General features: G+C 37.7%; 1 protein-coding gene across 1 annotated transcript; it reads right to left on the bottom strand.

Moving 5' to 3' along the window:
• Positions 1-42173: 42173 nt before the first annotated feature.
• Positions 42174-45747, bottom strand: LOC149216598 (disease resistance protein Roq1-like). The gene is made up of 4 exons (XM_089391247.1): positions 45547-45747; positions 44342-45433; positions 43942-44217; positions 42174-43831 (listed from the first exon to the last, which is right to left on the bottom strand). The coding sequence occupies exons 2-4, from the start codon at positions 45365-45367 to the stop codon at positions 43469-43471; spliced, it is 1665 nt and encodes a 554-aa protein (XP_089247373.1). The 5' UTR covers positions 45368-45433; positions 45547-45747; the 3' UTR covers positions 42174-43468.
• Positions 45748-72089: the final 26342 nt, after the last annotated feature.

Below are 72089 nucleotides of genomic sequence, written 5' to 3'. Positions count from 1 at the left end.
TCATGCACAAAAGCATAGGTGGGTCCGCCCATCCTAACATAGGGTCCAAAAACAAAATTTTTCGGGGCATTGCCTCGGACCCCATAAAGTGGGGTTACAGGTACACCTCAAACCCCCTGTGACCCCCCCTCCCCGCTACACAATAGGCGCAACAAAGGTGGGCTTCGCCCTCCCTCTAATCCCCCGGTTAACTACGTGGGCTAGTTGTGGAAAGAATATAACACAACCCAACAGTATGCAAAGGATGTACGTTGAGGAAGTACATAAAATCCACATTCCATGATCGGGACAACAAAGCACATGCAGTCCTAGAAAGGATCCACTATCCTATTTATGGACCTTTCTCGACAACCTCCACTGCCATATACAAATATTTTATCATTTTTATTGATGAATTCTCACGAAAGTGTTGGATCTTCTTCATGTGAAAGAAAGATGACACATTATCCAAGTTCGTATAATTCAAGGCACTGGTTAAAAAAGAAGCTAGCAAGAAGGTGAAGGCTCTATTGTAGCAGCTGCAACACCCTCCAAAATTTTGGCCTACAATTAAATATCGGAACCTACTATGGATATTGTGATCGATTTTTCCTTAGTCACTTATTGGTAAGTTTATGATCTCAAGCTCCCCTTTTCGATCTTAAGATTCGTTCATGCTTTTATATTTACATAGAATGTGTCATCTTTGGGCATGGGAGTTATCACTTGTCATGCAAAGGGAGGTTTGCCTTTCTTCAAGGGGAAGTATTTATGAGAATGGGTTGTCCTCACCACATAGACGTGTTTCACACTCATTTCACACACTCCTACACAAGTGTTGCCTTTATCCTCCCAAAGTCTTGCCTTTATCCTCCCAAAGTCTATCATTAGAGTCACACTTGTTGTAAGCTGCCACAAAGGTTGTTGCATTAAGAGAAGTATACGTTATATGTTTTGGATGATCTATGTTGTATCTCTAAGTTTTCAAGTGTGTGATTATAGTCAAGTTTTATCACTGTTCACATCAGTTTCATTAATCCCACACTTAGCCAAATTTCAGAGTTTCCTTAGCAACCTAGCCTCATCCAACTTTCCTGAACTCTACACTTCACATATGTAACCCTCAAGACTTTCCCTTGCCTGTTGGAACTGTGAAATGTGCAGAAATTCCAACCTCCCTTAGCATTCAAAACTGCAAAGTGATTTCCTCCAATCTCCTTCCCTCAGCTAGAACCCACTGTCTCAAGAAATTGTGTAGTTTTGTCCCTTGACTACCTAGTCTACCTTGCATCCTGAAACTGCGTAGATGTGTCCTCCTAGGGCCTCATCCCATAGCAGTGGCTTGCATCCTAAAACTATGTAAATGTGTCCCCCCAGGGCCTCATCCTGCAACAGTCATTGCCCGCTGAAACTACACAATTATGTCTCTCAGGGGCCATGAAGAATGATGACATGATAGATGACTCTCAAGGAGCTAAGGAGAAAAATAAGAAGACCAAGAAACCGAAGGTATGAGAGAATATCAGTACCACATGAAGAATCCATCTGATGCATAACCCTTTGGAGGCTAGGTATGGAAACAAAGCACATCTTTTGAAATACACCTCTTAGTGTAGCTTAAAACGTTTCTTATCATTGTCGAATCATTCTGTCTTCAATGACATGCATGGTTGAAAGAACTGAAAGTCATTCCATGTATTTCCTCTTCATGTCTTGCTCCCTTTCACTTGTTTATTACATAACTTAGAAGATGAAGAGTATTACCATTTGTTTATTTAAGCTACGGAGGTTGTGACCAACATGATCTTATGACTAACCAGGTATGATGCAAGGAATCCTAAGTGGGATGAAATATGTTTGATGATATGTATATAGTCAGTACACTCCTTTGCATTAATCCTTTCTTTGTATCTTACATGTACCCTCACTACTTGTCAGATTTGGCTACCTGCTGCCAACAGTCTCTTAGCTCTTTCCTGACAAAGCAGGGGAAGGAATTTCCTTCAACCTTATTTATTCAAGGCTCTTCATAGAAAGTATAGAGCTAAGAGAAGGAGATGTAGAATCTCACTATAAAACTCTTGAAAATACTTTGCATGTTCAAATCTATCCAAACGATTACGCTGCCACTCAACAACATTGTCAATCTTGGAAGACTCAAGAAAGATCACATCTCTAGATATTATAAACTTCTTATTCACTTTATCATAGAGATGGTATTCTTTGGAGGTATGAGTATCCAAAGAAGATACATTTGTGACTCCTTGCACTAAGTTTTTTTATCCGTTCCTTAGGTATCAAGGCGTAACAGGAGGAACCAAGAACCCTAAGATGCCTCACTGAAGGAATGTGGCCATACCACATTTCATAGGGAGCCTTGTTTCTGATAGCATGAGATGGACACCTATTATTTATATACACAACACATAGAACCACATCAGCCCAAAACCTTATGAACTTAACATGTGAACTATGCCAAGTTCATAGTGAAAGTAATACATTCTAGTGAACTATGTGTTGAAAAATGTAGCAAGAAATTCTCAATTTGATTTTTCCTTGATTAAATTGAAAAAATTCAAATTTCCACATCAACAGACAACTTCAATGATGTTAACTTGTGTAACATGGCTTGTGTGATGTAGTTTACTTAGTAAATTCGAGTTGGAGGAGTTAGAGTTCAGTTCTCCATATGTGATTGCTAGTTTGTAGCAATAAAGGTTAATTATCTTACGTTTTTGTCAGTTAAACTAGTTCTAACTTTTGGAGGAACTAGTGGAAGTTCATTTAAGCAATGGGACTACAGTCAAAATCAGTGATCATCCAGTTAACTGATCAATCTACCCAAGATAGTTAGGGCATGCAGAGAAGTCGAGTTCCCTAAGGTTGGTGGAGATTCTGAGGAAGTTTTAATTTCTTGTAGCTCACACAGTTGCAAAAACTTACTATAACCATAGTGGAGGAGGTAGCTTGAGTAGGAGCTTCTTGTGAAATTGGAGAGGGAATGATTGTTGGTAGAATTAATAGCCTACCAACAGTTTGTTTTGCACCACACTTCAATGTTTTGGGCAAGGTTTTTGAGGGTGGATAATTTTTTTTGATACTTTTTGGTCATGCACGTCCTCACTAACTATCTTGGGAGGTCTATAATAGTTCCTTGCATGCACGTCCTCACTAAATATGTTTTGGGATGTCTGTACTAGTTCCTTGAAAATTCATGTTTGTCAAGGCTTAACTACTTATGATCTTAGGTGCTCACAACAATCCGACAGTTTATGGCACTCTCCAAATCACCATTCTTGGAAGGATCCAACAAAATGACTTGAGAGGAAGATGATAAGGGAACACTCTTATTGGAACTAACCTAGAACTAGTGGAATTGGTTGGTCCCAATGGTTTTAGAGTTGTAATAGTCTAATTTGGTGGTTCAGATTGGCTAAGGTTGGTCTTGTATTGAACTGATCTTAAAACATCAAAGTGACTAGTTCTCTACTAAACTGACTGATTCTGAAGAACGTAGTGCAACATAGAATGTAGTTGTGCATATTAATCCAAATTTCTTATGAACTTTACCAAGTTCATAAAATGATTGTTGTTCTCAACCTATCAATTTATCAATTTAACTTTGAGGACCAATAAGATAATTGATGGTCTTATTTGACCTCTTCCCAAGGTAGACAAACCATATCATTGATATTATTCATACAATATCTTTTTTCCATTCATTTATTTGATTTATATTTCCAAGATTTGAAACTAATGCTAGCATTAGTTTATAAACATTAAATGCTACCTATAACCATGAAAACACTGACCATAACCATGGAAACACTGAAGAGGGCCAGATGGTTGTGTGCATGTTGGTGTGGTGTATAAGGAACAAGACACTTGTTAGTCTTCTTATTCGTCTCCTCAGAAAAATCAGCGACTACCTTCAGATTTAGTTGCAACTTCAGACTTCTTAGCAGGGTGCACAACCTCTCCTCTACTTTAGCTTGACAACCCAACTTCAACCAAGTATGATGAGAAAATGTCATATTTTGATTCTTGTAACACTTATCCATTAAGTAGAGCACTTACTGGAACAAAATACCATTATGGGGATATTCCATTCTAGTTCAACAAGTTATATGATGTGGAACTGTCCACATAGAGAAAACAAAAGCTTTTTCACACTTATCAACTCTCCAGTTTTATTAACCTTTCAATCTTGTCTACATGCAATCAAGCTTTAAAAAAAAACTAGACCTAATCCACTCCCATAAGGCATCATAGCCTATATGGGAATCTCTAAGCCCACCCCATTGGAGGTGTCAATCCTGATTTCATGCATCTATTGGACTCAAGACTAGCTCACATATTGATTAGTCCACTGATATATTGAACTTATCCTCACGCAAGCGAATTGGAATAGACTAGAGGTCATGCAAATGTTGAAATGAAGGTGTCTTGGATGGTGGATTCCATGCACCAATCCTATCTCATGTTGTTGTTTTTGGTACTTGCAGTATCATTTTAATGAAATGAAACACTAACCTTCAAATAATCAAGATAACCATTTGCGATGTCAACCTTGTCAATATTATAACTTCATTTGTACTCTTATCACATGCTTATGTCTTTTCTTCATTGTTGTAATGCAATCAATTTAGCGTTTAGTTACAAGTCATCACCATAACAAAAACCATAGCAACGTTTAACCTTTAAACCTAATTATTTCCAAGACTAGGATAATGTTGTAATTTGCTCTAATATCATTTGTAACAAACCCAACACCTTGAGTGTTATCCAAGCGATGGGGTCAACTTCTTTGGAAACACACAAAGGGAGAGAGAGATATTATCACTTTAAGAGTTAACTTCCTTACGATAATGGCTATGGGTATCACTTGAGATGAACCCAGCACCTTGAGTGTTATCGAAGCGATACGGTCAACTTATCTCAAAACACACAAAGAGAGAGAGATATTATCACTTTAAAAGTTAACTTCCCTGCAATAATGGCTACAGGTATCACTTGAAGTGTCATTTATGTAGTGATGTAGGGTATAGTTTCACATAGACCAAGTGATGTAGGATAGGGTTGAAAGGCTAGGTTAACTCAAGGGTTGGGCACCGAGACTAGTGGATTGGTTCCTGGGGGTCTTGTAGCACCTGAGGGAGGTCTGTAAAGAGTTGGTTAGTCGGTTCCACTTCCTTAACTGCACTTAGGGAGTTTAATCATATCATAGTAACTCTTCATCACATGTTTACCCCAATGGACCGATTATCACGGGTAAATGTGGGAAGAGGGCGTTACATAATATAAATCCTTTATTCAAGTAGAAGCTTGTGTATTTATTTGTCTTATGTTTGCATGCTTATAATTTCCTCTAACTAATAAGAACTTATCTCCACCTCGTCATGTAAGAAAATTATGTCCTGATTTGTGCAATGACCCGCTCAATCATGCTAGACATAGGGTCATGACTTGTCTTACGGATGCTTGTTTACAAAGGGAGACCCCTCTCGACTCCTTTAATGCAATTTCTACTCACAAGTCTATGAAATATATTGGATCACTATCAAATTATTGCAATAGATTAACTTTATTGTGTGGATATTTGTCTTCCACACTATGTTATTTGTCTTTACTGGACATATTATTTATATGCAAGATGGATATTTTATTTCCCCATGGTATGTTGGTTTCTCTTGGATGTACTTTCAATGGTAGTTTTGGTGCCATTGACAAAAAGTGTGGTCCTTGGTGCTCCTCCAATTGACCAACGTACTTCACTGGTTCCTTCTTTCAGACTTCAGCCAAAAGACCCAATTACCAGGTTGTCAAACGATGTTGGTATTGGTACTATATTGTTCACTAAAATAACCTTTATTGCTACTATATCGTTGCAATTTTTTTACTCTTGGCTAATTCAATTTCTTTATTTCCTCTTGCCCCAACTTAGATACATATGTGTCACGTTTTCTTGTGAGATTTCAGTTATGAGATGAAGTAATAAACATACATATTTGTGAACACTAGGAAATCTACTGCATTTTGAAACTTTTTAGGTTGCAATTGTGATCAAACAATGTTGTGTCCAAACTTTATTTAATTTTCCCAAGATATCATATGCATGATTTAAAAGTAAAAACATATAGATAAACTAACTATGATATTCTAATATACTATCAAATGTTCTGTGATGGTCTGTCTCTAGGGCCGATGAATAGTTTGAATGTTAAACATGCAACTTCAGTAGTGGTTGAATTTCTTTAATAGTTTTTCGCACTTGAATTTAATTGGTGGCAAGGAAGGACATGGATTTCAAAGGATTCCTTTTGAATGTGTGATCTAGATTTAATTGGATGTGATCCAATGGCTAGGAATTTGTTTTTTGTTGATCCATGTGCTTTGATCTATTTTAATGGGAAATAGAATGGGTTAGGTGTCATTTATTGAAGTTATTGAGTTGGGTATCATTTATTGAACACAGTGGGTTTAAATGTTATTGGGTTGGGTGTCATTTATTGAACACAATGAGTTTAAATGTTGAACAACACAGCAATTATGGTTGACATAATTTCACTTTTATTATGTGCAGGTATGGACATTTATTTGGGATACATAGTTTCAGTTCTCATGAGTGGGGGTTGACGTGACTGCTACTTTGTACTTCTAGAATAGACCATTTTAGAAGGATTTATGGTTTTATCTATTTTCTAGTTCTGTCAATATGATTTGTACTCTTAAGTATCAAGATACTATTATGGATAGTTGTGGGCCCCGTCAATGTTTGGGGAAATTTTGGACATAAATTAAAACATATTTTCACTTAAGATTATTTACTTTTGTTTAAATATTGGTGGCACAAGTCTCAACTTGTGGTTTGGTGGGACTAGTACTATATCAATTACTAGTCCCTGCACAGCATTAGACATCTCTCCCCTAGATGTGGGATACAAGATGGTTTTTCATGTGAAAATAAAAACACTATGCTAGCCTACCAGATACTCTTGTTCATGTGAAAAGAAAAACACTATGCTAGCCTACCGAATACCCATGTTGATGTGTCACATTGTTGATCATGTGGATGTATGGGCAATGAGTTGTTTCATTGTTGAAGATGCAAAGGGTGCATATTTTCCACATTATATGTAAATGTAAAAAACATGTATTTAAATGTGTTATATTCAAATGCTAAATTTTCGTATATTAGTATCTATCTATCATTTTAATAATGTTTTCCCATTAAAGATTCAGAAAATTCTATTTATACATTTTTTTAAAAGTACAAATTCCTAGTGCCATTGTGAAGTAACTAACACCAAACGTGTTTCAAAATTTACAATATATTTTTACGTGTTTCATTTGGTGATGCATTCCTTACCGTGACGAGAGACCTCATATTTTTTAGCCAAATCCCTAGCCATCATGATTTTTCACCCAAATCCCTAGCCTGTTTTTCCATTGATACCTAATTATTCCATTTCTCTCTCACTCAAGACTAATTATACCAGCATAGACCCATCTTAACCACAAATCTAACTTGAGAAAAGAAGGATCAAATTTCATATGACTAATTATACTAGCACAGGTCCATCTTAACCACGGACCTAACCTGAGTAGATAAGGATCAAATTTCATATTGTGTAAACTTATTTGAGAGTGCAAAAAACAACCTAATTCATATTTTGTTATTGATATATTTTTAAATATATGTCAATATTAATTAATATTAAAATATTTTATTGATAACCTACATTGGATATTTCATTCTATACAACATTAAAATATTTTCTTTTAACAAACTTTTTTCTATATATAGATATATATGAAGTTGATATCATGTATTAAATATCTTGCATATTTTTTTTGTAATTCTAATTACTTTACATGAAATTATATTAGGTTATATGAACAATTAATTAAATAAGCATAACAATTTTTTCATTTTTATTATAGTCGACATTGTTTTTCTATTTAGGAATGGATATACTTATACATTGCCTTCACATTGGATATTGGACTATCGAATGAGCATATAGACTCAACAATTTTTTTATTTATTAAATATTAAATATTATAAATTTCAAAGAGAAAATTAGATATATAATTTTGAATTTTCCACACAAATATTTCAACTTTTTATCTTTTTGGCTTATTAATTTTTCCCTTTTCATGATAATTATTCTTCTTCTCATGGTTTTTTTTGAAGGTCATAAATAAATATAAAAAAAAAAACTCATAAACAAATATTAATATCATTTCTTTCTTGAACTATGGAGGGTCTTTCATTATTCTTTTTTCTCATAATAATAAAGAAATAATATTTTTTTTAAGTATTATTTTGTTAAGGCGTAAATAGTAATATCATTTTTTTAATTATTCTTTGTAATGACCCCCACATATAATCCTACGTGTAATTAATTTTTTTTTAAAAGCACAAACATATTCTACTCGCCATGCATGCATTTGGAACGCAACTTTTCAATGTTAATATTATTTCGCGCAGGTTCCATATTAATATTTGCTTCAGGGAAAAATCCTTAGTCATTTATGGGTGCATTGGAAATATTCCATGGAGGACAAAGAGCTATCTGTCAGACTTAAATGCTGTTATTTCTGTTCTTACACCTGGCTATGGCAATAACTCCCGCCAAAATGATCACGTGATGAGGGTGTGGTCGTTGCACCCTCTACCACTACGCCTCGGCTCTTCTCCAGATCGACGGTGCAGAGTCGTGGAAGCCCACCCAAGGTGAGGCTTGCTCGATACGACACTCAGCTAGTCGTGCCATTGTGGTTTTCCAAGGCATTGTGTCCTGGCCTTGCTACAACTTCACTCTCCTACCTGGTGCCGAGCACTCGCAGAACTTTGTTGGGATGATGAACGGCTAGAGCCCTGAAGCATAGCCAGGCTCCGGATCAACTCAGACGAGTTCATTTCTAAACGATGGTTGCCCTGAGGTAATTGTTCACTATGTTGTTTGCTAGAGCGTTTGTTGTTCTTGATTTCTGTTTGGCTGAGCTCCTAACGTGCCTCGGCTTGTCTCTGTTTGCTAGGGACGAGGTTTGCGGTTTCCTTCAACAAGTCGTGCAAGGGTGCAGGAGTGGTTGCCCAGCTTTCAGGGTCTCCTTCGCTAAGATCTCAGTGAATCGGTATGTGCCCATGGTTTCCGACAACTTCCTATGGTTATCTAATTGCCCTACAGTAAGTAGTGCATGCTTCATAACGTGAAGAGAACGTTTTCCTGTTATTATTATATTTTTTTTCCTTAATTGAGATGGCACTCTGGCCCAACCCTTACAATCGTTTTATTTGTTGAATGCACAGAGGGTTTGGCTGATGTTGGGCCTAGCAGGCCTGCCAACTTCGGTATGGTTTGAGAAATTTAGCCCTTGCAAGGGTTTGAATAGTCAACTATGTTTTTATGAGCCTCGAGCTCTCTTGCAACTTGCTATGTGAATCATTGTTAAATAATGTTGGTTTCAAGTTAATTTTCCTTGAGGCATTTTGATGGATCCCTAGTTCACATACTAGCCATGCCTATTATGATTATTTGAATGCTCCAGTTCATGCGAATTTATGTTTCTTTATATGCCAGTTTTTGAATTGTTGAATGGTCTATACGGCTGGAGTTCTGTGGTAGGGGATGAGCGCTTTCCTTACAACGTCTCACCATAACCTAGACAGTCTTAATGTATGCACCCACGTCAGGGTTTCTAAACTATTAAAATTATGATATTTCCAAGACTACAACAAAGCATTTTATAAATGTTTATATGTATTATGATTTTAAGCTTCCCTATGTTTGGTCAACAGGGTTTTAATTTCATAATGCTTCTCATAATGTTTATCATTTCATATAGCATTTTATAATGTTTGAATGAATGGCATAGTGCTCACCGCATGATGACAAGGGTTTATGCTTCACAGGGTTTGGGCTTTTAGTTAATTCTTGCTCGTAAATTTACAGAATTAGCTCCTAAATTTTGCATTCAGAGTCGAGTTTACTCTTTAGTACATACTCTTGGATTTATCTGTTTAGCATGTATATTTGGTGAGTACCGTGCAATCTTATGGGTTTTACTGCTTGCTCGAGAGAGCGGCTAAACTCTGGCCACAAAGTTCGCATACCCTCGCAGTGGCAACTACCTTACACAGTTTTCTGTAAATGCTAAAGTTTATTTTCATCCCATGGATGCTTCAGGGTTTTCTCCATTTGAATGTCATACTTTTTCGTTTTTCTTTATGACCAGCATGTAAAGAAAATAAAGAAAGAAAGAAATAAAATTATTATTAATAATATTAGGAATCATGTGTCAGCCTTTATAAAAGTTAGGGTTCTTGGTTTATTTATATCCAGGTCGCAAGGCTCTCTTCTCTCAATAATTTTTCAATCATATTCTTTCTGATTTGTCCTGTTGATGGACCCCCTTTGGGGTTTGAAACGTTGGCAGAATGAACTGAAAATTGTGGATAATCCGGATCATGAAACCACAAAAAACTTCCACAGAAGCTTAAAATCTAACTAATATCATTTCTTTAATTATTTTTTTGTCATGTTTGTTTTTAAAAACATCTTCAATAAATACTAACAATATTTCTTTAAATTTGATTTGAATCATGTGTTTAAGTAAAGATGCAATTACTTTCGCACAAGAAACTCCACCTCAAAAATATCAACTTAACACATGATATAAAACAACATAAATATCAACCATCATCTCAAACCTCGCTATAACATCCACTTGGCATACCATAAGAAAAAATCATTAAATAAAATTAACACAGCATTACATATTCCAATATTCCGTAACCACTACCACACATTAATAATTATTATATCAAGTACTTGGATTTGATTAACTGATGTGAATTTTTCCCTAAGGTCTCGGTCCTGGTGATATTGAATGCATAGCCTTGAACTTGACAATTTGTAACTTTGTGTTTGGAACTTGGATTATTTTTTCGTGTTGGTGATCTATGTTTTGCCAACCCAACTTGGATCTGATTCATCTACATAATATTATGCGTGGGTGTACCATTACCCGTTCTCAGTTTTGCTGGAACCGAGGTGACCTACAACCCTTCCACCTGGTCACAATCATTGTTTTTTATTTCCATACCCTTAATCACACAGGTTGGGTGCATGGGAGGGGATTTAGGGTAACCAACTACCCCATTCCCCGCTACAGTCAGTCATTTTCACTCCATCTGTTCGAAGGAGGAGGTTCCACTGTCGAGGGTTTGGTTTCCTGGTTTTTACACAGAAAGTTATGCAATTCATCACTCAGGTATATTTCTTTGGAATTGCTATCTCCTTTACATTGAGTCGAATGGAAGAGGTACAATGTTTCTGCAAGAAATTTAGTAGAATGGGTTCCATTTTGCTTACAGCAATAACCCAATTCCTTATTATATGTTCTTCCTAGATTTGAGTTTGGGCTAAGCTCAGTTGGAATGATGGAACCCGAAAAGTGCTTCCTCTGCTATGGCAACATAACCGACTCCCCTCAGGTAAATCCCTTATATTTTTCTGCTTTCCTCCATGATTTCACACATATACTTCCTTTAACTATTCCTTACTCATTTTATTGTCATTCCTTTGAATTGCAGGTTCTCTTGGACTGAGTTCGGTGGGACTGGGAGGAGGCAGGGTTCGATGCTATTATTTCAGCTCCCGAGTATTTCCTATTCTTACCTATTCAGCCACACTCTGTTGTTTGTAATGCCAAATGTTGTTAAATTCGGTAGGCTACATATTAGGGTTTCATCTTTCCCTTACGGTTTTATTTTTATTTTCCTCCTTTGTTCTTATGTCTGAGTACAAGGCATCCCTTAATATCTACGGATGGTATTATTAATGTATACTATAAGTTGATCAGATCTTTCTAGAGAAATTTGCTCCCTGAATTTGTTGCATGGCACATTTTGGCTTGTTTTGGTGTAACAATTTTATCTACAATCATAAAGATGTGGGTTTTAGAAAATGTAAGCGTTTTGTTAAGTTTTCTGGTACTAAGGCTAAAACTGTGCATTCCTTCAATTTTTGTTGTAATTCTTTTTTGTTTCAATCCAAGTTTTATATATATTTTGTATAATTGGTTCTATTTTCTTTTGTTTGTGTGAATTACAAGTTTATTTGCTCAAGACCCCATGTATATAGAATTACCAGGTTAGTTGTATATATATATATATATATATATATATATATATATATATATATATATATATATATATATATATATATATATATATATATATATATATATATATATATATATTTTTTTTTTTTTCAGTTACAGGATACAAGGAGGGCAAGCTTATGTTTTGATAACCCTTATTTTCTGTTTGAAATTAATTTATCATAAATAAATAAACCATAGAAAAATGTGTGTTTTTTATTCTCAAGTTAATCATTTTGAAGGCTTCAACGCATCTTCATTTTGGCTTTAACAACTAGTAGTTTCCTTTTTCCATCCTTCCACCATAAATAAGTTATTCATCTATGTTTATTTTCCCCTGTCTTTGGACTATTCCTTCGGCTGTTAGTAACTGACCCGGATTGACGACTAATTTGGTGTAAATTACCCACATGTAATTTTTTTCTTGTCATCCAATGCACTTTGTGAGTTTATGGTACTATAGAGGCTTACTTACAAGGAGTCTACCAACTTCATTGTTTCAACAAAACTTTTGGATCTTTGTTGCTTACATTCTCCCATAAAACCCTTTCCTCAGGTACTCGGTGCCGCTACAGATCATTCCTAAGTATGATAATTTTTTGACTAATGAATTTAAAATACAATCAATCATAGACAAACATTTATTTTCAAGAAAAGAACACAATAACATTTCAGCTAGTTAAACTTCTCGAAAATTTAACTAGATTCTCGTTCTTTGACAAATTGAGCTTTTGTCCTCTTGAATTTTGTAGCAAAGAATCATTTTTAAGAACTCGTGATGAAATAATTGTGTCATGTAGGAGCACTGGTAGTTATTAAGATTTTAGGCATATAAGTGCCTATGAAAATGGTAAATGTATGTTGTTTGTTCGTTTCATAAAGTACAATTATAAGTGCCTAGGAAAATATTAAATATATGTTGTTCATTTATTTCATAAATTACAATTATAACTATGTTCAGAAATCATTGACCCCATCTTTGATGACTCCATTGCATCCAAAATGTTAGTTCTACAATGTGTTAAATAACATGCGTGTTTTGACCTAACCCTGAATCATCTAAATTTGAGATTTTTTTTAGAAGTCTTTGTTCTAGGTTTCTATTTAAATTTCAGTGAATGGCAGTTTTAACGTTGTTAAACTTTTCTATCACAGAACTTGCTTAGCACATGATTCATCATCTTTCTTTTGATACATTTAGCTGTCTGGTAATATTTCTCTGATTGTATAAAGAGAACATTACTGCTGGATGCCCAAGCTCTTCTTCTCAGACAATGTTGCGAGCTAAAGAGACAATGTCCCGGTCCCTTGTTGCAAAAGTTCCATTGGAAAGGAATTTTGATTGTTACGAGGTGTCATCTATCTCACCAAGAGAAGAATATCTTTTGTGTGATATTTGTAGATTGCCAGAATCTACTCGATCAAACATGATTTGTGTTTGCAATTACTACTTGGTAATCTAGTTATTCCTTCCTCTATTTTAATTTTATTTTTCTATTTACTACAATATTGTTACAGTGGATTATAGTGGGTATCTTAAAATTTTCATGTCAACATTATATTGCAGGTAGCAGTTCACCAAGATTACTATGGTATTTTAAGGAATTCTTTTGGAGGATGGTATTGTCAGCCATGTGAAGCTTTAAACTAGCAATACCAACTCCAAGGCATGAGGCGTCCAAATGTAGCTAGCCATGGTATGCCAGGTTGTGGTATGAATTGTGCTCTATGTGGTCGTTTGAATGGTGATTTTAAGAGGACTACTGATGGCCAGTGAGTTCATGTATTTATCACTGAGGTAAAAATCACTGATTGAATGGTGTTCACTTCAATAAAATACAAGAAGTTAATTATGCAAAATCGTATTGTTGATTTTAGCTTGTGTGTTAATGATTTGTTGAGGAGCAATATATTTTCTCCCTTATGGTATCTTCATTTCCTTTGTGAACCTGCAGTGGATGTTGGAGAATACGTTCAGGAGGGTTCAAATGGAGCTTGTTAAAGGGCTGGTATGTTTAAATTGAGATGTTTCTTCACTACTAGTGATGCATATAAGTTTGAGCATGCTGAACTGTTTTGTTTTACTTTTTTTGTGCATGATTGTTGCATTTGGATTCTGTCTAGTGAGATGTTGTTAAAGAGCTCTATTATCGTCCCCAAAGCCCAACCAGTCTTTCTGAGAAGACACGGGTAATGCAAAATTGTATTTGCTTGGTAGTGCCAGCCTTGGTGGTGGCAAGAGCTATTGTTATCTAGTTTGATGCCCCACTGTTCTCTTTTATTTCTAGTATCTTGTTACCTAGAGATGGAGGACATAATTACCATTATAGAAGAAGGTTTTTCCTAAATTTTGTTTCTTCTTTCTCTTTGACGAAAGGAGGGTCATCGACAAGTAGCAACGGGAATCACCAGAAAGCTCTCGAATACGTAAACTCCATTCCGGAAATGTTCTGTGAGAAGAGTGAAGATAGAAAGACTAGCCAAGAAAACCAGCCCTCAAGGCATTGCATTGCAGAATGAGGAGATCTTCTCCTACAATGGGGCCAAAACAAGAGACCTCGTGGTTATAGAGCAGAATACATAAGCGTGGTTGAAGAATCTTCTATTCAGGCTAAGAAAATTATTCGAATCGATAGACATAATTGGTAATTAAATGTATTAAAGGAATTAAAAACTTGATTTTATGAATCTAGGTTTAATAAGAAAAGTATTAAAAGAAATAGAGATGTTTAAAAAATATATAATATTATCATAATTTTGATTTATTTATTATTATTATGTTTCTGTTTATAATTCTATGTTTCCCTAATATTATAAATCTGTTCCATCTAGTAAACTGCAAATGCACCTAACTACACTTTATATAATCAATAGAAAAAATAATTTTTTTTGTGAAGGATGGTGGGTTTATAATCAGTTCCTATAGAAAACCCAGTCCATCATGTTGTTCAGTTTGTAGTTTGCTTATACAAATGATTATGTCTTTGCAAATTTCAGTTTTGCTAGATAAATTGGTATTATGTTGAGAAAGAAAAGGTGCACCTTGCATTGAAATTGAGTATTTGAGAGCTAATTTTTTCTATATTGTGCTGGAATGAGCAAAATAATGCTTAAATTGTTGGTGATGTTTATAATAGGAAATTCAACATCTCTAGCACTCTACTTATCCCCTATGTAAGTATAGGGCACCCTTTGCTACTAGAGCTATTGTTTCTTTTCTTTGTTTTTTCTTGTGGCAGGCTGCTTCCTTTTTGAATGTTTACTTTATTTCTGAGTGAATTCTATGCAGTTTTGCTTGATCTGACAGGCCTGATACTAAAATTCTGAATTGTAGGTCAACATTCTAGAGAATATACAAGTTCAAGTCGACGAAAGAGTACTCTGGCCTTCCTTATGTGTTCACCCTATTCAGTTGTTGTGTTGGGCTACCCTATGGGAGCCCCTTCGTCAAACCCCACAGTACCATGATCCTCACAATCAACAGTGCAGGCTTTGTTCTGGAAACATTTTATCTCACGTCCTTTCTAACTTTCGCTCTGCCAAAGAGGAAGGTATAATTTTTTTTTTAGCACACATTCTTTGTTTCCTAAAATTTAAGTCTTTGGAAATTGCAAAAATGTATTATAAATGTAAGTCCCAACTCTAGCCTGAATTTTAATGTTTGGAATAGATTTGCAAATATTCTCACCCTTGTTTTATACTTCCCCTTTAAAGATCATTAATGGGGAACTAAAATTATATGTATGTATTGTGTGGAAGATTCTTGCTTATTATCTTACGAATCTGTTCCAGGTGAGAACAATACAGGCCAGCAGACATTCAAAATGATTTTATTTATTTATTTTTAAATAATTTTTTATATTGTCTCTAGAGAGACAATAGTTTGAATTATGAACATATAATTTTTTTAAAATAATTTATTATATTGTCTCTAGAGAGACAATAGTTTGAATTATGGACATTTATTTATTTTTAAATAATTTTTTATATTGTCTCTAGAGAGACAATAGTTTGAATTATGGACATTTATTTATTTTTAATAATTTTTTATATTGTCTCTAGAGAGACAATAGTTTGAATTATGGACATTTATTTTTTTTAAATAATTTTTTATATTGTCTCTAGAGAGACAATAGTTTGAATTATGGACATTTATTTTTTTTAAATAATTTTTTATATTGTCTCTAGAGAGACAATAGTTTGAATTATGGACATATTGTCTCTATAGAGACAATATGTTTTTAATCTCAGCTATTGTCTCTAAAAAGACAAAAATGTAATTGTCTCTAAAGAGACACAAATGAAGTTGTCTCTAGAGAGACAAATGAAATTGTCTCTAGAGAGACAAATCAAATTGTCTCTTAATAGACAATAATTCTTGTCTTTATAGAGACAATAATAATATGTGTTCTATATTGTCTTTATAGAGACAAATTTGAGACATTATATTTTGAGACACCTGCTTAGAGACAATATTTAAGACAATACACAAGTTTCTTTTTGTCTTAAGTTAAGACAATTGACTCAAATATTGTCTTAAAACCCCCCTACATGTAGTAGTGTCTCGATCCTATCGTCTATGTAGAAATCGAATACCTCGAGCAGTCTTGTTGAGAAACATCAATCCGACATTGTAAAATGTAATTAACTAGCTCATACGAATATGTCGAGAATCGGCTTCTCCAGGAAGCAAATTTTTTTGCATAAAGATCAAACTTGGATAAAATAAACCTTGAGGTCTTTTGGCCTTGACCTTGGCACAATATAAATTGAATAAAAATTAATAACCGAGTCATTTTCGACCATGCATGGAATGATGCATCCTTTCACTCCGAGTTGTCAACGCTCCATCCTGAGCTCGAACCCCAGCGACAGGTTTCACACCGATTTGATTTTTTTTCTATGTGAATCGCCCAACCATTAAATAGCACTACCTTAGCTAGAATTATGATTACAAAGTGGATTGATGAGGAATAAAATGCGGCCCTCTGTCACAGTTTAGAGATACACCTACTCTGTCATTTAATCACATACACAAAATCGATTCATTCGCTTACACAACAACTGTAACAAATAAAGGAATAGAACCGTAAAAATAGAGACCGAAATTTCAATACTCCAAACCCCGTTGTCTTCCGAGAGCTTCGAAAGCCTCAGCACCACGACGCAGAGCAACAGAGAAAAGCTATGGTCTGGCTCCAGCAAAGTCCACAGTCTGACCTCAAACAACGATAGCGCTACCTCAATTCGCTCAGGTGCACAGGTCCTTTCACACAATTTCAACCCCAAAAATAGATATGTCCATGCAACTTGCAATCACCCAACAGTGCACACACTGCAAATTTTTCAGTCCTAGCTCTGATACCACATATTGAAAAAAGAAATTAACTCAAACAAATAGATTAAGCACACATAAAAACCAAACACAAAATATTGGCAGAAAAAGGCTGAAGCCTCATGCTTCCTCAAGTATTCTTACTCTCATTTTCATTAAAAATAATTGAATATAGTGTTACAAATAAATAGATGAGACACAGTGTTCTCAAGACAGTGCGTGCTATCTTAGACACTTTTGATTGAGATAATTTCTCCTTTGGTTGAGATAATTTCTCACCAGACACACACCAATATAGGAGTTACCTAAACTAACTCCTATCTTAAAGGAACAACCCAAGAGTTAGGCACAAATTCCTAACTTTGAATATTTAATTAATTTATTTATTTTTGGATTTATTATTGTTTTGTGAGAGAAGCTAACAAATTTTGGTGTCTCACTCTTTGTTTCGTGCCCTAGATTGGGAGATTGAAGTCTTCCAAGTTTTGTTGTACTAGAAGCTGCCAGTCACTGTAAGTTGTTGCATAGTCGAAGTTTTTGGGAAGAGGTCAAAATTCTGGGAGGCTGACATGGTGTGGAGGGAAGGTTTCATCTTGGTTTAGGGTGAAGAGTCACAATGAATACTATTGAAAGGAAGAATTATCTTGATTGGGTTTTCCCCTCGAGGAGGGTTTTTCCCTACCATGTGCCTACATCTGGTTTTTATTGTTTTATGTGCTACTGATTTTGGTAATTGCTTGATGAACTATAGAAGAAAGATATAAAGAATAATAATAATAAGAAACATCACAAGTAATTATCAAGATCAATTTTTTTTTTACAACCTTTATGATTTTCCAACAAATCCATGACATTTCAAGAGAATTTTGATAAATCCCTAAATCACCTAACCCCTAAGCCTGCATTAACCTTTAAATTATTAAGCCCTAATCCCTAAAGTACCCTTAATTCCTCAACACTAATTAATCAGTAGTCCCTTAACGCAAAATCCCTAAATACCCAAACCCCTAAGCCATAAACACTTAAACACTTAATCCCTAATCTCTAATCCTTAAATCCATAAACCCTTATTCCCTGAGCACTTAAAAATTAATCCCTTAACCCATAATTCGTAATCCATTAACCATTAAACTACGTAACCCTGTAAGCGCCAAATACCTTAGCACTTGACCCTTAATATTTTAAACGATAACCCTTAATCCTATAACCCTTAATCCTTGTACCCCAAATCGCTAAATCCCATAATCCTCAAAGCCCCTATCCACTTAACCCCCGACACTTCAATTAATTAAGTATTTAGTCACATTTAGCACTAAATCTAGCACTAAAAAGGGAGCTAACCAAGGCGCTAATTTGGGTGCTAAAAAGGGAGCTAAATCCGACGTTATTTCTAGCGTAATTTCTGGTGAATTTTTTGGTGTATTTCTGGCACTATTAGCACGTGATTTAATGCCTAAATGTTTTGCTCGACACAAACAACACCAAAAATAGCGTCATCCCAATAACTAACGCCAACTTTTTCAAAAAATTGGAGAAAAATATACTATAATAGTGCTTGGAAGGAAAAAAAGGAGTTAATCACATGGATTTGTCGTAGTGGGTCGATTCACTAATAAATGTCGAACTTGATATGTTTACAACTAGTAATCGTTATATAATGTATTAAAATAAATGTTATTAAGCACTATATAGATGTTAATATTACAACCAAGCCATAATTAATTTTTTAATAGTAGGTGTGGAGCTCTCTACACCACAATCAATATTCGTTGCTATAGGCTCGGAGAGTAATTAATAAAAAATAGAATAAAAATACATAATGTACAACACATTTTATTATTTTGATTATCAAAACTTTGTAGTTATATGTTTTATTTTTTTGAGTTCAAGAGAAATATATACTTAAATCTTTTGTTTTTAATTGAATTAATTTCATTATGCGGAGTGCGTAGGTGCAGAGGCAGCTTTTGTTGTGAGGTGTAGAAAAATTACAATGAAATTCATATATCAATTTTGTGCGACTTAAGTTTCAACCTATATACTTGCTTCATATATAATATTGTTGATTGTTTGTCTCACCTCCATTTTATTCAACTACTTATTTCTCTATATCTTTAGAGGTCTGAGGCAATTTCTATAACGATTGTGTGCATATCTCTGGGTTTAATTTTGATTGTGCAGAGGTAGAAAAGAAGATTTCATTATGAGCAATGTGAAACTACGGCTTGTGCAAATGATTCTATTATGTCACGCTCTCTGCAATCTCTGGACGATACACTATGAATTCATGCCAAAAATGAATAACTAAGTCTCACTGTCACTAGTGTATTGTACTGCCATCTGTCATTTATTTTGGCAACATAAGCATCTTGTTGCATTTGCATGTTTTGGGTGTTAATTTCATTATGCAAAGTGCAGAGGTATGATTGCAAAGTGTGCATATCTCAAGGTTTTAACTTTCATTGTGCGAAGGTGTCGAGGTACAAAAGAAGCTTTCATTGCGAGCAATGTGCAATTGTGGTCCCCTCATCTGGCATTTATCTCATCCAGGTGATATGTTCATATTTGGATCAGTGGATGATTAATTTCCTGTACAATCCTGATCTGGAATTTAATTAGGCCCCAAGGACTTTTTTGCCGAGGCGTGATTCTTCTAGAATTGAATGGACGTTGGGTCGGACGCATCGGCCACGGAGGCCATGGTCCGAGCCACCATCTTGGCTGAAAAGGCACGTGAGGCTTCCAAGGTGTCTGCTGGGTGGCAATCCACCTTGGACGACGTGATTGTTAAACCACCGTGGCAAGAGAAGGATGGGCCCCTATCTAGTCATCCATTTCAGAAAGCATATAGCAAAGAGAGGTCCCCCCTGAAGGACGAACGACTGAGTGAACATGCGAACCAATACAACAAAGCCAGGAACCCTGTTAAAACCACCCCCCCACCTATAGCTATCTCCCTGGACAATTCTCATCTTTCTGAAAGAATTGAAAGCCTTCAGGATATTGCCTTGGTAGGAAGGTGGCATTTCCCGAAAATGGACGATGCTACTATGAGAAAATGGCTTGACGACTGATGGAAACCCCTGATTGGTTATACCCCCATCATCTCCCGCCTTATGAAAGAGTGGTATTGTTTTCACTTCCTGAAGGCCTGTGACTTAGAAGTTGTCTTGAAGGGTCCCTGGGTTTGTGGAAGAAGTTTTTTAGCTCTCTACAGATGGTATATTGGATTCGACCCTTTAAAAAACACTCCATCGAATAATTTGATTTGGGTTAAACTCCCAAATCTCCCTTTGGAAATGTGGTCCATGGAATCCCTCGCAGTAATAGGCAACTCCATTGGCAGATTTGTTTATCTCGACCCATGGTGTCGGGGAGAAAAAGGCAAAAGGATAGCGTGGATTCTCATTGAGAAGGCATATAAGGGGGGATATCGAGATCATATTGAGATTGCGTGGGGACACCTGAAAATTAATCAAAGGTTAGATTTTTGGGGTATACCCTTTAGGTGCTCCTCATGCCACAAAACTGGGCATTTAATAAAAAACTACAGGCGGCATGCAGTCCCGAAACCAAGGGTGTTCCATCGCAGATCACAGATAGACTCATCCATTCCCTTTACAGAGAAGATTTCATTGCCTTCAGTCAGCTTATCAGTGACCGAACTTGTGGATGAACAGGCCCTTAAAAATATGGAACCCACTCTGTCCCCACGGCTGACATCTTAGGATTTTTCTATTGGGCCCGAAATCAGACCAGTTTCCTTTGCAAACGCTGTTTGTTCCGATATAAATAGGGCTTCGTCTAATTTCTGCTCACCCATTCCTGAACCAAGGGATGATATGGTTGTCCCCTCTCCAGCGCCCTTACAAATAAAAGAGTTTATCGTTGGCTCCCACCCCATAGTGATATCATCTTCATCCCCGACGCCGGACAAGAATCATCTCCCCTCCTCAAAAGGCAAAGAGCCTATGGTGGCGGCCACTCCTTTCAATTCCCCTTAGTCATCTCCAGTTAATAGGTGTGACAGTGATATAGATTTTTTGCTTAGTAAAAAATCTCTTGAGATGGAGCCTTTGACCATTCATAAACTGAATAGCCCTGCTTCTGCATTCATAAGCCCAAATTCTGCAAGGAATATTACAGTAAGAAAGAAACACAATGGAGGGAGCAGACATTTTAGGGGGAGGACAATTTTTTCAGATAGTGGAGTACGGATCTTATCACTAATCAATGTTCCCATATATGATATGACTGAATCTCAGCCTCTTAGAGCAAGCATGGCTGGTGACTCGTCCAAATAACCTTTATTGTATCCATGAATATTAGGGGTTTAGGTGCAAACCCAAAATTCTTGGCGCTAAGGGAAATCTTCCATACAACTCGGCCAAAAATTATTTTAATCCAAGAAACCATGCATAGCAGTCAGGTTTCCATATCTTACTTTAGGAAAATGCTTCCTTCATGGTATATGGTTGCCTCTGAGGCAAGAGGCCTGTCAGGGGGGCTGGCAGTCTATGGGATCCTGATTAGATAGGTGCCAAAGCCTACAAGTGTTTTGCTGGTATTCTTATTTCGGCATTTATCAGAGGTCAAAGATTCCAAATTAATATTTTGAACACCTATGCGCCCTATAAGAACAAAATCCCCTTCTGGGAAAAATTGCTTGCCTCATAAATTTTTTATATTGAATCTCTGATGATTGCAGGCGATCTCAATATAACTTTAAGCACTGATGAATGCTGGGGTAACTGCAGAAAAAGAGACTCGCTTGCTGGTGAGCTCCAGTATTGTAGCAATAATGCTACAACTCCTGGGGCTTCCTGTCTCTCATTTTATCAACCCGGTAGTTCGTACAAACTTGGAAGCGACGGTGCTATATGCACAAGTACTAGCTCTTGTCGCAGCTGTCACTTGGTCAGCTGGCACAAGTGCGCTAGGGCTCAAGCCAACTTCTATAGGCTCTCAGAAGAAGCTTTCTAATTGATGGACGAAAGCTAATCTCAAAGGAAAGCTACTTTAATTGACAAAAATGAACTGAAAGCAAATCAAAGCATGTAAACCTAGGAAACCCTAATTTAACTAGTCTGACCTCTACAATGCAAGGAATGTAAATGCAACTTCTACCAATGCTGTCATTACCTCTAATAAATGAAAATGCATGGATCTAAACTACTTGCATCATGAAAGTTATGTTTTTGTATTTTTCCTTTAAGTGTGTGGAATGATGGTGATCTTGTGCTAACTAGGGTTTGGTTGTGCAGATGGGATGGAGAAGGAAGGAAAGCGTGGGATAGGTTGGGGAGGCTAGGAGAGGTCCCTAGGGATCCTTAGCATCCATCCTCAGAGGTTCCTCGCATTCAGATGCTCAGCAACCGAGAGAGTGGCCTCCTACAGGATGGCTGTGGAGGATCCTACAGGATACTCTGTTTTCTACAGGATGTCTACAAATGGCTACAGGATGACCTACCGTGAGTGTTTGGAGTGATGGAGGGATGATGAAATGGTAGAGGGAGATGTGTAAGGTGGGAATGAGGCTGGTGATGGCTTTAGAAGTGGAAGAATAGGATGGGAAGTGAGTGTAGGGAGGAGGATGGAAGGTAAAGGGCTATGTCAACGAAAGGGCTAGAGAATGGAAGTAGGTGAGGAGTGAAAGACTTTGTGAGATAACAGAGCGGAGCAGGGGTCAAGGAGATGTCTGCATGCGTGATCAAGATGGAGGACAAAGTGATGGAACGAGAGAGAGCAGTGTAAGTGAAACAAATGCTTATGACTGTCACTCAACCAAAAATGCATCAACCTAAACTACCTATGCTTGTAAATTCAATGAGCAGCAATCTAAACGTGAAGGAGAATGTGCATGAAGCTGTGGTAAGGGAGTGTGGTGCAGGTGTGAATCATGTGGAAGCATCTAACATAACGTGACTGTGTTTGCATCAACCATGGAATAACTAAATGCGTATTTTTGGTGGTTGGTCATGAACTTCACTCCAATCCCAGATGAGACGGCAGTGAGCCTTAACAACCTTTTTGTTGGAGCTCCAATCGATTATATCTATCCTCTGCTACACTAAGCAAGTGGAAACAAATTCAACATAAGAAACTCCTATCTAACTCATGAAAAAGACCAACTTAACAACCTGTAATTCGAATTGCATGTGTAAATGAAAAGCTCAAAGTGCTGAAATGAAATGGAAACAACACTACAGCAGAGGGGACCTATGGCTCTCAGGTTGGGCCCTAACCTGAGAGCTATAGTCTCCTTAAGAAAAAATCAGAACTAGATCACAAACTGCCTTCTTTATTCATAATCTGATGTCATGCCAAATTGGCTTACAAAAAGGAATGAAAACTGAGCTGTGCTCCAAAATTACAATAGTAATACGAGAGTTTCAACAACCTATCTAAGGCTAAGGCCTCTATACTTATACAAAAATGATGATCCAACAAATATCCTTGATTTTAGGAGCTCGACTGTCCAACTAGAGTTTAACTGCTGATCCTGTAGGACGGTCATAACTGCTGTTCCTGTAGAGCAGTTTATAACTGCTGTTCCTGTAGAACAGCTGGCTGATTTTAAGCTCGGAGGGGAGATGGATTAGAGCTCGGAGTTCTTGGTGGGAATCACGAGGAATGTCCCAAGACCGTGGACATCCTCTCCTAAAAACCAGCAGTGCCACCTCATTGTCTCCTTATCTCCTTTTTCGTTGTCTCTTGCTCCCTTTTAATGCCAAAACCTGGGATCACAATGCATTAGTCACGTAGATAGAGTGCCTACCCTTCTTCCTACAAACGACATGAATAAACTAAGAAATGCATGCATAAGCAATAAAAAATGAATGGTTTGAGCAAGTAGAATAGGCCAAAATGAGCCCAAATTGTACCAAAATTGGGGCTCATCATCACCCCCCAGCTGAACCATTTGCTCATCCTTGAGCAACCTTGCTCCTGCTCCTTGTCCTTGGCCGAGGACTCGGGACCAGAACAGGCTCTGTCTTTTCTGCTTTTGATGGCCCTACCTTCTCCGCCCCTGGTGGTGATGAGGGTGATGCTTCCTTCCCCTTTCCTATTTCCTTGAGTCGGGCTTCGGAAGGCGACTGGCCTATCTTTCGTGTCCAAGAAGTTATTTTTGGGCTCCCCTTTTCGGGGGTGGCTGATGTTTTAGAGGGGGTCCTTGCACTGGGTGAAGTAGGGACATCCCCTGAAGTGGTTTGGCTGCTGGGTGGAGGCTGTGGCTTGCCCGTGGTCATCCTCTTGCTTCTCCTGGCTTCAGGTGGTAGAGGGGTCTCCCTCTCCCTTTTCTCTTTCGGTTTTGGACGTGTGCTGAGGGCAGCCAGTGCCACTGCTGCCTCCTTTTCGAAAATGCCAGCCTTCTCTTCCTTGCGTTTTGCTCTCTCGGAGCTCCTTGTAGAGGGCCTCTCCTTTTTAGATTTCGGGCTTCCTGTGGAAGACCCTGCTTTGCCCGCTTCCGGGCCACCTGTAGAAGATTCTTTCTTTGTCTTCGGATTCTCTATAGGAGGTTTTTTCTCAATGACCTTCAGGCCTCTTGTAGAAGCCCCTCTTTCCAATCTCGGGCTTCTTGTAGAAGCCCCTGTCTCTGTCTTCGGGCTTCCTGTAGCAGCCTGTGGTTGCACTTTCGGGCTTCCTGTAGAAGCCTCTTTCTCTGTTTTTGGGCCTCCTGTAGAAGCCTGTTCTCCAACAGTTTTCGGGCTTCCTGTAGAAGCCTTGGTCGTTGCTCTTGGGCTTCCTGTAGGAGCCTGCTCCTTACTGATCTTCGGGCTTCCTGTAGAAGCCTTTGTCTTTGTTTTCGGGCTTCCTGTAGAAGCCTGTTTTTGTGTTTTCGGGCTTCCTGTAGAAGCCTGTGTTTGCGTTCCTGCAGATGCAACTCTCGCCACCTTTTCTTGCTTGGATGCATGGATTTTGCTTTTGGCTTTGACTGCAGGAGCTGACGAGGTGCTTGGGCTGACAGGGACCACCTCCGCTTTGTCCATTCTGCTCTTCATCCTCTGTTCTCTTGCTGTCAAAACAGGTGTGTGACCCTCCTCTTCGTCTTCCTTTTCTTCTTGCTTCCTCTTTTGTTCCTTCCTCTGCACCGTGGCAGGGATCTTCGGACCTGGTTTCCTCTTTTCTTTGGCCACTGCCTCTTTGTCTTCACTGCTGGAGGAGCCACTATCTTCGACCAACATTTTGATGTCCCCATCTCGTGTTAGATTTCTAAATGACTCCCAGGAGAGGGGAACTTTATAGGAGTGCAGTGCATCCTCTACAAGCAACTTGATCAGCCCATGGTGTGCCACCTGATCTGGGATGCCACCCTTCAGCTTCGTAGCACATTCCATTAAAGATTGCAACAGGAAATAAGGAATGCTTAATTTCTTTTCTACAGGAAGCTCACTTCGGTGCCTTAATTCGTTCAACAATCGGAAATGGTACCCGTAGACGATGCTATAGCGCCCCTCACATGTAATATATTTCATAATCTGTAAGCTGACCTCGTTCCAAGGTGGTGTCAAACTGTTCCTTCGTACTCCATTCTTATCCTCGGAGAATTCTTCCTCAGGTGGAAAGAATTCCTTCTTTGCTTGCTGGCTCTGTTTTCGTTCTTCTTTATCCCACGGGAGACCCATAGGAAGCTCAGTGATTCTACTGATGGACTGCGGGGTTATCTTGAGGCTTAGGCCTCTGAAATTGACTGTGGCCAGCACCTTGGATTTTGGCCTCAGGGCCTGCAAGAATTCCTCGGCCACTTCCTCATCGTACCCCTGCAACTTATCACAAAAAGACATCCACTGTGCTTGTGTAAAGAGCTCTACCACTGCCTGATTTCTCCTCAATGTGGTTGAATCAGTGGGCTCTCGTTTGATAAACCCACCAGGCATGATGAGCACGGTGGTTTTGACCACAGGTGGTAAATACAAAGGGAATTCGGTCTTATAGACAGAGCATGCAATGAATTCACAGACCACAGTCTAATTATACTGCTATCCTGTAGAAGCGATAGTATAGGCACGACAATCCAATATCTTTTATGACCAGACTGTGAATAATGACCTTGCCACCTTTGAAAACCAATTGCAGAAGGAGTTTCAGGGTTACCTCTTTTCCGCCACCTTTTTTTACGTGAAGACTTCACCTTCCTGTAGAGACTGCTTTCCTGTAGATACTGCTTCCTGTAGGACTACGTTCCTGTAGAAACTGTTCCTGTAGGAGCAGTGCACAGACTTCGGGGGGAGCTATAGTTGGACAGCGGTCGAGAGGTGCCTTACCAGCGTTCAGGTAGCCGAGAGCTTGGCGTATCAACATGCAGAGGTAATCAGAGGAGCTACTTGAGTTTTGAAGTGAGGTTGATGGATATACACGCTTAATCGAGCCGATTAGATTTTGAATCGGCGCAGCTCGTGGCGCGGGGGGTGAGCTGTCCCCGCCGGACCGTTGGGTGACGTCACCCATCATCCGCCTGCACATTCGCTTGCTGCCGCATTCATTCCCACAAATCTGCCGCCGCCCTTTTCGGTTAAACTCATTTCACGGTTGACGGGACTAATCTTCACGTGCGTGCTACGTGTGTCTTTCGTCGTGGCTGCCACCTCATCATCTGACTATCCCTTCACTAGCCAATGTGGCCAGTCAACTAGCCTTACGGCCGCTCAACCATTCACCTTTATGCCATGCAAAACAAATCAAAGTAATATCCATGCGATTTGATGGAGAGAAGGATTAGAACACTTACCTGCGCGCGGCTGCACATGATTTCCAGTTTGTGGACGATGGATTTACCTGCTGCACACGGCTTACACAGACCGGGAGGCACATGGCTACCGGTTGCTGACGCTGGAGTGGATGGTTTTGCGTTCATGCGCCCGTGTTTTATCTCGGATGGCGGTGTTGTGGACGGTATTCACTCGAGCAGGTTGAACTGTTACAGGATCCCCGCGAGGGGTCTTGTCACAGTCCCTTCTCCTTGGGTGCATGCTGCATGCTGGCGGTTCTGGTTTCTCGATCACGATCCCAGCGCTTCTGATGCATAACGTGGATGTGGTATGGCTCTCGGTGCTTGGTTTTTCTTTGACAGATGTTTTTACACGAGAACTCATTGCTTTGTTGTGCTGCTGCAGGGATCTTGGTTGCATGGCGACGAGGATGGTGGAGCAAGATAATAGCAATGTTCAGGGGTGCCATCAGTGGCATGCATGCATTCAATCCACTCCTCAGTCGCTAGATCTTCATTTGAAACACATTTCGGCCGTCGCAACCTTCTACAGGAAGTTTCCTGTAGAACACAGAGCTTCCTGTAGAAATTTTGCACTTTCCTGTAGAAGATCCGCGTCTTCCTGTAGGAAGACTGTCTGTTCCTGTAGAAAACTGTATCTTCCTGTAGAAGATCCAAATCATGATAAAAATTGCACATACCTTGAAAAACATTGTTATTCTTGGAGGAGGTGTTGATGACATCCTTTGATAGCATGATGAAGGCCCCTGGCTTGGAGTGGAGAGGCTTCTTCTCCTCCATAGAACATCTGCATGCAAAACTTTTATTGTGCTTATTGTTTTTTTCTTTTTTCTCTCTTTTTTTTTTTTTTTTTTTGAAAAGATAGCAGGGGCGCCCCAAAGAGGTTTTCACCCTTGCTACCTGCCCTGAGCGCCTCAAAGAGGTTTTCACTCAAGGATCTTTTTTAAACTTTCTTTCTTTTTTTTTTTTGAAAGACAATAGGAGCGCCTCAATGAGGTTTTAAGCCCTACTGCCTGCCTTGGGCACCTTAGAGTGGTTTTCACCCAAGGATCTTTATTTTTTTTCTCTTTTTTTTTTTCTTTTTTTTTTTCTTTTTTTTTTCTCTTCAGGGTATGCCCAAAGTGGAGGCAGAACCCTTCTCTATGACCAAAACAGATTTCTCCATAGTGCTGATAAACTCTTGTCTTGAGAGAGGTCTTCTGTAGATCTTCAATCGGTGCCCATTGACAAGCATGGGAATGGCTTCCTCATCAATGGTTCGAATGAGGAAAGATCCATTGTCATGGCACTGCTCCACTACATATGGTCCTAGCCATCTGGTTCTCAACTTCCCCTTGAAATCTTTGAATCTGGAGTCATACAACAAAGCCCAATCTCCCGGCTGGAATTGCTTGTCATGGAGATGTTGGTCATGCCACACCTTCCTCTGAAGTTGAACCACTTCTGAGTGAAGGAGGGCCTGCATGCGGTGCTCATCCAGTCCATTCAGCTGCAACAACCTTTCTTGTTGTGCATGGCTGAGATCTAGGTCCAGCTGAGCTGCCATCCTCAAAGTGTTATACTCAAACTCAATGGATAGCAAAGCTTTCTTCCCATAGACCAGCTCATAAGGTGTGAAGCCGGTGGTGGTCTTCCAAGTGGTGTTGTAAGCCCACGTGGCTTCAACCAGGCGATCTGCCCAGTCCTTTTTGCTGCTGCTCACCACTTTAGTCAAGATCCCTTCTAATGCTCTATTGGTGACCTCCACCTGCCCATTTTCTTGAGGATGATAGGGAGTGGAGGTTCTATGCTTGATCTTGTGATGAGCTAGGAGATCTTCAACCAAGTGGGAGGTGAACTGGCTCCCTTGATCGGTGACCAGCTCTCTTGGATAGCCAAACTTATAGAAGATGTTTTCTCTCAAGAACTCGGCCACTTTTTCTTCTGTTGCTGCTTTGATTGCTTTAGTCTCTGCCCACTTTTTCAAGTAGTCAGTACACACAATGATGTAGGATCTTTGCCTCGAAGAGGGATTGATTGGACCCACAAAGTCCATGCCCCACTTCTCAAATGGCTCAAGAGTCACTTGAGGTTGGAGAGGCATCTCATCCCTTTGGGTCGGTTTCCCCATTCTTTGGCATTGGTCACACTGGCTAACATATCTTCTGACATCTTGATGCAGTGTGGGCCAATAGTAGCCTGCCTGCAGGATCTTGAAGGCAGTTCTCTTTGCTGCAAAATGTCCTCCACAAGGCCCATCATGACAGGTGAGGAGGATGTCAAAGACTTCCTCTTCCCTTACACAATGCTTTAAGATATGATCGGGGCCAAGCTTGAACAGATTGCCCCCAATCCATGTAAATGAGGCACTCTTTCTGATGATTTTGCTCTTCTCTTTTGAAGAGAGGTGCGGAGGGAACTGAGCTGAAACAAGGTAGTTTGCTATATCAGCAAACCATGGAGAGAGTACTGAGATAGCAAACAGATGCTCATCAGGCATCTGGTCATCCACCGTCCCATCTTCATCTGCAGACAAATCCAATCTAGACAAGAAGTCAGCAACAACATTTTCTCTCCCTGGTTTATCAACAATGGTTAGATCAAACTGCTGCAATAAAAGTAACCATCTAATAATACGAGCATTCACATCTGGTTTATTCATCAAATATCTAATATCAGCATGGTCAGTATGTACAAAAGTCTGGTAACCAGTAATATAATGTCGGAACTTGTTCAGTGCATGGACCACAGCTAAGAATTCCTTCTCGGTTACAGTGTAATTCAGCTCTGCTTTGGACAAGTTTTTGCTAACGAAGTAGATGGCATATGGAAGTTTTTGCTCAACTTGTCCTAAGGTAGCACCTATGGCTTTGTTTGAGGCATCAGTGTGGATGTGGAAAGGTAGGGCCCAGTTTGGACCTCTCAAGATTGGTGCTGACACCAAGTTGTCCTTTAACTCATTCAAACTCTTCTGACAATCGTCAGTCCACTTAAACTCCACATCTTTTGCCAACAAACCAAACAATGGTGAGGCTAACTTGCTGAAGTCCTTAATGAATCTCCGGTAGTATCCTGCTAATCCCAAGAAACTCCGGACATCCCTTACTTTTTGAGGAGGTGGAACCCTCTTGATGAGAGCAATTTTGTTAGGATCCACCTGCAATCCTTGGGAAGAAATAGTATGGCCTAGCCCGGTCCCCTCAGTCATTAGGAATTCACATTTTTCAGGACTAAGGGACAAGTTCATCTCGGTGCACTTGGTTAGGACCTTTCCCATGTTGGTCAATGCTTCCTGGAAGTTGGCCCCATAAGGGGTAAAGTCATCCATGTATATTTCCACTGCATCATGGACCAACTCCGAGAAGATGCTCAAGACAACTCTCTGAAAAGTAGCAGGAGCATTGCATAGCCCAAAGGGAAGGACTCTGTAGGCAAAGGTACCCCAAGGACAAGTGAAGGTGGTCTTATCTTGGTCTTCCGAGCTGATTTGGATTTGATTGTACCCGCTAAACCCATCCAGGAAAGAGAAGAACTTCTTTCCTGCCAGTCCGTCCAACACTTGATCTATGAAGGGTAGGGGGAAATGGTCTTTCTTGGTAGCTTTGTTCAGCTCACGGTAATCTACACAGATCCTCCACTTCCCATTCTTCTTGGGAACCAACACTAGAGGGGACACCCATTCACTATCTGAGATGGGGTAGATGAATCCGGCATCCAACAGTTTTTGCAACTCTTCCTTGACAATGTCCTTAAGGGCTGGATTCATTCTCCTCTGGGGTTGCCTAACTGGTTTACAATCCTCTTTGATGTATATATGATGGGTACAGACCGAGGGATGGACTCCTTTCATCTCCTTATAGCTCCAAGCAAAGGCATCTAAGTGGCTGGCCAATAGGCTACACAACTCCTTCTCCTGGGAAGGAGATAGGGAGGAGCTGATCTTTAATGCTCTCTCAGGGCCGAACTCCACACTTTTGACTCTGGGAGTGACAGGGCCAGTTGTACAAAGGTCCACTGAGGTGCTAGCTTGGGCATCCTCCACCAACTTCTCTAAAGATAGTGCACTGGAAGGTGGATTCTGGATCAGGGTCTCAATCAAATCATCCTCGGTAGGAGGGTCTCTTCTAGTGGTATCTAGGGTGCACAGAGGTGCAGAGTACACCTCGTCTTCCTCTCCTTCCTCCAACCAGAGTGGTAAATCATGCTCTAAAGAAGGTTGGGCAGGAGGGTATAGGACTAGCTGCTTGGACATGGGACCATTTTTGATGGTCATGTTTCCTGCCCGACAACTTATGTAAGCATCTGCAGTAGCTAACCAAGGCCTTCCCAAGATGAGAGGATATCTAGTAAGCTTAGCCTTTGGTTGCAGAACCAGGAAGTCTGCAGGGTATTCCCAAGAATCAATAGAGACCAAGACATCCTCCACAATCCCTTCGGGAGTCACGGTGGAGCGATCTGCTAATTGCAGTATTGTCGAGGTCTTCCTCAAGGAACCCTAAAGATTGAGTTTAAGCATGGTATCCCTGGTCATCACATTGATGGCTGCCCCCAGATCAATCAAGGTGTGGGGGATAATGGTGCCATTGATGTGAACATCTACTACAGGGCTTCCAGGATCTAGGTACTTTGGGCAGATGACTTGTCCTAGCATAAGGTCAGACAGCTGTCCTATGACATTGATAGTTGAGGCATCTTTCTTCCGTCTATCTGGGTGTTTGAAACACTTCTCCTTAACCAGCTTGTTATATATAGGCACATCCTTGATGGCTTGGAGAAGTGGGATTTTTACACACAACTGCTTGAGCTCACCCAAAAGCTCATCTTCTTCTGGGTTAGGTTGTGTGGTGGCTGTTAGTCTCTCAGGAAAGGGTGGAATAGGCTTTGGTTCACTCTCCTGATGGTTTTCCTCATCCTCTGGGGGAGGAGGTTGGCGATCTGGAAGAGTCTTTCCAGATCTAAGGTTGATCTCCTGGATCTCCACAGCATAGGTAGGGCATGAGGTTTCCCCAGTATATACCTGCTGGCCTGTCTATTGTTGGGGTTCGGGTTCGGTTGAGCAGGCATCTGAGGTTGCCTTGGAGGAGCAGGAGGTAAAGGCTGAGGTTGAACTGGTGGTGGAGGCAAAATGGCAGGAGGAGTGTTGTATTGGGGCCTCCACCCCGGCTGAGGAGCACTCCATTGAGGCTGCGACTGGGTATGTGAGTGATATGGATGAGAAGGAGGTTGAGTAGGGTACTGAGGTGGATAAGACCATGGAGGAGGCATGGACCATGAAGGATGAGCAGGGGGACCCCAGGAAGGCATAGGAGTTGACTGGTTGGGGTTGTAATAAGCTTGAGATGCCCCTTGCATCCCCTGCTGATAAGGTCTAGATCCTTGAGGCCTCCTTTGGTTGATGAAGTAGAGAGGTTCAGTGGGGGCTTCAGTTCCTTGGTACATGGCTTTAAACCCAGGTAAGGTTGGACACTGATTTGTTGGGTGGTCCTCCTCACAAACGAAACACACTTCAACCGAATGCAATGGACATTCGTTCTTAGGGTGTCTTCTGGTGCACCTAGGACAGAAGACAGCCAAGGCTCTCTCAGCTTCTTCTTTCTTCTGCTGGATCCTGAATGTGTCCAGCTGCATGGCAATGGTCTGTCTCACCTCACTCTTAAGATCTTCTAATTGGTTTGTAAAATCATGTTTTGAGAAAGGGACACCAGTGGAGAGGAGATTTCCTCTACCTCGTTTTCTAGCTGCCCTGGAATGATTTCGAAACACAGTCTTGATGTCCTCATAAGGCAGTTGGTAAATGTCCCCCCCAGCTAACATGTGAAGGGTGTCTAAGAGATCTTCAGGGACTCCTCGGAGTAGAACCAACTTGAGGGAGTCAGGGTCAAGTGTGCACCTGGCCCGTTTATAGCTAAGTTGGAACCTCTCCTCGTAATCCTCTAAAGACTCATCATTCCCCATGGTCATTCGAAAGATCTCTCCCTTAGTTTCCTTGGACCGACAATAATCCCTATACTTGGTATTGAAGGCTTGCTGCATCTGAGCCCAAGTAGCTATGCTATTCCCAGGTAATCCCATGAACCAGCGTAGGGCTGCATCCTTAAGAGTAGAAGGGAAAAGCTTCAGCTTTTGCTCATCTTCAGTATAGTCATAGGTTCTACAAAGGACAGCAAACTCAAACAAGAAGGTATCAGGATCCTCAGTGGTCAGTCCATGGAAGTGAGGCAAGGCGGAGGGGCTAATGTTTTTCATTTTCATATCTCCATTGTTCTCTCGGATGGGGAAAGCTCCTTCTATTCTCTCATCTTCTCTCCTATTATCAGCCATGGCTACAGATGGAGTGGTCTCTAACTCTTCTTCTTCTATAGGGTCTTGGTATATCTCCGGATGTTCACCTATAGGTTCCTCTGGGTCACTGTCACCAAAGAAGAGAGAAGGGTGACTCAGTGATGTGGTGGGGGTGTTTGGTAGGAATTTGCCTGATCTATCTCGGTTCCTACGAGGCATGAAATGGAAAGGACTTTTCTTTCTTTTGTTTTGAGTGCTTTTGCTTTTTCTTTGGTACCTGCAAAACTGAAACAAAGTGATCTACAACTAACTATATTGCTCAAATGAAATTGCAAAATTGGAAAGCTAATCTAGGAAAGCAAGAAAAATTACTCTAGGAAAGCAAGAAAAATTACTCTAGGAAAGCAAGAGATATTAATCTATGAAAGCAGGAAATGCTAATCTAGGAAAGCAAGAAATGCTAAGCTACTTTTGCAAAATGGAAATGAAATAAACTACTGAGCAGAAGTAAGAGTATGGAAGTAGAAGAAAAGCAACAATTACTAATACTCTGACGCTTCCCCGGCAATGGCGCCAAAAAGATGGTGAGCTCCAGTATTGTAGCAATAATGCTACAACTCCTGGGGCTTCCTGTCTCTCATTTTATCAACCCGGTAGTTCGTACAAACTTGGAAGCGACAGTGCTATATGCACAAGTACTAGCTCTTGTCGCAGCTGTCACTTGGTCAGCTGGCACAAGTCCGCTAGGGCTCAAGCCAACTTCTATAGGCTCTCAGAAGAAACTTGCTAATTGATGGACGAAAGCTAATCTCAAAGGAAAGCTACTTTAATTGACAAAAATGAACTGAAAGCAAATCAAAGCATGTAAACCTAGGAAACCCTAATTTAACTAGTCTGACCTATACAATGCAAGGAATGTAAATGCAACTTCTACCAATGCTGTCATTACCTCTAATAAATGAAAATGCATGGATCTAAACTACTTGCCTCATGAAATTTATGTTTTTGTATTTTTCCTTTAAGTGTGTGGAATTATGGTGATCTTGTGCTAACTAGGGTTTGGTTGTGCAGATGGGATGGAGAAGGAAGGAAAGTGTGGGATAGGTTGGGGAGGCTAGGAGAGGTCCCTAGGGATCCTTAGCATCCATCCTCAGAGGTTCCTCGCATTCAGATGCTCAACAACCGAGAGAGTGGCCTCCTACAGGATGGCTGTGGAGGATCCTACAGGATACTCTGTTTTCTACAGGATGTCTACAAATGGCTACAGGATGACCTACCGTGAGTGTTTGGAGTGATGGAGGGATGATGAAATGGTAGAGGGAGATGTGTAAGGTGGGAATGAGGCTGGTGATGGCTTTAGGAGTGGAAGAATAGGATGGGAAGTGAGTGTAGGGAGGAGGATGGAAGGTAAAGGGCTATGTCAACGAAAGGGCTAGAGAATGGAAGTAGGTGAGGAGTGAAAGACTTTGTGAGATAACAGAGCGGAGCAGGGGTCAAGGAGATGTCTGCATGCGTGATAAAGATGGAGGACAAAGTGATGGAACGAGAGAGAGCAGTGTAAGTGAAACAAATGCTTATGACTGTCACTCAACCAAAAATGCATCAACCTAAACTACCTATGCTTGTAAATTCAATGAGAAACAATCTAAACGTGAAGGAGAATGTGCATGAAGCTGTGGTAAGGGAGTGTGGTGCAGGTGTGAATCATGTGGAAGCATCTAACATAACGTGACTGTGTTTGCAGCAACCATGGAATAAATAAATGCGTATTTTTGGTGGTTAGTCATGAACTTCACTCCAATCCCAGATGAGACGGCAGTGAGCCTTAACAACCTTTTTGTTGGAGCTCCAATCGATTATATCTATCCTCTGCTACACTAAGCAAGTGGAAACAAATTCAACATAAGCAACTCCTATCTAACTCATGAAAAAGACCAACTTAACAACCTGTAATTCGAATTGCATGTGTAAGTGAAAAGCTCAAAGTGCTGAAATGAAATGGAAACAACACTACAGCAGAGGGGACCTATGGCTCTCAGGTTGGGCCCTAACCTGAGAGCTATAGTCTCCTTAAGAAAAACTCAGAACTAGATCACAAACTGCCTTCTTTATTCATAATCTGATGTCATGCCAAATTGGCTTACAAAAAGGAACGAAAACTGGGCTGTGCTCCAAAATTACAATAGCAATACGAGAGTTTCAACAACCTATCTAAGGCTAAGGCCTCTATACTTATACAAAAACGATGATCCAACAAATATCCTTGATTTTAGGAGCTCGACTGTCCAACTAGAGTTTAACTGCTGATCCTGTAGGACGGTCATAACTGTTGTTCCTGTAGAGCAGTTTATAACTGTTGTTCTTGTAGAACAGCTGGCTGCTTTTAAGCTCGGAGGGGAGATGGATTAGAGCTCAGAGTTCTTGGTGGGAATCACGAGGAATGTCCCAAGACCGTGGACATCCTCTCCTAAAAACCAGCAGTGCCACCTCATTGTCTCCTTATCTCCTTTTTCGTTGTCTCTTGCTCCCTTTTAATGCCAAAACCTGGGATCACAATGCATTAGTCACATAGATAGAGTGCCTACCCTTCTTCCTACAAACAACATGAATAAACTAAGAAATGCATGCATAAGCAATAAAAAATGAATGGTTTGAGCAAGTAGAATAGGCCAAAATGAGCCCAAATTGTACCAAAATTGGGGCTCATCACTTGCTGACCGTATTAAGCTGGAACTTCTCAATAAAATTCTTGTGGATATTATTCCTTAAAAAATGATGCCTACGTGGGATAACGGAAGGTCGGGAGAGGCGTATATTGCTAAAAGGATTGATCGATTCATTCTGCATGTTAGCATCATAGAAAAATGGGCATGCCTATCTCATCCATAGGGAACGCCTTTACATTAGATCACAGACCTATTTTCCTTAGCTGGCGGGAGAAGAGCTTCAGAACGGGTTATCCCTTCAAATTCAATAGAACATGGTTAGAGGACCCCGATTTCAATAAAGTCATATCTAATGCATGGAAGGATCTATCAGCAAGAAATTTGTCCCCCCCATTTATGACTTTTAGAGACAAGATGGCAACTTTAAGAAAGGTGGCGAAAGAGTGGCAATATGATAAAAGAAAAAGGGATAGACATGTGCTACAAGATATACAAAAGTAGATGGACAGAATTTTAGGGTCTATGGATGCAAATATTTTTCTTCTCAGCATGAAATGTCGTATAAGAGATCTTGAAAAAAAAAACAAAATCTTTTGGAACAGGAGGAGGCCTCATGGAGGCTCAAAAGCAGGGCAATATGGTTGAAGGATGGTGACCGGAACACTAGATTTTTTCATAAATTTGCAAATGCCAGGCGTGAAAAAAATACAATTTGGAGAATTAATGATGGCAAAGGTGGTTTTTTCGTATCTCAACATGATATATCTAATGAAGCTGTGAGGCATTTCAAAAACCAGTACAAAAGAAGAGAAGTTTGTGATTTTCAGGACATTCTATGGGGTATTGAATTGGCTCCACAAATGTTCGATGATGAGAAAAACGCGAGCCTATTTCAGCCAATCACAGAGGAGGAGCTCCTTAGAATTCTCAAAGCGTTCAAAAAGGATAAATGCCCAGGCCCGAACGGTTGGACCATAGAAATTTTCACTCACTTTTTTGACATCATCAAAAAAGACCTGCTGAGGATGGTTGAAGCATCTCGAATTTCTGGAAGTATTCATCAGATCACAACATCCACACAGATTGCTCTAATCCCAAAAAAGGCAGAAGCAGAATTTTTCCAAGATTTTAGGCCGATCTCATTATGCAATATATCTTTCAAAATCATCACCAAAATTATTGTTGAGAGAATGAAATCGACTTTGGCCACCTTCCTGTCCAAGGACCAACATGTTTTTTTAAAGGGGCACAACATTTTGGATGCAGTTGCTATTACACAGGAAAGTCTCTTCTCAATGATATCAAGGAAAACAAATGCGGCCATTCTAAAAATTGATCTGCAAAGAGCCTACGATTGTTTACATTGGGGATTCATTAGATGTTTATTGGCAAAGATAGGCCTAAAATCAAATTCGATCAACTGGATTATGTCATGCGTTGAGAATGTCCACTACTTGGTCATCATAAATGGAATACCTTCTCCTTTCTTTCCAGCGGAAAGGGGTCTTCGTCAGGGGTGCCCCCTCTCCCCTCTTTTATTTATACTGGCAATGAACTCTCTCAGCCTTCAGATTAACAAGGCAGTGGCCGAAAAGAGATGCAGGCTTGTTATGATTTGCAGGGACATCTATATCTCTCACAACCTCTTTGTTGATGACGTGCTCATCTTTGCTATGATTTACAGGATATCATGGATTTTTCTAAATGAAATTCTTAATAGATTCCAGAGGGCTACTGGGTTACATATTAACAGAGGAAAATCTACCCTTTTCCACAATGATACCAACTTGGAAATGGTGAATTGGATCTCTGAATTGCTCGGTATAGAGTCGAGATCGCTAAAGGAGGGTTTGAAATATCTAGGATTCCAGTTGAAGGCCAAGGGCTATTCCAAAGCGGATTGGCAATGGGTGTTAGAAAGATACTATAAAAAGATTTCGGCATGGGAATATAAGTCTCTTTCCTTGGCAGGAAGAATTGTTTTAACGCAGGCAGTCTTAGCGCAATTGGTTGTTTACTAGGCTCATATTTTCTACCTTCCAGCAAGTATTATACACGAAATGAACAAAGTTTCTACAAATTTTATATGGGGCGGAAGATCTAATCAGAGGAAAATCCATCTGTCTAAAATGGATAAGATATCTCTACCAAAGAAGCTTGGTGGTTGGGGCTTGCTAGACCTGCGAACATTTGGTAAAGTGCTCTTATGCAAAGCGCTGTGGAGGGGTATTTATGGTGACGGACCGTGGAGTTCCACTATTAAAAAGAAATATTTGCAAGGTAAAGATTTGGAATTCTGGTACAGGAGGGGATCAATCGGAGCCAGACAAGGTTCTGCTATTTGGCTCAGCCTCCGGAAAGTTCAGCAATACTTCCTGGAGAATTTGAGATGGAGTCTTTTTTCTGGCAGTCGTATTTTAATTGGAATCGACCCCATTATGGGTGGGCGGGAATGCTTATTCTTCCCTGAAAACCTCTTACTTTTTTTTACAGGAATGGCATTTTTACGTGGGTTAAATTAATATCAATCTGGAGTGGCCCTATTCCTTTATGGAAAGATGCCCACGATCTTCCCCTGCCGGATCCATTGATATCGGTATGGAATTCTGTAAAGGATGCTCTTTGTAGTTTTGGATTCCATTGCTCAGAGACCGCTGATCATCTTATGTGGATTGTGCCAAATGCAAAGCTGTCGGCTCGTGTTAAAGATATCTACGCTGATATGATTAAATCAAAGGCATCTAACTCTTGTTCTATATATCCTCTGAGTTTCTGGAAGTCAGGGTGCCTTCTCAAAATGATTCTGTTCTCGTGGCTGGTTTTCAACAACAGAAATTTGACTTGGGATAATTTGAGGAAAAGGAGCTGGCATGGTCCGAGTAGATGTTCTATGTGCGAAGCTGCGGAGGAAACCAATCTTCATATGTTCTTCCAGTGCAATTCCTCTCTTCAGATCTGGTATGAATTGTCTCTGCTTTATGGTTTCCCTCATGTTGTTTTTGTTTCAATCCAGGTAGCTTTTGAATGGTGGTGCGCTCAAAAAGATTCATGGAGATCTATGTTTATCATTGTTCTATGGTGTTCATGGAAATGGAGTAACGCCAAAATCTTCAAAGACTCAAAAGAGCCTCTTAAGTCTATCTTGCATCATATTATATCCATCCATGATGCAACTCCATTAAAATAGCCCAAATTGAAAAAAGATCGCAAAAAAGAGTTTGTTAACCCTCTCAACAGTGTTCCTTGTGCTTTCTTTGATGGGGCCGAGCAAAATAATATTTGTGGTTGTGGTGTCCACATTATTATGGACGAGAAGCTGCAATACTTTATAGCATGGAATGGTGTGAATGGCTCAAACAACTTGGCTGAAACGAGGGCTCTTGCAGGACTGCTTGCCTTCTGTGTGTTTTTTGATATCCAGAACATTTCAATTTATGGCGATTCAAAAACAATGATTGACCATGTAAAGGGAGCCTGCCACATTAGTAGTCCTCATTTGACTGGGTGGATGGACAGGATTATGTTTTTCTGGGGGAGCATGAAAAATTGCTCAATTCACCACATCTTCCGTTCCCAAAATGTTCAAGCTGACTGTCTGTCGAAGAAGGGGCTGACTTTACAGTCTGGTTCTTGGTCTATGAAGGTTTCTGATGGAGAGTGCTCTTGCTTCATCGAGGACTTTTCCATCCCTGGGTTATGAATCCTTGTTTTCATCTTTTTTGCTTACTCTAGCATATATCAAGCTATTTTGTTATATGAGTCTAGACATCTGATGCTCTTTTTCTAAAGATGTTAATTGTGATTCTGGACTGATGATGTTAGGCTTCCTTTGGGAAGTCCTAATTCTACAAGTTTTTTGTCTCATATGTGTTGGCAATGCTGGCTATTTTTGAGTCTTTATGTATCAACTAAACTTTTATATTGACTCAATATAATACTATGATGCTTTTTCTCTCTGAAAAAAAAAACAATTCTATTAGGTTGTTTTCTCTACCAGCGCTAAAAGATACTCTAAATTCGTGACGAAAACAAATAAATAAGTCTCATGTCACTAGTGTGTTGTACTACCATTTGCCACTTATTTCGGCAACATAAGGATTTTGTTGCATTTGCTTATTTTGGGCATTAATTTCATTGTGCGGAATACAAAAGTGCAGAGAAAGCTTTCATTCTACGAAGTGCGAAGGTGTAAAAAACTTTTGTTGTGTAGAGTGCAAAAAAAACATAATAAAATTGATATATTAATTTTATGTGACTTAATTGAAAGCACAATAAAATTGTACTTCTTAATTTCTTTCTAGATAACAATAGTTTCTTTTTATATAATATTGCCAAATATTTTGATGCCCTTCATATAATCTACCACCTCCTTAATTTTAATTTTAAGCTATAACAACGACTGCAATTGCAAAATGTACATGTCTTGAGGTTTAGCTTTTATTATGCAAAATATGACAAAAGCTTTCATTATGAATAATGTGGAAGTGCCGCTTGCCCAAACAAATCATTGTCAAATAATAACAACAAAACTTGGACCGCACACAAAAAAAAGGTGCTATGCGTTTATTATTCTTATTTTAAATTAATTAAAATTAATTGATATTATTTTTATATTATTATATAATATTGCAATTAACACAATATACCTTAATTTAATATAAAATCTATTATATAATGTAAAAAATCAAACTCCTTTCAATACAATCTTTTAAACATTTTAAAGATATCAGAACATTAAAAAAAATTACACTTTTTAAGAAACAAAAATGGAGGAGCTGCCGAAATCCTACTCTCCAATTACGCATCATGAAAATACCAAATACAGTAAACAAATATCAAAATAATTAATGTTTTGTTCGAGGATAAACCAAATACAGTAAACAAATATTAAAATAATTAATGTTTTGTTCGAGGATAAAGAGCAGCACGCCTCCATTTGCAGTGAGAAATTATAACCAGACGGAGGATGGAAGGTAATACTAGCACAGTTAATTAATGTGGTTGATAATTATATTAAATAAATGTAAAAAGTAACCTTTGATAATATGTATAATAATTTTAATTTTTTTAATCAAGTGTAACCTAAGTACCTACGGCGATTTCTGCCCACCCATTAATCGTATCAGACATTACCTTCCCTTACTGCTACACATCCAGAAACCTGACTACTTACCAATCCAAAGGCCATGAACATGTGTACAATAATTTTATAATTATAATAATAATTTAATTTAAAAAGCTAAATATAAATTTAAAAATATTCACTCATTAATAATTGAAAATTCTATATATTAAGATATTAATCTAGATGATATATATACAGAAATATGTCAATACCTTTTATATATAACCATAATAAAGATTTAGATTAAAAAACATTAATCTACCAATGTTCACAAATGAATTGATTTTATTACAAACTCACACAAAACTCCACACTAAAACGTAATTGCTTCAACCTTCCCCCTGGTTGATGCCAAAAAAAATGGGAGAAGTCTATCATTGCTACCAGCAATCTATATTTACCCAAGACTCCTTTCCTCAACTGTTAACTGCAAGAAATTAAATTCCCTATAACTATGAACTGAAAATCAAATCAATTAAATTGCCTATAACTATGAACCGAAAATTATTTATGTTTCAATGGTCGGATCCTTCTTTCAAATGGTTACAGTTTAAAACACAGACTGCATTAATGAATAAACTTAGATTCATTGAACCCATAACTATCCGAAGCTTATCAAAAGAAAGGTGAGCTACAGGATTTTAACAACCTATAATCTCAGAACCCTTACCTAATTGCGGTATTTAACTCACTGTTCTTTCTTGAAGTGCTTACCTTCAAGAATCCTCTGCTCAGATCTCTCTGCTCAGATCTTCATAAATATTGCAGGAATCAAGTGACGATCACTTGAATCAATGAATACAATGTGCTACCCGGAATTTTCTACCATCTTACCAAATCTGAACTTCATCTGCAGATTTTAACTGGATTGTTCAATCATCAAGGTCACCACTGTTACAGTAAAAGTTCTAGCATTCACAAGGTCAACCTGGGGATGTTAGTTCCACTCTGTTTCTGCACTTGCATATTACAGGTATATATCCAGGGGATGTTAGTTCCACTCTGTTTCTGCACTTGCATACTACAGGTATATATCCACAATTTATAACTCTGCATACAAATTACTAAATGCTGAATAACCTGCTGTAACCATGAGTGTACTAATGTATTACTCTCACCAGGAGCTGGACATGATTGACTATTTGAATTTACCGTATACTACTGGGGATATTACCAAACATATCGTTCCACAGCTTTAATACCCTGCTTGAAGATTAGTGCGATTCATGATAGTGATTTTCCATCATCATTGTTTGACCACATCTGGATCAATAATTTACTTGCTGGGTTTTTCCTCCATTACCAATGCCCATTTCTCAGGGTTTAATTCACCACTTGGATCTGCTATATTGCTCAACACAGAGCAATGTTAGTCCATGCCATTTAAATACACAGAGACACTTACCACAGAAAATGCCAGTCAACCAACTCACCAAAATTTTAGAACAACCTAGATTTTTTCAAAAATCTGTACACCTATAATTACATGAATGAATACATGAAAATTGCTTATTTCTAGATTTATAAGTACGTAAATTTTATTTAAGGGAATCTCTCCCCTTGGAATAAAATTTATAGAGAATCTCTCCCACTTGAAAATTTTCATTACCCCTTGAGTCTGGGCAAAAGGGTTACCTAGAGGTTTGATGCTCCTGCCTGGGTAGACAGTAGCTTTAACACCACCAGAAATATCAGTTTGAGGACCTAACATCTCTTGTACATTTACATCATTGGAATACAATTTATAGTGAATCTCTACCACTTGGAAAATTTCATGATCCTTGAGTCTGGGAAAAATAATTACCTAGGGGTTTGATGCTCCTGCATGGCGTAGACAGTAGCTTTAACCACTTCAGAAATATCAGAGTGAGGACCTAACAAGGTCCTCTACATATACATTATTGGAATAAAATATATAGAGAATCTCTCCCACTTGACCCCCTTGAGTTTGGGCAAAATGATTACCTGAGGTTTTGATGCAGGAGTAGACAGTAGCTTTAAGAACTTCAGAAATATCAGAGTTTGACGATCTAGTAGCTCCTGTAAATTTACATTACTATTATGCCCTCTTTTGTTGCAGATTTATAAAGCTCCCAAAAGAAGCTGGGAGCGTCTTCAAATGGAAAGCATGCTTTGGAGATTTGGAAACATGTTCAAAATTTTGTACCGCTGCCGCTACAGACGGATGCGTTGGAACTTTATTAACTTCCCTTCTGACTTTGGACGTGTCTCCAAACTATAGCTGTGAGAAGCATCTCCAAACTTGTGCAACGCTCCAGATCGGTGAGATTGAGATTCTTTAAATTGTCCATGGCATCTGAAATGCTCTCCTGATTTCTTCCGTCGGTCAGTTGGATATTGCTGAAATTCCCGTCCGAATCTGGAAGAATCTGGTAGTCTTTTAGCTTTAAATATTTTAAAGGCAGGTAACAAAATTCTTCTGGTAGCGTTGTCAGAGACGCATCCTTCGCTTCAATCAATTTAAGGTGCTTCAGCTGCTCTAATGACTTTGGAAACTTCGAAAGTGGAGCATCAACGATCAATTCTCGCAAGTGCATAGGTGCCTGCAATGTTTGTATTTCAAGGAGAAAGGAATATAAAACCATAAATAATGCTTCTCATCTTAAAATATAATAATCCTTTCTGCATAACGACTGCATGTACATCTACATACCTGAGATTCACATTTCCACAATATTTTCAATTCCTTCCCGGCCACTTCTAAAACTCTTAAATCGTGCATCGACAGCGAGGAAGGCAGGGAAGAGTGGGGACAATTAATCCAGTGGAGCCACATTAGTTTGGGGGACCGCACCTTTGTCAATATGCTTTCTACAACACTGCCTTCAGCTTCAAGGAAATGCAAGTTACTGATCATTCCGAACGGCTCAAGGCTGCCGACGATAGTATCTCCGGGATACATTCTAATTCCGCGGACTTGCGTTATCCCCTGTTGGTTAGTTAATTCGAATCAATGGAGAATTATAACATAAGACGCAATGAATTTTTCTAATTAAAAATCTTGGAACTTGTTGACTTGGAGACAAAGCTTAGGATGGTTAGGATGCACTTACAGATGATAATTGCTCCCGCAGATCCTCTATGGTTGCCCTCCAAAAACGCCGCGGCACTTTATCTTTTGCCATATATCTTCCCAAGTCTCTTAAGTGATCGTGCATTACTATCTTATTTTCGGTGTCCACTTCGACAAGTCGCTTATTCATTAGATTTTGAAATCCCACCAAACCTTTCCACCCGGATTCATCCCATATTCCTGTCCACGTATCCTTGTCTTTTCCTGTAGAAAAACACGCAATATCTAGGAAAATTTCCTGCTCTTCTTCAACGAGGGAGTCATAACAAATGCGAAGTCGCGACTTTATCTCATGAGTCGTCGTTAATCTGCACAGTACGTCTTCCCATCTACATCGATCATTTTCTCCACATAGAAGACCCCCAAACGCTTTCAAAAGTAATGGCAATCCCTCACATACGTTTAAAAATGAGTATACTAAATCTTCAAATCCTTGGGGTGGACATGACTGCGAGAAGGCATAGGAACAGAAAATCTCTTGGGAGGCTCGTACATTCATTCCTTTGAGGCCGTAAATTGAACTGTGTAGTATCCCCCCTCTTAGCAGGACATCCATGTCACGAGACGTAACCAAAACCAAAATCAAACTCTTGGGGTCAAGGAGATGCTTCATTGGGGTCAAGGCTTCCAATTGGTCAACACTATCTACATCATCTAATACTATGAGCGCATGACAAGATTCGAGAGTTTTCACAAGTATCGCTTTACCTTCATCCAAGCTCCCAATTTTGATGTCTCTATTTCCTTGCAGGTCGCTGAGGAGTTTGCTCTGCAAAGAAGTTACATTCCCTCTAACATCATTTTCCCTCACCTTTGATAAAAAGGAGGATCCAGCGTAATCTGATCTCCGACGCTTGAAGAATTCTTTGGCCAGCGTTGTCTTCCCAACGCCGCCCAGACCCGTAATCCCCATAACTGTGGCCTGGCGTTTCTCTGGATAGTTCAATAGCATAATCCTCTCAATATCTTTTAATTTTTCCTCCAATGTAGTTCCATACTCTGCCATTTGGGCACATCCAACTGTGGCGGAATTATTTGCAGCACAATCTTATCCAAGAGCTCGTCTTCGTCCCTGAATATTCATTCATCCAGAGAGCAAAATAACCGGTGAGTCATCATATGCCTACCTAAATCATCATATACCTATCGATCCAACAAAATGTAAAAATTATATCTCTCACTCACCGTCCAGTTAAATGCCAGTTATCTCTGCAACACTACAAAGAATGTCTCTCCCATTTTGAATGTTATCTCTGCAAGTCGTCTCGGCTTCACATGGAGGACATGGAATCCATGGGATATCAGCCTAGGGTAGGTAGGGGCAGTGAGGCGGGTCTAATGAACAATTTTGGTGGAGGAGTGGGTATTAAATGGGGAGGAGAAAGTGGGAGATGGAAAGTGTTGCAGTGGAGTAGGTAGGTGGGATTATATAAAAATTCAAAGACGCGTTCAGGAGTCAGACCACGTGTTTAGCAATGTTGCGATGGAGATGCTTCTGTGATGTGATGTTTGCGGTTCAAAGCAGGGCGTGGGCTATGGCGTATTTATTATTCACTATTTAAATCGTATCATTTTTGGTGCCTTAGCTTTTTCCTTAAGTTAAAATTCACAAATTTTGATTATTTTTTAAGCGATTTTCTTGATTGTAAAGTTGGTATCTAATTAAAGTTCAGTGAAATTTTGTTTTTTCTATCAATTTATTTTAAATATTATTATTTTTTCGTATCATCATCTCCTTCTCGCCATAAAAGAGATGTGATAAGGTTTTTTTTGGAGTAACAAAAGAACTTCATTTCTTTTTTATCCACGAATAAATAATAACAAGCCTATTCAGAAAAGCACATCGCCACTTGGTTCTTTTTTATCCACGAATAAATAATAAGAAGCCTATTCAGAAAAGCACATCGCCACTTGTTTGATTGACAGTAACAATATCAATCTCTTTCACCCCATTCAAATTCACTTTATTTATCTATTACCATATCATCATAATAGCATTGCATGACAAAATAAATGAATTTTCACATTATTAATTAGTAAATAGTAACTAAATTTTGAATAATTGAATTTTATGATGTGTTTGGTGAATGTTTTTATTGTAAGCTCAGTTTTTATATTTACTTAATCATGTTTTTACATGATCAAAAAGCCCTATAGATTTCCATAGTATGTCCATCCGGAAAATATAACACAGGTAAAATCTAAGAGTTCATTAAAATTAACAAAATGTTTACAATATGTCTACTGAAACAAGAATAAAATTTGGGCTATATGGACTTATGGACTAGCTTAACATAAATTGAAAGCATATGCCTATAGGTTATAGCAAGAAAAACCAATTAACTAACATCAACATAAAAGGCTATGGAAACGATCATACCCAAATTATTAGTTCCCATGCACTGGATGGATGGGATCAACTAGAGGAGGAGGGTTACGATCGTATAGGAGGACTCACTCAATTTGTTGCAGATGTTAGTGCATAATTTCATAAAGTAAATTTTATTCATCCATCCCGAGGAGGAGTTCATCTTACTTTGCATTCCGATTGAATAACTGGTCCACCGGGGTAAACATGTGACAAAGAGTTACTATGATATGATTCAACTCCTTATGTATAGTTAAGGAAGTGGAACCGACAAGACAAGACCAATCTAACCTTCCTCAGGAGCTACAAAACCTTCAAGAGCCAACCAACTCCTCAAAATGTCCAACCCCTGAGCCAACTTGATGTTTTGTTGAACTAGACCCCCAGTCTCTCCCATGACAAGCCTTCTATGCGAATGATACCCTGCAATCGCTCCCACAACAAGGCAATCCATGCGACTGTGGCTTTTTTAAGGTAGTTTTGTGCCAGCTACCCCGAATTCTAAGCCACTTTTTAAGGGCTAGGACTCGGGCCTCTACCCAAAACTTCATGAAACTTCCAAAAATGATAAATAAAAATGAAATAAGGCTACTAATGCAAACACTTGAACAAGGACTTGACCTGACCCCCACCATCCATGACAACAATTCTGTCAAACACATCATGAACATGTAATCTACAAGTCATAACAACAAATCTGAACATAAGGGTCTCATACTTATCTGACATTTGTCAAAAAGGCCTAATGCCTTCTCACTATAGTTGCATTATCATCCATTAGGTCATACATTCATTTACTAATGAAAACATGATAAGAGCCATGAATAAGATCTTTCATAAAGCCATGCTTATAACCAACATATAACCAACAGAACAAAAATGATAGAGAAACCATGATAGCAACATAATAACAAGTATATTTACACATAAAACACGAGAGGAAAATAACTCTTATTAACATATGAAAAATCCAACCAAGCCAGGGACTTCCACGTACCACCCGACCATGTATTCGGTTGAACCAAATATTTTTTCAGCCAATCACCCCCGTATCATATTCCAATCATGAATGTGGGAGTCACAACAAAACCAACCAGGGCTTTCTCAGGCTTTATTGTGTATCCCACTAAGGGATTCCAAGGCTCAAAACCCTCATCTATACATCTAGGCTTTACTGTATATCCTACCAAGGGATTCCTTGGCTCAAACAATAGACATACACTACAACTTTTACCGCAATCCCGCCATATACCATTCAAGGGATCATTAGGCCCTAAACAAGCATGGATGCCTTCATATCTCTCCCCTAAACCATGATGAATTTGTTTATCTCCGCCTTCTATGCTTTACCATGTATCCCTCCATTACCGATCAAGGGATTCCTAGGCCCAATGAGGGTATTCACAACCAGGCTTTATCGTGTATCCTATCATTATCGGTCAAGGGATTCCTAGGCCTTGTGATTTTTCTTGAGTCCATCCCACTTAGTTTCGAAACCATCTGGAAATCTAGCTCAACCAAGTAAAAGAACCCCATCACACCATGACTATCCGAAAATGGAAAGGCAAGGCTGAAAACCATTGTCACACCTGGTAAAACGCATTCCAACTATAGCAAGAGAAGCAAATACACACATGCATATACCATGCATTCCAAATCTAGAGTGGAAATCATACATGCAACTCGATACTTGCAAGTAATCTCATTGTAGCTGCTTGATCCCTCTCTTCCTTTCTTGATATTTGCTTCCCTTTTCTTTCTTGTCCTTCCTTTACCTTCCTTTCTCCAATGCTAAAGTGCTCCAAGAATACTCTAAGTGTAAGAGAGTATGAGAGAGTAGAGAGAATAGAGAGAAAGTTCCAAAACTGAACTGAAAAAAGGTTGTGAACTGATCCTCAAAAGCCCTTTTATCAATGAGGTCTCTATTTCTTCAATTTACATAATTTTCCTTCAATTTCCTCTTCACATGCAACTTGTGACCTGTCACCTTCTTTTTCTCTTAATTTCCATTAAGTGCACTACCTTTTTCAACTTGTCAACCACAACCATAATATAATCATGTTGTTTAGATGTCCTCGGAAAACCTGTAATGAAATCCATGGAAATTACCTCCCATTTCCATTTTGGAATCGGAATCAGCTATAGTAAACCTCCTGGATGCTTACATTTTGCTTCTACCTGTTGAAAATCCAAACATCTGGCCACAAACTCTGCCACTTCCTTCTTTAGATTCAACCAACAATAGAACTTCTTCATTGTTGTCAATGTCTTATGATATCCCAGGTGTCCTAAATATGAATTAGCATGAAATTCCCTCAAGATAATCTTCTTGAGCTCATTGTTGTCCAGCACATATATCATGTCCCTAAATCTAATCAAAATAATTTGTTGTGATATGGTAGTCCACATCTTGATCATGTGTACCCTACTGTAACCTATGCATAAGCTCCATGTACTTGATTTCAAAGTTGAACTCACTGATCATGGCCAACCAGCTAGCTTGCCTGGCATTGAGATTCGATTGGTCAAACAAGTATCTCAATCCACTGTGATCACTCATAAGTACAAATATCCTCCCAAGAACATAGTGTATCCACATCTTCGATTGGTCAAACAAGTATCTCAATGCACTGTGATCACTCATAAGTACAAATATCCTCCCAAGAACATAGTGTATCCACATCTTCAGTGTAACATAATTCTTCTCATGCTCATTCAATTTCCTTGATTAAAAACATGCCACCTGTCCCTCCTACATCAAGACTCCACCAAGTCCTCTCTTGCAAGCATATGTGCATACCACAATCTGTTTGTCCAAATATGCAATCTTTAAAATTAGATCATTTGTCAACAACTGCTTCAACTGCTCAAAATTAGCTGCACATTCCTCTGTCCATTCAAAATTATTACATTTCCTCTGCAATGATGTCATAGGATATGTAATCTGAGAGAATTTCCTAATGAATAACCTCTAGTAACCTGCTAATCCCATGAATGACCTTACCTCATCCACATTCCTAGGAGCTGCCCATTCCATGATAGCTCTTATCTTTTCCGTATCCACTGATATGCCTTCCTTGGAAACAACCTACCCCAAGTAATGTGCATTTTTATAAAAGAAACTACACTTACTAATCTTGGTGTATAATTGATGCTCTCTTAGCAATGTCAATATTGCTACTAAGTACATCTACAAATGTAACACCCTCCTCCCACATCTACCCAAGCAACTGGCCACCCAGGGTAAACATGCGACAAGAGGCCACTATGATATGATTCGACCTCCTAAGTCACGTTAAGGAAGTGGAACCGATGGAAACACACCATACAAACATTAATCATCAACTACATGACCCTCAAGAACCAATCCAATACTTTAGACAGCTTGCCTTGGGGTCCCACTAAAATTTTGGACAACTTAAGCCTCAATCGCTCCCATGCTATAGGCATGAGGGCGACTAGAAACCTAAAGTCGCTCTCATAAGCTTGCCTGCCAGCGACCAAAGACCAAAATTGTCACTGCTATGCCAGTGAATCTGAGCTCTGAGCCACTTTTTTAGGCCCAGACCCCAAGTCACTGCCCAAAATTGAACCATCTCTTCAAACCAGTAAAATAACATGGAAATGACAGTTTTAAAGAAAATACTTGTTCAAGACCTTAATTAGACCCCTACTAGCCATGAAAGGCATTACGTCAAACATATCGCAAATATGTAATCTACGGGTGTAAATAACAATTCCAAGCATAGGGGTCTCATACTTAGCTCATAATTGCTAAGAACCATTAATGTTTCAACACATCAACTGCCATTCCATCCATTAGGTCATAGATACATTGATCATTCAATTACAAGTAAGAACATGATGAGAGCCACACATGGGTGCTATCATAAAACACATACATAACTAGCATAATAGCAGCAAAAAATACTCATGAAAGTACAGTCATATAGACCACATATAATCCATCAAAATGATCACAGTAATACATGGAGAAATAATGTTTCATTAATGATGCAAAATCCAAACCCGAGATGGGACTTCCACGTTCCACCCACCCATAGAATGGATGAGCTAAAACTCTCTTCAGTCATTCACCCTCGTGCCATATTCCAAGATAGAATGTAGGATCTCATAGAAAACATCAATAAAAAATCATCCAGGGATTCCAAAGGCCATCCACCTCAACCCATCAAACAGTGATTCCACCTCACTATTGGACATCACAAAACCATCATCAGATTGGTCTCCATCCAAGCCTTCCAGGGCTTCCAGAGCATTTGTTCTAACCAAGGCTTCTAGGACTAGTAACTCAACCCACAACTACCACCGAGCTTCCAGAGAGTTTGTCCAACCAAGGCTTCCAGGACTAGTAACTCCACCCACAAGGGCTTCCAAAGCATTTTTCCAACCAAGGCTTCCAGCACTAGTAGCTCAACCCAAGTTGTTACAGGGCTTCCATAGCATTTGTCCAACCAGGACTTCCAGGAACTAATAACTCAACCCAAGCAAAGGAAACATGAGAACCAACCAAAAACAAATAATGAAAGTAACCCACAATCACCATGGCTATCTAGGAAATGGCAAGGCTAGGCAATCCACTGCCAATCTAGGAAATCCTCCATGCCAATGAAAGATCATGACCAAGAATCCACATGCATATGCCATGCACTCAAAACCTATTTAATAAATCATGCATGCAAATCGCTACCTACAAGAAAATATGATGTTGTTGCTCATCTCAATGCCTTCTTGCGCTTTCCTCCTCTTCCCTTCCCTTCTTGATATAAAGATTCAAGTATGCCACACCTACCAAGAGTGCTCAAAGAAAACTCTAAGTCTCCAAGAGTATATTTTTGACCATTTTCACCTTTTAGAAGCCTTCATGATCATCCTTTTTGCATACCTTTTTGCCACCATCTATACATGCATACGTTATTAGAGCTATAGAAGTTGAAAAAAAATATATTCAAAGTTAATATTTCCAATATTCTAGTGTTTTATATGTTTTCTTTATAAAACAAAGCTTAAATGTGACAGTCATAGAAATTGAAATAATCTATAGCTTTCCTTTGGTCCTGTAGCAAGATCGTAGATTGGCACACTTCTAGGGACAACTTATTTGAGCCAAACATTGGAGCATGTGGAAAAAATAATCAAGATGGTTACCCACCTATAGGGTTCTCTGAAAAGGAAAACATGTCGATCAGTTGGATATTGGTGAAATTCCTCTGAGAGTCTAGAGGAATCTGGTAGTCTTTTAACTTTAAATATTTTAAGGAAGGAAGGTAACAAAATTCTTCTGGGAGCGTTGCTAGATACGCCTCCTATGCTACAATCTTTTTAAGGTGCTTCAGCCACCCTAATGACTTTGCAAACTCTGAAAGTGTAGCATCAATGATCAATTCTCGCAAGTGGATAGGTGCCTACAGTGTTTATGTTTCAAGGAGAAAGGAAGATAAACTAATAATTATTTTATTTTATTCTCAAAAGAAATATACTAAAAAAAAATTTCGTTCTCAAGTGACTGAGGTACATCTACATACCTGAGATTCACATTTCCACAATATTTCCAATTCCTTCCCAACCACTTCTAAAACTCTTAAATCCTGTAGTGGAAGCCAGGAAAGCAGGGAAGAGTGTGGACAGTTACTCTAGTGGAGCCACATTAGCTTCAGTGACCACACCCTTGTCAATATGTATCATTACAAAATAACCTTCGGCTTCAAGGAAATGCAAGTGACTAATCATTCCAAAGAGCTTAAGGTTGTCGTCCAAAGTTTCTCGAGGATCCATTCTAATTCCATGAACTCCCGTCCAATGTCAGTTAGTTGAAACTAATGAAGAATTATAACATATTATGCAACATATTTTTTACTTGTTGACTTGGAAACAAAGGTTAGGATGGTTAGGATGCACTTAAAAATGGTGATTTCTCCCATAGATCCTCTATTGTTTCCCTCCAAAAATGTCACGACATTTTATATGTAGAGTAAACAATATTTCTTCCCAAGTCTCTTAGGCGATCGTGCATTACTATCTTATTTTCAGTGTCCACTTGGACAAGGGCCATCTTCGTTAGATTTTGAAATCCCCCCAAACCTTTCCAACCAGATTCATCCCATATTTCCTATCCACATATCCCTATCTATTCCTATACAAAAGCACACAATATCTAAGAAAATTTCTTGCTCTTCTTCAAGGAGGGATTCATAACAAATGTGAAGTCTCTCCTATATATCCCTAGGTAGAGTTTCGTATAATCTATCTAATACGAGTTCCCAAGTGCTCTCAAACATAATGGTAATCCATCATATGCTCGTAAAAATTTCTCTACTAAAGGTTCAAATCTTGGGGGTGGATATGGTTGCGAGAAGGCATAGGAGCAGAAAATCTCTCAGGATCATTGTACAGTCATTCCTTTGAGATTGTAATTGAGCTTTCTATTATCCACGTATTTGTCAGGATATCTCTGTTACGACTTATAACGAAAATCAAACTCTTGGGGTCAAGTACATGCTTCATTGGCAATAAGGCATCTAATTGATCAATGTGATCTACATCATCTAATACTATGAGCGCATGACAAGATTCAATATTTTTCACAAGTATCTGTGTACCTTCATCCAAGCTCCCAATTTTGATATCTATATTACCTTATAGGTCATTGATGAGTTTACTCTGCAAAGAAGTTAGATTCCCTCTAGTTGTATTTTCCCTCGCATTCGATAAAAAGGATGATCTAGTGTAATATGATCTCTGACACTTGAAGAATTCTTTGGCCAGTGTTGTCTTCCCAACTCTGCCTAAACCCAAAATCCCCACAACTGTGGCCTAGTGTTTCTCTGTATGTTTAAATAGCACACTATTTTCAAATTCTTCTAAATTTTCCTCCAATATAGTTCCATACTCTGCCATTTTGGCACATCCAACAGTGGTGGAATTATTTTCAGCGCAATCTTATCCAAGAGCTCATCTTCGTCCCTGAATATTCATTCATCCAGAGAGAAAAATAAGTTGAGAGTCATCATATGCCTACCTAAATCATCATATACCTAGATCATTTTCACTAGATCGTTCTTACACATATTTGACAAGCATGAACAAGTCCATAACTTCTAGTTTTTTTCACTACTTCTACCCCCAATATAGAAGCCAATTCCTCTTTCATTTTCTCACTGTCATGTCTCTATATATGTACGATAAATTTTTTATTTTAAATTTAGAAATAAAAATATAAACCCTATATATAGGAAATTTCTTCTTTTATAACTTCAAAATTAAAAACTAAAAAATACAATTCAAACAAGCAATGGAAACATATACAAATCTATAAATTAAGTATGAAATACCTCATTCTACCAAGAATCATATCCCTTTGCTCGTTTCCCTTTGCTACTTGACATTTTTTGGCATCCCAGGGCAATTTTTTTCCTCCAAATTGTGGAAAACCCCTTCTCTTTGCTCCCTAAGTTTTGTTTCCTTCCCTCTAACTATTATAAATAGCAATAGTGCAAACTGAATGGACATGGGTTTGATTTTCATCTCTAGTACGGGTTGAATGAGATGCACAAATTGATTTTATGACTACTAGAGGTCGAATCACACCCACAAATCAATTTTTTTTATTGAAATCCACAACAGGGGAGGGGAGATCTATTAATATCTTTGCCCACCATCAACATAGATCCAATCGATTAGTTATTTGCTTTCACAACCTCAACGCATTGCTCCAACCATGGTCTATTCCAACTCCGTGTAAAACTTCAAAGCTCCCTCGATTTGCAATTGGTGAGTATGAGAATGAAATATGGTGAATGTATTACGTTGTTTTGGTTCAATAGATAGGATACACAATAGGTTTATCCATTGCATGAATTATAAATTGGCGAGATTTTTTTTTAGATTTGGTTGAAGAGCCGACACTAAATTGGGTGCCATTAGTGCTAGATTTAGCATCGACTATTGGCAAAAAAATGTAGTCGGTTTGGGGCGCTAATTGCACCTATTTTAGTGCCTATAATATTTCATTTTTTCTCTCTGTCTAATTTGTATTCATTGTCATTTTTGCACTTTGCAATGTTGATGTGGGAGGATTCATCTTATTGTCATTTTTTATGAGGTTTGAATACCAATATTGAATGTGCAATGTGCATAGGTACATGGGATAAGTTGAAATGTTGGCTGATGTAAAGCCCTATAAATGGTGTTTTAACCCAATGGAGGATGTTTTATATCATATTTTCCTAGCCCACTAATAAATTTGGTGTGAATTCAAACTTTCTAATTTTGTTTTATTTTAATAGCCAATAAATCATAATGTAACAATCCACTAGCTATAGTCACATACACACATTTTCACTTTTAAAGGTTGTGTTGCTTAGTGATTATGTATACATGTGACATAAACATTTTCAATCTTGCCACTCACTCTTTACTGCTTTATAGGGTGGATGGTGGCATTGAAAATATATCTCATCCAAAAGTTAAATTATACTAATTATTATGTTATATAATGAGTTCATTTAGAAGACTTAAAAATCAAAATTTGAAAATAATATATTCTTTAACATATAGGGTCAAAGGATTTTTTTAAATATACAAAAATATAAATATTTGGTAGTTTAAAATTATGTATGAAGGGTTTGAATTAAGTTAAATGAAAATATGAAAAAAAAATAGTCCATTAGTTTTCTTAATCCTCATCTAAGATTTATAAGAGTTGTATCATGTCTTTTTTTTGTAAGCTTCGGTAGGACCCACTCATTTTACACTTTACAACTTCTCATTTTCCACTTTTTACAACCTCGCAGGATTCGAACTTGGGTGGGGGGTGTGAAAGCCATCCGCCCCAGCCATTACATCATGCACGTCATGTGCAAGAGTTGTATCATGTCACCATATTGGGAGTAGAAATTAAAAAAAAGGGTATATATTGAAAATAGGGGCATTTTAGCTAGAAAGGTGCAATGAAAATTGGATGAGCTTAAATCGATTGTGTTTATCCAATTGGACAGAGCAACAACAAAGTGCATAGATGTTATGTGACTAATGGCATTATTGTGTATTATAGAATCCACAAGAAGTCATGGATAGATGGCGTGGACGATGTAGACCCACTAAATCAACGAGAGGAAAGTGGGTCGCATAGAATTAGATATGGAATATGCATATACAATAAAGGTAAGAATACAATGCAAACTCAACCAAAAGAGGATGATGTTTATGAATTCACAAATGCTACAACATAGATAAGATAAAGTTATATAAACTATGTTGTTGTTTTTTTCAAATCCAAAATATGATATCAATATGTCAAATATATGAGTAAAGTGGGGTTCTGTGTTGGATAGCATACTGGTTGAAATAATATAATTGGTGTACTAAACATCATTGACTATGTTATGCATTATAGAGGTAGGACGAGGCCATGGCAGCAGATCGTGTCATAGCAAATAAGGACACAACAGATGTTGTGAGACATCAGGTAATCAAATTTTGACTTAACTTAGGAAGCGTTTTGTGGTAAATTCATCCTTTTTCATAGTATTATTATAATTTATAGTATATTATCCAATATTGAAATAAATAATTTAATGCATGTTGTTGATATTTTAAATGGAGTCTGGAGCAAGTGCATAGCCTAAACGTTCAACTAGCAAAAGAAAAAAATATATATGTACGTGGGCATGGACCTAAAACTGTTAAATCCCAAAGAACAAAGTGGGTGGAAGAGGATATGACATGGATCCTACAGACACAACAAATAATTGCACTAAATAAGAGGTTGATTGAGACTATAGTACAAGGGATGAGATTTGTTAAGCAATATTTGATTATATTTCTTTGAAATTGATACATTTATGATTTATCCAATTCTTGCCAAACATTAAATAGTAGTTGTGTTTGTCAATAGGTAGAATATGATGACGAAAAAAATTATTACTAATACCCAAGATCAAACGGGGCTATTAAGATTTGGACGGGATGATCCAAGTCATCCTTTAAACCATACCTAGGAAAAAAGAGCATATTTAAAGAGAACTCTACCACCTAAGAAATTTGAACAATTGAAGAGATTAGCATACATTGATGACATTCCACCTAGCCTTAATGATGATGATCATGATAGTGAAAATGCAGTACATGAAAAAGGATTGAATGAAATGCTTACAGGTTTCTTTGGGGATGGAAACAATGATGACAATAATGATCATTTGGTTGACAGTAACGATGAAAATAGTAGTAATTACCACCAACGTAACGTTGATGATAAAAATCTACAAGACTCCATTAAGCAAGAATAAAAGACACTTATGTTCAAATCAGGTGCAAGTAGAACCTCAAAACTAGAATGTACATTAATATTATTAGAAATCAAGTCACTATTTGGTTTATTAGACAAAGGATTCACCACCATACTGAAGTGAGTTGAAATATATTTCTTACAATGCATTGTCAATCAGTGCATGTAATTCATAAAAATTATTCAACTTCATTTATATTGCTTTAAGGGGGTTTTAAAACCATATATTTCATATGCATATTCATAATATAGATTTACATATCAAAAATTTTCATCATAAGTCAAACATTCAATGATCTAATCTTTGGCAATCTTACAGGGCACTAAAAACTAAAATATTTCCTAAAGAGAATGTGTTGCCATCAATTTGCAAAGAGACGTGTTAGTTGTTGGTCAAGTTAGGTATCAAATATAAGAAAATTCATTCACGTAAAAATGATGGCATTTTATACAAAAATGAATATCAAGACAAGGTAGAATTCTCTATATGCAAAGAGAAGAGACATTGTACAAATGTATAAGGTCTTATAGTTTCAAAGAAGGTTTTACATCATATGCCAATTATATGTAGACTTCGATGAATGTTTCGTTGCAAGTCACTTGCACCATTTATAGACTAGCATGCAAAGAATAGGAGTAAAGATGGATTCATGTGAATTTTGGCCGACTCCAAATCTTTGAAACACTTGAAGGAAAAATGGCCAAGAAAATTCAAAGATGAACCTCGTAGTATCAGGTTTGGTCTTACAAATGATGGAGTGTGCCCATTCTATTTCATGATCTCAAATTATAGTGTTTGGTCAGTCGGATTGATAGTATACAATATTCCCCCATGGATGAGTGTTAGAAAGGAGCACCTTATGTTGACTCTCATTAATCCAGGAAAACATCAAATTAAAAGCATGGATGTTTATCTTGCGCATTTTATTAATGAGATGCAACTGATATGGAAAGACATAAGAATGTATGACATGTCACATCCTCCATCAAATAGTTCCTTCATGTTGTATGGTGTGCTATGTTGGACTATTCATGATTTCCCAAGACTTGGTGTTTCTTCCAGTAAGATAAACTTTTTTGTATTTACACTCATAATTTATTGTCATCCTAACTTTCATACTTAGTTTTATACTATTATTTTTATTTTATTAACCTTAGTTATTGAATTTCAAGGCTTCAAACAGAGGGGATATTTGCATGTCCAAGGTTTGCAGAACAAATTCAAGGCTGGTAGTCTAAAGATCTACATCAATTTATTTATGCAAACAATAGGGTTTTCCTACCACTAGATCATATGTTCAGAAACCACCATAAGGATAAATTTGATAGAAAATATGAAAATAGAGTCCCTCCCATGTTTATGGGTCCAACTAATTGGCTTAATAAGTATGAAGATGTTGAATTGAAAGCTTGGCATGATTTTTTTTATATGGGGGGAGATTCTATTGAAGAACCAGAACAAGTTGTAATTAAGATGCCATAAGGGATGAAAAGGAAATCCATAATTTATGAGCTCCCATACTAGAAGGATATATTAATATCTCACCTATTATATCATATGCACATCTTCAAAAATTTCCCAAATTCAATATTTCGACATATGGCAGGAATAAAGAAGGATACCTTGTCTTCAAGGAGTGATATTTCTCTTTGGCATACAAATTTTATAGAAAAAATTTGTGGTCAAACAAGGAAAATGAAAAATATGCAGGATCTCCATGGATTTTGAAAAAGAAAGAGCTAGACCAACTAAAAAATGCCATATGTTCAATAAGGACACCTATTGGCTATGGGTCATCATTAGATAAATCTTTTACAGTTGATGGACATATCACAGAGTTTGAATCACATGATTTTCATAATTATATGAAGGTATTATATATCATCATTTAACATTTATTTCTAAAATTAATTAGGTACTAAATATATTTTGATATTCTATTGTGTGACAAAAATAACTAATGACCTTTGAGAAATTTGTTTGAAAACATATCATGCCATTAGCAATTAGGGGGAATTCATGTCTTATCGTTGACTTGAGGAATTCCATAAGTCGATTGTCAGCATTTGCAATGTATGTGGTATGGAATGTTCATGTGTGAGAGACATAGAGATATTTTATTGCATTTTAATTATTTCCTAAGGGTTCATACTAATTTACTATTCTTACATTAGGTGGGTGACATCTAAGGAGATCCACGAATGTGAAGTGCCAAAATGGAAGAAGGAAATTGCAGAAATTGTGTGTATTTGAGAAAGACCTCTCTACAAATTTCATGGACCTACAAGTCCATTTACTTATACACCTAGTCGATGACATTGAATTGGCAGGTGTCATATCAACGAGGTGGATGTTTTCTTTGAGAGGTATGTGAACACTCTAAAAATATATGTCTGACAAAAGACACATATAGAGAGTTGCATGGTTGAAGGGTATGTATTGAACGAAACATTTTTCTTCCTATGTGAATTCCTTGGTAAGGATTTCGAAAATGGGCCACACTTCTAGGACAAAGAACAAGCATTATATATTATTGATGGAGAAAACCCACAATCTAATGGTGTTCAAGTAGAAATTAGTAAGTAAACTCATGATCATCGTGGTTGTTTTTATTACAATCATTAATTTATTCTATAATTTATTTGTCAAAATAACAACATGGTGTTTGGATTTTGAAATAAACATGTTGACATGTAATAGATGTAGACAAAAGTGTTATACTTGACAAGTTCACATGGACCTTATGAACAGATGGATTAATTTTTATGATAAAAATAGAGAGGGAAATGTTAGAAGCAAGGAGATAATTTAAGAGACCAACCCTAAGGAATACCCCATTTCCTATTGATCTGTGAGGAGAATGGGTCAAATATTTCACACTAGAATGGGTTACTGAACAAATTCAAAATCAAATAGAAGATGCAGGTATATATTCAAACATAATAGAAGATGAATTCAACATGTCTAGAGGATGTGAAAGAAAGGTACAGTTGGAATTTTATAGAATGTTGTTTCCTTACAGTTTTGACACTATTAACTATTTTAATATTCGTCATTATATTTGTTTTAACCGAAATAAATGGTTTTTCACAGGCATAGAAATATCTAACAATGTGGGCATATGGTCAACATTATCATGTAGAACGTGTAGATGTAAAGAGATGATCCTTCGATTGTGGCATAATGGTTGAATTCAAGCAATTCAATCAATCAAGCTCAAAAGATAAGAATATTATTGAAGGGAATCTACAATATGTTGGGAAAATACAAGAAATTATTGAGTTGGATTACCATTCTTTTAAATGATGTATTTTGAAGTGTAGATGGTATGAAGCATTTGAGAGGACATGAAGACATGATACCCATAGTGGATTGTTTTCTATAGATTCCTCAAAGTTTCTAATGGAGGATAAGGAGCCTTATGTTCCACCAATTCATTGTGAGCAAGTATTTCTTTAACTCAAAGAAGAAGTGGTAGTGAACAATAATCTATTAATACATTATTCATTGTGAATTTATACATGTGTTTATTAATCAATAAAATTATTATAACATACATCTAATATATGTATGTGCTCATTCATGTGTAGGTATTTTTCTATGAGGATATTTTGGACTCGAAATGGATATTTTTCATACATTATGATCCAAGATTAAGACATGTATTTCATGATGCATTAGTGGATACTGAGCAAAACAGTGATGAACAACAAAATGAGAGAGAGGGATTAGAGAACATCAAAAAAATTGACATCCATGATGATGCTGAAGATGGTTATGTTCAAGCACAATAAGACAACAATACAAAGTTAGATGGTGTTATGGAAGACAACAATATGGATGGTATAGAAAATGATAATCCAAATACATCTACTAACAATATGGATGGTTTACAGTAAGATTTCAATGATGATGAAGATGATGCAGGTCAAGATGAGAATGATGATAGTATTAACTACTTAAAAGATCATATGAACATTGACAATGATACACTAGATGACATTGTTGCAGACAATGATGTTAATGACCAAGACTTGTAAATTTTCAGAATTATTTGTAATCCATGTTTAAAAAATGATGATTCTTATGGCCTAAAATTTGAAATGCTTCAGTATTATTTTTGTCAGTACAAATTACCTATTGCAATATCATTAAAGTGTTCAAGATATGGTATGAATTATTGGCAAAAAAAAGTAGGATTACTTCAATGCTTCTTCTATTCATTTTGTATCAACATATGTTTGTGAAGACATAAAAGTTAATAAAATATTAATACACGTATCTCTCAATTATTTGAATAAGCAACTTTGTTAACTTCATTATTTTTATATTGTTTGCATTTTAATGTTGGTTGGCATAATTATTTATTGTGTTTTATGAAGAACTAAACATAAAATAATTAAACAAAATAAAATATTTTAATAACCCAGAATTAGATTAAAAATTAATAAATTAAAGCTAAATTTTAATTTCACATTTCATCTCAAAACATGAACATTCAATCTCAATAATATATTTTAAATTAACATATATAACAATCCAAACACTTGACCTAATGCCTAAGCACTTGAAATTTAATCCCATAACCTATAATCTTGTTGGAAGATGTAACCATGTTCGGTCTTCAATAATGTACTTGAGTCATTATGTAATGTACTTGTCAAAAGAATAAAGAAAATAATAATAATTACTATTATTGTGACTTATTAAAGCATGGGTTTCATGCTTGGGTCACCATGTTTTAGGTCAAAGTCCCCATTGAGGACTTCTAGGATTTATTCTGAGTCTATCGAAGTATTGTAAATTTAAAGAGACCCTTCTTGGGATTTTGAATCATGTAAAAAGGTTAAGTATTGAGTCAAATGTGAATTATGTAACTTCCACATCATGTCAGCGTAAGAGAAGATCAAGTTGGCCTAAGGACCCACTCGACCCCACAAGAAGCCTATAAAAGGAAGCACATCGAATTCATTTTGAAGCATCATTCTCTCATCAAGTTCGAACTCTCTTGTTGCTGGCCAGAAGTGCAAAGTTTTCTTGTAGTTGGGAAAAGGTGCGAACTCTGGTTCCGGGAAGCCGAAGTGAATGCGAGTTTGGGGAAGTCTAAGGAGACAAGGAAAATAAAAAATTTGGTGTCTCTCTCTCTCTGTTTCGTGCCCTAGATTGGGAGATGGAAGTCTTCCAACATTTGTTGCTGCTGAAAGCTGCCAGTCGCCAGAAGCTACAAGTTGCTAGAAGTTGCTGCATAGTCAAAGTTGTTGGGAAGAGGTCAAAATTCTGGGAGGCTGACATGATGTGGAGGGAAGGTTTGGTCTTGGTCTAGGGTGAAGAGTCTCAAAGAATACTATTGAAAGGGAGAATTATCTTGACTAGGTTTTCCCCACGAGGGGGGTTTTTCCTGGCATGTGCCTACATCTAGTGTCTATTGTTTTATGTGTTGTTGATTTTGGTAATTGCTTGACGATGTACATAAAGAATATATAAAGAAGAATAATAATAAGAAACATCACAAGTAATTATCAAGATCAACAAATTACTTACTACCTTTCTGATTTTCCAACATGGTATCAAAGCTTTGGTGAAAAAGAAAGAAAAAGGTAGTCTCAAGCACTTGATCCATTCATAGGTACTGTCTTAGGGAAGGAGTCTAGTATATTCAATGAAGGTGTAAGGAGTCTAGTATATTCAATGAAGGTGTCTAACTCAATCAAGGGTGAGAAAAAACTTGAAGGAGCATCTAACTTCAGATCCTAGAAGAAGAGGATTGACCTAATCCTCGAGAAGAACAAGGTGATGGATTTGGTAAAAGGAACTGTAAAGAAGCCTACAAAAGAAGCCATTGATGTCGACAAATCAAAATTCGGGGATTTAGAATTGGCGTATATGACTCTAATGGTAGAAGGGATAAAATAAAAGCTTGTCCCATTCATAGCTAACATTGATCATGCTCAGGACATGTATGAAGCCTTGTCGAAGATGCTCACAATTAAGAACATTGGTCAAGTATAAAGTTTGAAGAATGAGTTTAGGACTACAAAGATGACTAAAGAGGATACTGTGGCAACCTTATTTTTGAAGATAAGTATTACATGTATTTTTAGTTTTGGTTTCATGCACTCATTTAGCTTTGATTATATTGAATACTAATCACCTTTCTCCCTTTATTGTCTTGATTAGGGAAAACATATGAAAGGAGGATCTCTCAAGACAAGGGAAAACATTTGCAAGAAAGAGGATCTCTCAAGACAAGGGAAAACATCTGAAAGAAGGAGGATCTCTTAAGACAAGGTTAGTCAAGAAACAAAGGTATGCTTTGAATACATTGTTTGAAAGGATTATTCATTTGATGTTCCATTACTAACTTTGTTATGACTAGTTGTATTGAATCATAGTGATTCTTGTTTGGGTGAATCTACCCACCCCACTCATATACTTGATAGACTATGTAGAACCCTAGATAGGTTCTGGAAATCCCTAACCAAAGGGTATGCTATTGTGAATTTCTGAAATCCTAAAGCTGATTAGAGATATTGTAAAATGCTAGTTGAAGTTTTATTGATAATGTGACGTTTAGGATTTTAGTGTGATCGGGAAATCCTAACTTATGAGGGTTCAATGATAAGGTCTAAAATCCCGAAACCTTTGAAGTTTTGGTAATATAGGGTTTGCTATGTTTCTACATTAGAACCCTAGCTCATTAGGGTTTTGTGGAATGTGTGAGACAAACCCTTACATTGTCTTAGAAATGTTTCCTTAGTATGGGTGTGTATGTCCAATCAAACCCTAGTATAATCAAATTGATTGTGTGTCTAACTCTTATTTGATATTGTTATGAAGTTGGGTTTGACTAACACATGATATGAAATATATATTTGCATGATGATGAAATCTAGGCATATATAGATATGTCCTTTTGGTTGAAGTCATAGGTTGGTCTAGGTCAAATGTATTTATGTTATTGGACATATGATATGCTTATTTATGGTTATGAATTCCTAGATATGTGTGTTTACATAGTCATTGATGGTCATAAGCCTTAGGACTTGATGGAAGTCCTTGTTTTAGGATTTAATGGAAGTCCTTGATTCTAGGATGATGATATCTGGAAATCTAGGGTGTTATATCTAAACCATAGTGAAGTTAAAATTGTCTAGTATGTGTGATATAACAATATGAAGTCTATTAGATGACTGTTGGAAATGAAAATATAGGTCTTTGTAGTTAAATCCTAGTAGTGACATTGTCTAGTGTGAAATGTAACAATCTAATATCTATGTATATAATGATTGTTGATATTGTGAAAATTGAATTCTAAGGTTTTGGAATTAAACCTTAGTCAAAGTAAAATCTCTAGAATATGATGATTTGAGATTTGTAATGATTGTTGAGTTTGAGAAAATGGAATTATAGGGTTTTGAATTTGAACCTTAGTCAAAGTAGGAATATTTGATGAATATTGACTATATGATAACTTCATATTTGTGAGGGTTTTGTTGAAATTTGAATTTTTGGTTGAGATTGATGATTGCTCAGAAATCTAGGGTTTGCAACTAACCCTAGTAGTAGTTGGTCATGTTAATGACTGATTGATGGTTGATTAAAAAATCTAGGGGTTTGGAACTAACCCTACTGAAATATGGTTAGGTTAATGACTAAGTTGTGATTGACCTTGATTGATTCTTTTGTATGAAATCTAGGATTTGTATGAATCCCTAGTGAGAAGTCTAACATATGTATTTTGAAAGAATGATAGATGTTTTGTAGATCTATATGTATTTTTAATTGTTTCTAGGGTTTTCTATATGTTGTAGTAAGGTATGTCATACCTTTGGAAGGCACATTGAGACCCTAGATGGAATGAATGTTGTATTCTAGGGTGTATAAAGTCCTTAGCAACATGTTGAAGAGTATATATCTCTTTTTTGTAATTAAGTCTGGGTATGTTATATGAATAAAGTTGAAATGCTTCCATGTTTTTTTATATGGCTAACATCATGCTTCTATAGATTTGGTCGTACTTTCTATCTAAGCTATGTAGGTACACAATCTTCAACTTGGTGAAGATGTTCAATGTGACAAGCAAGTTGTGCATGTACACAATCTTCAACTTGGTGAAGATGCTTGATGTGACAAGCAAGTTGTGTTGGTACACAATCTTCAACTTGGTGAAGATGCTTGATGCGACAAGCATGATGAGGATGATAATAACTCTGATGAAATGGTTAGAAGCCATGAAAGATTCTCCAATGACGAAAAGAAGAAGTAAAAACTCCCTAGGTTAAGAGGGAGCTCGAATGGAATGAACCTCCCTAGGATAAGAGGATGGTTGAGAATATTCCTTATATAGGAATGATTAGATCCTCTCTGTTTAATAGGGAGCAACATATATGATTCTCTGCTTCATGTTTCATGTACTAGACCAAGACTAACAGCTGTAAGTTTTAGTGAGGGCCATGAGTAGGAAAAGGAAATTGGAGAATGCATTTTGAGGTGTTGCTGATAGAAGGAAAGTAGGATCTGATTAAAGAATATGTTGTTGCATATGAAGTAGGAAGAATAATGTATGATTGAGGAATCCTCTGTTAAAGATTCGGTTGATAGTCCTGCTATGGAAAGTTGAGAAGAAACATTTGTTGCCTGAAAGACCCCGGAGGTTTGTATTTGATTATGTACATGTGAAAGCATATTATTGATTGTGGTTGTGTTTGTACAGGGGAATCTCTCGAAGGATTTGATAGCATGTTGGTTACCAATCAATTTGATTGGGAGAGATTGGTCATTTTTGATCTGCTGGATCAAGGGGTGTTGAGGCTTTGCGAGTGAAGCATTTCCTGCGAAGACATCTGGCTAACACTTTGTGCTGATGTCTGAGTCCGAAAGTTGGAAAGGTGGTGTTGATTATTGAGCTTTGTTTTGGATACACATCTGGATTTTTGGGTTGATGGTTAGTAAGTAAGCCTGAGGGTACCCAAAGGGGCTGAAAGCTTGAGTCCATCTTAGTCCCACCTAGATAGATTGCCTTGGTCAGGAATCTAGTCCTTGGCATTTCGGTACCTAAACTATAGAGTGATTGTTGGGATAGATTTCCCTGGTAAGGAATCTAGTCCATGGCATTATGGTGCTTAAACTATTGAGTGATTGTTTAGATAGATTTCCCTAGTCGGGAATCTAGTCCATGGAATTGTGGTGCCTAAAGTTCTTCATGGTTCACATAGTTTAAGATCTTCCATTGTGCATTATGAATACCTCCCTAGTTAAGAGAGAGTGTTGGAAAATGTAACTATGTTCGGTCTTCAATAATGTACTTGAGTCGTTATGTAATGTACTTATCAAAAGAATAAAGAAAAGAATTTTATTATTATTATTGTGACTTATTAAAGCATGGGATTCATGCTTGGGTCACCATGTTTTAGGTCAAAGTCCCCATTGAGGACTTCTAAGATTTATTCGGAGTCTATATAAGTATTTTACATTTAAAGAGACTCTTCTTGGGCTTTTGAATCATGTAAAAAGGTTAAGTATTGAGTCAAATATGAATTATGTAACCTCCACATCATGTCGACCTAAGAGAAGATCAAGTCGGCCTAAGGATCCACTCGACCCCACAAGAAGCCTATAAGAGGAAGCACATTGAATTCATTTTGAAGCATCATTCTCTCATCAAGTTCGAACTCTCTTGTTTTTGGGCAGAAGTGTGAAGTTCTCTTGTAGCTGGGAAAAGGTGCGAAGTATGTTGTCGAGAAGCTGAAGTGAATGTGAGTTTGGGGAAGTCTAATGAGACAAGGAAAATCAAAATTTTGGTGTCTCACTCTCTGTTTCGTGCCCTAGATTGGGAGATTGAAGTCTTCCAAGTTTCGTTGCTACTAGAAGCTGCCAGTTGCTGTAAGTCGCTGCATAGTCGAAGTTTTTGGGAAGAGGTCAAAATTTTGGGAGGCTGACGTGGTGTGGAGGGAAGGTTTCATCTTGGTCTAAGGTGAAGAGTCACAATGAATACTATTGAAAGGAAGAATTATCTTGACTGGGTTTTCCCCTCGAGGGGGGTTTTTCCCTAGCATGTGCCTACATCTGGTTTTTATTGTTTTATGTGCTACTGCTTTTGGTAATTGCTTGATGAATTATAGAAGGAAGATATAAAGAATAATAATAATAAGATACATCACAAGTAATTATCAAGATCAAGAAAATTTTTACGACCTTTCTGATTTTCCAACAAATCCATGACATTTCAAGAGAATTTTGATAAATCCCTAAATCACCTAACCCCTAAGCCTGCATTAACCTTTAAATTATTAAGCCCTAATCCCTAAAGTACCCTTAATTCCTCAACACTAGTTAATTAGTAGTCCCTTTATGCAAAAGTCCTAAATACCCAAACCCCTAAGCCATAAACACTTAAACACTTAAGCCATAATCCCTAATCCTTAAATCCATAAACCCTTATTCCCTAAGCACTTAAAAATTAATCCCTTAACCCATAATTCATAATCCATTAACCATTAAACTACGTAACCCCCGTAAGCGCCAAATACCTTAGCACTTGACCCTTAATCCTTTAAACGATAACCCTTAATCCCTGTACCCCAAATCGCTAAATCCCATAATCCTCAAAGCCCCTATCCACTTAACCCCCAACACTTCAATTAATTAAGTATTTAGTCACATTCAGCACTAAATCTAGCACTAAAAAGGGAGCTAACCAAGGCGCTAATTTAGGTGCTAAAAAGGGAGCTAAATCCGACATTATTTCTAGCGTAATTTCTAGTGAAACTTTTGATGTATTTCTGGTGCTATTAGCGCCTAATTTGATGCCTAAATGTTTTGCTCGACGCAAACAACACCAAAAATAGCATCATCCCGATAAATAACGCCAACTTTTTCAAAAAATTGGAGAAAAATATACTATAACAGTGCTTGGAAGGAAAAAAAGGACTTAATCACATGGATTTGTCGTAGTGGGTCGATTCACTAATAAATGTCGAACTTGATATGTTTACAACTAGTAATCGTTATATAATGTATTAGAATAAATGTTATTAAGCACTAAATAGATGTTAATATTACAACCAAGCCATAATTAATTTTTTAATATTAGGTGTGGAGCTCTCTACACCACAATCAATATTAGCCGCTATAGGTTCGGAGAGTAATTAATAAAATATAGAATAAAAATACATAATGTAAGACACATTTTATTATTTTGATTATCAAAACTTTGTAGTTATATGTTTTATTTTTTTTGAGTTCAAAAGAAATATATACTTAATTTTTTTTTTAATTGAATTAATTTCATTATGCGGAGTGCGTAGGTGCAGAGGAAGCTTTTGTTGTGAGGTGTAGAGAAATTACAATGAAATTCATATATCAATTTTGTGTGACTTAAATTTCGACCTATATACTTGCTTCATATATAATATTGTTGATTGTTTGTCACACCTCCATTTTATTCAACTACTTAACTCTCTATATCATTAGAGGTCTGAGGCAATTTCTATAACGATTGTGTGCATATCTCTGGGTTTAATTTTGATTGTGCAGAGGTAGAAAAGAAGCTTTCATTGTGAGCAATGTGAAACTGTGGCTTGTGCAAATGATTCTATTATGTCATGCTCTCTGCAATCTCTGGACGATACACTATGAATTCAAGCCAAAAATGAATAACTAAGTCTCACTGCCACTAGTGTATTGTACTGCCATCTGTCATTTATTTTGGCAACATAAGCATCTTGTTGCATTTGCTTGTTTTGGGTGTTAATTTCATTATGCAAAGTGCAGAGGTACGATTGCAAAGTGTGCATATCTCAGGGTTTTAACTTTCATTGTGCGGAGGTGTCGAGGTACAAAAGAAGCTTTCATCATGAGCAATGTGAAATTGTGGCTTACGCAAACAATTCTATTAGGTTGTTTTCTCTACCAGCTCTAAAAGATACTCTAAATTCGTGACGAAAACAAATAAATAAGTCTCACGTCACTAGTGTGTTGCACTGCCATCTGCCACTTATTTCGGCAACATAAGGATTTTGTTGCATTTGCTTGTTTTGGGCATTAATTTCATTGTGCGGAATGCAGAAGTGCAGAGAAAGCTTTCATTCTACGAAGTGCGGAGGTGCAAAGAAAACTTTTGTTGTGCAGAGTGCAAAAACAGCATAATAAAATTGATATATTAATTTTGTGTAACTTAATTGAAAGCACAATGAAATTGATATATTAATTTTGTGCTTCTTAATTTATGGATAACAATAGTTACTTTTTATATAATATTGCCAAATATTTTCATGTCCTCCATATAATCTACCACCTACTTAATTCTCTATATCTTTAGTGACTTGGTACAATTGCTATAACAACGATTGCAATTGCAAAATGTACATGTCTTAAGGTTTAGCTTTTATTATGCAAAATATGAAAAAAGATTTCATTATGAGTAATCCGCTTTGCCCAAACAAATCATTGTCAAACAAGGGAAGCTGCGAGGCAGCAAGTCCCTGCATTGAGTGGGGTAGAATTCTTTTCTGCGCTGGCGCGACCGAGCCAGTAAGAGAAGTGGCTGCTGAAGCGACGTTCCCCACATAGACCTCGATTCACTTGTTTATCAATATCAGTCTCCTGGAAACTCTGTTATTCTGTATGTGGGGATGGCATAAATGTTGTCATGACCTGCAAAGAAGTAGGTGTCAGTGAAATCATACACAATAAAATTATAGTTTAGTTGATAGAATCTGTGATACTTTTAGTTGATTCATTATTTCCCAAAATCACTTGGGGGCCAAAATCACTTGGGGGTTTGTCTTAATTGCTTCTTTTTGTCGATGAACCACACAGGACTCTATAATCGGCAGAGATACTAACATGAATCACATAGAGATGCATCTAAAATAGCATGTCAAGAGAAACATAAACATGTGGAAAGGTCCATGTGTAGCTTAATGCTGTCCTAGACAGAGCTTATAACCTCTTCTATATAGAGCTGAAGAAAAAGCCTTCAAACAAATCCTTGTCTTAGGGCTCTTAAGCAACATACAAACAACATGATAGTAAGTTTAAAGTTATGAACCCAGATCTGAAAAAAGATGAATGAAAATCCTCAAAAATCTGATCTTCCTTGCATTCTTGGATATGGCATGTACCTAGGTCCAGCTTCAAACCCGTGTTAGAGAGACCATCCACTTATTCGTTTCTTTCCCTGTAAATGTGATGAAAAAGAAACTGAATTAAAGCTTGTTTTGAACATTCGTATCTCTTCAAAGGCAGGCCTGAAAAGATAATTTTCCAAATTGTTGATGCCCATCATCCGCTTTATGACCACCATAGAATCACCAAAATTTTGAATTTCGGTGATTTCTTTTTCCGCACAGTGGATGAATAATAACCTAACAGCGATCAGTTCAGAAAAATTGTTGGCAGCCCCTCTAAAACCAGCTTTAAATTTTAAACTATATGAATCATTTGCATGAACTATACCTGCAGCTGAACATGTAGAGGGCTTGCCTAGATGGGCCCCATTAAAACATGACCATGCTCCTGCTCATAGATGTCTTTGTATCTGAAGCTTTTTCCAGATGCTTAGGCATTTCCATACTCATTTTCATACCAGAAACCTTTACTATAAGGAACCAAGCCCTAGGCCACATGTTTCAGTAACAGTAGCTCTTCATCCTCTTCATATTATTCTTGTAATACTCCATGTGTGAATGGGTCATGATAGTACCCAGCCTTGGGATCACGAATGCCTATTGAAGCACAAATCAAGTGAGAATAAATAGATGTTGGATATTGGTTGCAAGAGTAAACCTGAAAATTTTACTGTGTTTATAAGAGAAACGTGTCCTAAGAAAGGTGATGAAATCATGAACCATTCGTATGAATCTTAAGGAACGAAGTTGAGAGACTTGAGAGGGAATTGTCTTGTACAGTGTAACACAGGAGGATTTTAATACAATATTACTCTCTCCAAAGCTTTGTTCTTGTGTGTAACTGTTTTAGTCATGTATCCTAAATTTCTCATGACATTGAATCTATATTAATTTGCAAATTGTATAGTATACCACAAGGATCTTTTTAATGCAAAGATCCTGATAACATCAGATATTTATAACTTCTTGTATATTTCATTGAAAGACTACAACTATAAAAACATCATTAGCAGGTCTTTGTTATAAAAAGGTTCGTTTGTGAAGGGCATCTGTGCACAAGAGAACCTTCCAAACTAGCAGACAGTATGGGATGACTGCATTCAAAAGGAGACTTGAGCGGAGTCTAGATCCAACGAGCAGGGAGATGGTGATGAAAACTTGGCCTTCATCAACAAGACAAAGAAAGGGAAAAGGGAAAGTTTTCACCAAGGCAGGTAAAAGTGACAGAGAAGGACATCAGCCTGGAAAGAAGAACGACGTGAACATGATCAAGTACTTTGTTTGCAGCAAGGTCACTATGCTTCTTAGTGTCCAAAGAAGAAGAAGGGCAAAGAGAAGACACAGCAGGTAGCAACAGCAACAAAAACCTAAAACTATCTGTGAAATGTGTAATCCTCTTCCTGAAGTAATGTAGTGTATCTTCTCTTCAGCTCTTCCAATACCTTCTCAAAGTGAACTCTGATTCGTGTATTCTGTCATAAATGGAAAGAAATGTATGTAGTGAGCTTAAAATGACGCTCCAAGTTCATACACATACTTAGGCAGCTTCCAATAAGCTAACATCAGGATCTAGGTAAACTAATAAATATTGGCTGAACAAATCTAGCAAATCTTGCCCAACAAATTTAGCAAATTTAGAATAGAGAAGTTATATGGAAATATTCTGGAAGTACCTCTTCTTCATGAAGCTTTCTAATTCGCTTCTGTTCCTTCCGTATCCTCAGCATCTCATGGTACAGAGGGTCAGGAACATTTGCATGCTTCACTGTAAAAAACCATCAGCAAAGTTGGTTTAACATAATAAAAGTAAAGCATAGAAGAGATGATCCAAAAGATATCTGAATTTGTGCATTATTAGATGCTACAAATTGTGAAACCTGAAATGGTTCATTCCCTCTAGTAAAGCCATTCAAAAACATGGAT

The sequence above is a fragment of the Pinus tabuliformis genome, chromosome 1_1 (genome assembly GCF_031772625.1).
Source record: "Pinus tabuliformis cultivar Carrire ecotype Pingquan chromosome 1_1, CPIR1, whole genome shotgun sequence".
NCBI lineage: Eukaryota > Viridiplantae > Streptophyta > Pinopsida > Pinales > Pinaceae > Pinus > Pinus tabuliformis.
Note: the sequence above shows the minus strand (reverse complement) of the source record. Positions and strands in the feature narration are given on the sequence as shown.

Bases quoted from the DNA above. Each gene is read 5' to 3' on its own strand.
- LOC149216598 (XM_089391247.1), bottom strand. From the start codon at position 45,367: ATGGCAGAGTATGGAACTACATTGGAGGAAAAATTAAAAGATATTGAG. The intron at 44,218-44,341 runs GTAAGTGCATCC...ACTAACCAACAG, and splicing joins TGCGGGAGCAATTATCATCT to GGGATAACGCAAGTCCGCGG. The intron at 43,832-43,941 runs GTATGTAGATGT...CAAACATTGCAG, and splicing joins TGTGGAAATGTGAATCTCAG to GCACCTATGCACTTGCGAGA.